Consider the following 67587-nt stretch of genomic DNA (forward strand, 5'->3'; position numbering starts at 1 on the left):
ACCTAGGACCTAGGTGGGTCCCTCCCAAGCTGGCAATGGGTGGGTTGCTATTGCCAGTGCACACAGGGCTTCTTCAGGCCAAATCAGCCTTCTCCGCGAAGGAGAAAACGCTTGGAGTTGATTTCCAGCTGCGGAGACCACCAGCCAAGCAGCAGTGCCCACGGACCTATAGGCAACCCAGACCCTCCTTGGCCCTATGGGGAGCTGAGTGCTAGGTGAGAACTAGGCAAGCGCTGGGAACCTGAGCCAAGCCGCATTGGGCCTGAGGTTTGTTCCCCGAGCCCAGTTTCCCTTTGCAGAATGCAGCTCCTAGGAGCGCGTTTTGTGCCGTTTCGGAGCTAGGGATTAGGTGGGATCCTCCCTAGCTGGCAATGGGGGAGTTGCTAGGGCCAGGGTACACAGGGCTTCTTCAGGCCACATCAGCCTTCTCCGCGAAATAGAAGACGATTGGAGTTGGTTTCAAGCTGCAGAGACCACCAGCCAAGCAGCAGTGCCCACGGAGCCAGAGGCAGCCCTGCCCTCCTTGGCCCTAAGGGGAGCCGAGGGCTAGGTGAGAAATAGGCAAGCGCTGGGATCGAGAGCCAAGCCGCATTGGATCTGAGGTTAGCTCCCGGAGCCCATTTTCCCTTTGCAGAATGCAGCTCCTAGAAGCGCGTTTTGTGCCGTTTCGGAGCTAGGCCCAGGGTGGGTCCCGCCCTAGCTGGCTATGGGGGGGATGCTATGGCCAGTGCACGCAGGGCTTCATCAGGCCAAATCAGCCTTCTGCGTGAAGGAGAAGACGCTTGGAGGTGGTTTCAAGCTGCGGAGACCACCACCCAAGCAGCAGTGCCCACGCAGCCAGAGGCAGCCCCGACCCTCCTTGGCCCTATGGGGAGCCGAGGGCTAGGTGAGAACTAGGCAAGCGCTGGAATCCTGAGCCAAGCCGCATTGGGGCTGAAGATTGTTCCCCGAGCCCAGTTTCCCTTTGCAGAATGCAGCTCCTACGAGCGCGTTTTGTGCCATTTCGGAACTAGGCCCGAGTTGGGTCCCTCCCTAGCTGGCTATGGGGGGGTTGCTAGGGCCAGTGCACACAGGGCTTCTTCAGGCCAAATCAGCCTTCTGAGCGAGGGACAAGACGATTGGAGTTGGTTTCTAGCTGCGGAAACCACCAGCAAAGCAGCAGTGCCCAGGGAGCCAGAGGCAGCCCAAACCATCCTTGGCCCTATGGGGAGCCGAGGGCTAGGTGAGAACTAGGCAAGCGCTGGGATCCTGAGCCAAGCCGCATTGGGGCTGAGGTTTGTTCCCCGAGCCCAGTTTCCTTTTGCAGAATGCAGCTCCTAGAAGCACGTTTTGGGCCGTTTCGGTGCTAGGCACTAGGTGGGTTCCTCCCTAGCTGGCAATGGGGGGATTGCTACTGCCAGTGCACACAGGGCTTCTTCAGGCCAAATCAGCCTTCTGCGTGAAGGAGAAGACGCTTGGAGGTGGATTCAAGCTGCGGAGACCACCAGGCAAGCAGTAGTGCCCACGCAGCCTGAGGCAGCCCAGACCCTCCTTGGCCCTATGGGGAGCCGAGGGCTAGGTGAGAACTAGGCAAGCGCTGGGATCCTGAGCCAAGCCGCATTGGGGCTGAGGTTTGTTCCCCGAGCCCAGCTTCCCTTTGCAGAATGCAGCTCCTAGGAGCGCGGTTTGTGCCGTTTCAGAGCTAGGCCCTAGGTGGGTCCCTCCCTAGCTGGCTATGGGGGGGTTCCTAGGGCCACTGCACCCAGGGCTTCTTCAGGCCAAATCAGCATTCTCCGCGATGGAGAAGACGCTTGGAGTTGGTTTCCAGCTGCGGAGACCACCAGCCAAGCAGCAGTGCTCACGGATCCAGAGGCAGCCCAGACCCTCCTTGGCCCTATGGGGAGCCGAGGGCTAGGTGAGAACTATGCAAGCAGTGGGATCCTGGGCCAAGACGCAGTGGGGCTGAGGTTTGCTCCCCGAGCTCAGTTTCCCTTTGCAGAATGCAGCTCCTAGAAGTGCGTTTTGTGCCGTTTCGAACCTAGGACCTAGGTGGGTCCCTCCCAAGCTGGCAATGGGTGGGTTGCTATTGCCAGTGCACACAGGGCTTCTTCAGGCCAAATCAGCCTTCTCCGCGAAGGAGAAAACGCTTGGAGTTGATTTCCAGCTGCGGAGACCACCAGCCAAGCAGCAGTGCCCACGGACCTATAGGCAACCCAGACCCTCCTTGGCCCTATGGGGAGCTGAGTGCTAGGTGAGAACTAGGCAAGCGCTGGGAACCTGAGCCAAGCCGCATTGGGCCTGAGGTTTGTTCCCCGAGCCCAGTTTCCCTTTGCAGAATGCAGCTCCTAGGAGCGCATTTTGTGCCGTTTCGGAGCTAGGGATTAGGTGGGATCCTCCCTAGCTGGCAATGGGGGAGTTGCTAGGGCCAGGGTACACAGGGCTTCTTCAGGCCACATCAGCCTTCTCCGCGAAATAGAAGACGATTGGAGTTGGTTTCCAGCTGCAGAGACCACCAGCCAAGCAGCAGTGCCCACGGAGCCAGAGGCAGCCCTACCCTCCTTGGCCCTAAGGGGAGCCGAGGGCTAGGTGAGAAGTAGGCAAGCGCTGGGATCGAGAGCCAAGCCGCATTGGATCTGAGGTTAGCTCCCGGAGCCCAGTTTCCCTTTGCAGAATGCAGCTCCTAGAAGCGCGTTTTGTGCCGTTTCGGAGCTAGGCCCAGGGTGGGTCCCGCCCGAGCTGGCTATGGGGGGGATGCTATGGCCAGTGCACGCAGGGCTTCATCAGGCCAAATCAGCCTTCTGCGTGAAGGAGAAGTAGCTTGGAGGTGGTTTCAAGCTGCGGAGACCACCACGCAAGCAGCAGTGCCCACGCAGCCAGAGGCAGCCCCGACCCTCCTTGGCCCTATGGGGAGCCGAGGGCTAGGTGAGAACTAGGCAAGCGCTGGAATCCTGAGCCAAGCCGCATTGGGGCTGAAGATTGTTCCCCGAGCCCAGTTTCCCTTTGCAGAATGCAGCTCCTAGGAGCGCGTTTTGTGCCATTTCGGAACTAGGCCCGAGGTGGGTCCCTCCCTAGCTGGCTAAGGGGGGGGTTGCTAGGGCCAGTGCACACAGGGCTTCTTCAGGCCAAATCAGCCTTCTGCGCGAGGGAGAAGACGATTGGAGTTGGTTTCTAGCTGGGAAAACCACCAGCAAAGCAGCAGTGCCCAGGCAGCCAGAGGCAGCCCAAACCATTCTTGGCCCTATGGGGAGCCGAGGGCTAGGTGAGAACTAGGCAAGTGCTGGGATCCTGAGCCAAGCCGCATTGGGGCTGAGGTTTGTTCCCCGAGCCCAGTTTCCTTTTGCAGAATGCAGCTCCTAGAAGCGCGTTTTGTGCCGTTTCGGAGGAGGCCCGAGGTGGGCCCCTCCCTAGCTAGCTATGGGTGGGTTCCTAGGGCCAGTGCACACAGGGCTTCTTCAGGCCAAATCAGCCTTCTGCGAGAAGGAGAAGACATTTGGAGATGGTTTCCAGCTGCGGAGACCACCAGGCAAGCAGCAGTGCCCACGGAGCCAGAGGCAGGCCAGACCCTCCTTGGCCCTATGGGGAGCCGAGGGCTAGGTGAGAACTAGGCAAGCGCTGGGATCCTGAGCCAAGCTGCATTGGGCCTGAGCTTTGTTCCCCGAGCCCAGTTTCCTTTTGCAGAATGCAGCTCCTAGAAGCGCGTTTTGAGCCGCTTCGGAGCTAGGCCCGAGGTGGACCCCTCCCTAGCTCGCTATGGGTGGGTTCCTAGGGCCAGTGCACACAGGGCTTCTTCAGGCCAAATCAGCCTTCTGCGCAAAGGAGAAGACATTTGGAGATGGTTTCCAGCTGCGGAGACCACCAGCCAAGCAGCAGTGTCCACGGAGCCAGAGGCAGCCCAGATCCTCCTTGGCCCTATGGGGAGCCGAGGGCTAGGTGAGAATTAGGCAAGCGCTGGGATCCTGAGCCAAGCCGCATTGGGGCTGAGGTTTGTTCCCCGAGCCCAGTATCCCTTTGCAGAATGCAGCTCCTAGAAGCGCATTTTGTGCCGTTTCAGAGCTAGGCCCTAGGTGGGTCCCTCCCGAGCTGGCTATGGGGGGTTGCTAGGGCCAGTGCACACTGGGCTTCTTCAGGTAAAATCAGACTTCTGCGCGAAGGAGCAGATGTTTGTCGTTGGTTTCCAGCTGCGGAGACCACCAGCCAAGCAGCAGTGCCCACGGAGCCAGAGGCATGCCAGACCCTCCTTGGCCCTTTGGGGAGCCGAGGGCTAGGTGAGAACTAGGCAAGCGCTGGGATCCTGAGCCAAGACGCATTGGGGCTGAGCTTTGTTCCCCGAGCTCAGTTTCCCTATACAAAATGCAGCTCCTAGAAGCGTGTTTTGTGCCGTTTCGCAGCTAGGCCTAGGTGGGTCCCTCCCTAGCTGGCTAAGTGTGGGTTGCTAGGGCCTGTGCACACAGGGCTTCTTCAGGCCAAATCAGCCTTCTGCGCGAAGGAGAAGACGTTGGGAGTGGGTTTCCAGCTGCGGAAACCACCAGCCAAGCAGCAGTGCCCACCGAGCCAGAGGCAGCCCAGACCCTCCTTGGCCCTATGGGGAGCCGAGGGCTAGGTGAGAACTATGCAAGCAGTGGGATCCTGGGCCAAGACGCAGTGGGGCTGAGGTTTGCTCCCCGAGCTCAGTTTCCCTTTGCAGAATGCAGCTCCTAGAAGTGCGTTTTGTGCCGTTTCGAACCTAGGACCTAGGTGGGTCCCTCCCAAGCTGGCAATGGGTGGGTTGCTATTGCCAGTGCACACAGGGCTTCTTCAGGCCAAATCAGCCTTCTCCGCGAAGGAGAAAACGCTTGGAGTTGATTTCCAGCTGCGGAGACCACCAGCCAAGCAGCAGTGCCCACGGACCTATAGGCAACCCAGACCCTCCTTGGCCCTATGGGGAGCTGAGTGCTAGGTGAGAACTAGGCAAGCGCTGGGAACCTGAGCCAAGCCGCATTGGGCCTGAGGTTTGTTCCCCGAGCCCAGTTTCCCTTTGCAGAATGCAGCTCCTAGGAGCGCATTTTGTGCCGTTTCGGAGCTAGGGATTAGGTGGGATCCTCCCTAGCTGGCAATGGGGGAGTTGCTAGGGCCAGGGTACACAGGGCTTCTTCAGGCCACATCAGCCTTCTCCGCGAAATAGAAGACGATTGGAGTTGGTTTCCAGCTGCAGAGACCACCAGCCAAGCAGCAGTGCCCACGGAGCCAGAGGCAGCCCTACCCTCCTTGGCCCTAAGGGGAGCCGAGGGCTAGGTGAGAAGTAGGCAAGCGCTGGGATCGAGAGCCAAGCCGCATTGGATCTGAGGTTAGCTCCCGGAGCCCAGTTTCCCTTTGCAGAATGCAGCTCCTAGAAGCGCGTTTTGTGCCGTTTCGGAGCTAGGCCCAGGGTGGGTCCCGCCCGAGCTGGCTATGGGGGGGATGCTATGGCCAGTGCACGCAGGGCTTCATCAGGCCAAATCAGCCTTCTGCGTGAAGGAGAAGTAGCTTGGAGGTGGTTTCAAGCTGCGGAGACCACCACGCAAGCAGCAGTGCCCACGCAGCCAGAGGCAGCCCCGACCCTCCTTGGCCCTATGGGGAGCCGAGGGCTAGGTGAGAACTAGGCAAGCGCTGGAATCCTGAGCCAAGCCGCATTGGGGCTGAAGATTGTTCCCCGAGCCCAGTTTCCCTTTGCAGAATGCAGCTCCTAGGAGCGCGTTTTGTGCCATTTCGGAACTAGGCCCGAGGTGGGTCCCTCCCTAGCTGGCTAAGGGGGGGGTTGCTAGGGCCAGTGCACACAGGGCTTCTTCAGGCCAAATCAGCCTTCTGCGCGAGGGAGAAGACGATTGGAGTTGGTTTCTAGCTGGGAAAACCACCAGCAAAGCAGCAGTGCCCAGGCAGCCAGAGGCAGCCCAAACCATCCTTGGCCCTATGGGGAGCCGAGGGCTAGGTGAGAACTAGGCAAGTGCTGGGATCCTGAGCCAAGCCGCATTGGGGCTGAGGTTTGTTCCCCGAGCCCAGTTTCCTTTTGCAGAATGCAGCTCCTAGAAGCGCGTTTTGTGCCGTTTCGGAGGAGGCCCGAGGTGGGCCCCTCCCTAGCTAGCTATGGGTGGGTTCCTAGGGCCAGTGCACACAGGGCTTCTTCAGGCCAAATCAGCCTTCTGCGAGAAGGAGAAGACATTTGGAGATGGTTTCCAGCTGCGGAGACCACCAGGCAAGCAGCAGTGCCCACGGAGCCAGAGGCAGGCCAGACCCTCCTTGGCCCTATGGGGAGCCGAGGGCTAGGTGAGAACTAGGCAAGCGCTGGGATCCTGAGCCAAGCTGCATTGGGCCTGAGCTTTGTTCCCCGAGCCCAGTTTCCTTTTGCAGAATGCAGCTCCTAGAAGCGCGTTTTGAGCCGCTTCGGAGCTAGGCCCGAGGTGGACCCCTCCCTAGCTCGCTATGGGTGGGTTCCTAGGGCCAGTGCACACAGGGCTTCTTCAGGCCAAATCAGCCTTCTGCGCAAAGGAGAAGACATTTGGAGATGGTTTCCAGCTGCGGAGACCACCAGCCAAGCAGCAGTGTCCACGGAGCCAGAGGCAGCCCAGATCCTCCTTGGCCCTATGGGGAGCCGAGGGCTAGGTGAGAATTAGGCAAGCGCTGGGATCCTGAGCCAAGCCGCATTGGGGCTGAGGTTTGTTCCCCGAGCCCAGTATCCCTTTGCAGAATGCAGCTCCTAGAAGCGCATTTTGTGCCGTTTCAGAGCTAGGCCCTAGGTGGGTCCCTCCCGAGCTGGCTATGGGGGGTTGCTAGGGCCAGTGCACACTGGGCTTCTTCAGGTAAAATCAGACTTCTGCGCGAAGGAGCAGATGTTTGTCGTTGGTTTCCAGCTGCGGAGACCACCAGCCAAGCAGCAGTGCCCACGGAGCCAGAGGCATGCCAGACCCTCCTTGGCCCTTTGGGGAGCCGAGGGCTAGGTGAGAACTAGGCAAGCGCTGGGATCCTGAGCCAAGACGCATTGGGGCTGAGCTTTGTTCCCCGAGCTCAGTTTCCCTATACAAAATGCAGCTCCTAGAAGCGTGTTTTGTGCCGTTTCGCAGCTAGGCCTAGGTGGGTCCCTCCCTAGCTGGCTAAGTGTGGGTTGCTAGGGCCTGTGCACACAGGGCTTCTTCAGGCCAAATCAGCCTTCTGCGCGAAGGAGAAGACGTTGGGAGTGGGTTTCCAGCTGCGGAAACCACCAGCCAAGCAGCAGTGCCCACCGAGCCAGAGGCAGCCCAGACCCTCCTTGGCCCTATGGGGAGCCGAGGGCTAGGTGAGAACTAGGCAAGCGCTGCCATCCTGAGCCAAGCCGCATTGGGGCTGAGGTTTGTTCCCCGAGCCCAGTTTCCCTCTGCAGAATGCAGCTCCTAGAAGCGCGTTTTGTGCCGTTTCAGAGCTAGGACCTAGGTGGGTCCCTCCCTAGCTGGCTATGGGGGGTTGCTAGGGCCAGTGCACACTGGGCTTTTTCAGGTAAAATCAGCCTTCTGCCCGAAGGAGAAGATGTTTGGCGTTGGTTTCCAGCTGCGGAGACCACCAGCCATGCAGCAGTGCCCAAGGACCCATAGGCAGGCCAGACCCTCCTTGGCCCTTTGGGGAGCCGAGGGCTAGGTGAGAACTAGGCAAGCGCAGGGATCCTGAGTCAAGACGCATTATGGCAGAGCTTTGTTCCCCAAGCCCAGATTCCCTTTGCAGAATGCAGCTCCTAGAAGCGTGTTTTGTGCCGTTTCGGAGCTAGGCCCGAGGTGGTTCCCTCCCTAGCTGGCTAAGGGGGGTTGCTAGGGCCAGTGCACACAGGGCTTCTTCAGGCCAAATCAGCCTTCTGCGCGAGGGACAAGACGATTGGAGTGTGTTTCCAGCTGCGGAGGCCACCAGGCAAGCAGCAGTGCCCAAGGACCCAGAGGCAGGCCAGACCCTCCTTGGCCCTATGGGGAGCCGAGGGCTAGGTGAGAACTAGGCAAGCGCTGGGATCCTGAGCCACGCCGCATTGGGCCTGAGCTCTGTTCCCCGAGTCCAGTTTCCCTTTGCAGAATGCAGCTCCTAGAAGCGCGTTTTGTGCCGTTACGGACCTAGGCCCTAGGTGGGTCCCTCCCTAGCTGGCTATGGGGGGTTGCTAGGGCCAGTGCACACAGGGCTTCTTCAGGCCAAATCAGCCTTCTGCGCGAACGAGAAGACGTTTGGAGTTGGTTTCCAGCTGCGGAGACCACCAGCCAAGCAGCAGTGTCCACGGAGCCAGAGGCAGCCCAGATCCTCCTTGGCCCTATGGGGAGCCGAGGGCTAGGTGAGAACTAGGCAAGCGCTGGGATCCTGAGCCAAGCCGCATTGGGCCTGAGGTTTGTTCCCCGAGCCCAGTATCCCTTTGCAGAATGCAGCTCCTAGAAGCGCATTTTGTGCCGTTTCAGAGCTAGGACCTAGGTGGGTCCCTCCCTAGCTGGCTATGGGTGGTTGCTAGGGCCAGTGCACACTGGGCTTCTTCAGGTAAAATCAGACTTCTGCGCGAAGGAGCAGATGTTTGTCGTTGGTTTCCAGCTGCGGAGACCACCAGCCAAGCAGCAGTGCCCACGGAGCCAGAGGCAGGCCAGACCCTCCTTGGCCCTTTGGGGAGCCGAGGGCTAGGTGAGAACTAGGCAAGCGCTGGGATCCTGAGCCAAGACGCATTGGGGCTGAGCTTTGTTCCCCGAGCTCAGTTTCCCTATACAAAATGCAGCTCCTAGAAGCGTGTTTTGTGCCGTTTCGCAGCTAGGCCTAGGTGGGTCCCTCCCTAGCTGGCTAAGTGTGGGTTGCTAGGGCCTGTGCACACAGGGCTTCTTCAGGCCAAATCAGCCTTCTGCGCGAAGGAGAAGACGTTGGGAGTGGGTTTCCAGCTGCGGAAACCACCAGCCAAGCAGCAGTGCCCACGGAGCCAGAGGCAGCCCAGACCCTCCTTGGCCCTATGGGGAGCCGAGGGCTAGGTGAGAACAAGGCAAGCGCTGCCATCCTGAGCCAAGCCGCATTGGGGCTGAGGTTTGTTCCCCGAGCCCAGTTTCCCTCTGCAGAATGCAGCTCCTAGAAGCGCGTTTTGTGCCGTTTCAGAGCTAGGACCTAGGTGGGTCCCTCCCTAGCTGGCTATGGGGGGTTGCTAGGGCCAGTGCACACTGGGCTTTTTCAGGTAAAATCAGCCTTCTGCCCGAAGGAGAAGATGTTTGGCGTTGGTTTCCAGCTGCGGAGACCACCAGCCATGCAGCAGTGCCCAAGGACCCATAGGCAGGCCAGACCCTCCTTGGCCCTTTGGGGAGCCGAGGGCTAGGTGAGAACTAGGCAAGCGCAGGGATCCTGAGTCAAGACGCATTATGGCAGAGCTTTGTTCCCCAAGCCCAGTTTCCCTTTGCAGAATGCAGCTCCTAGAAGCGTGTTTTGTGCCGTTTCGGAGCTAGGCCCGAGGTGGTTCCCTCCCTAGCTGGCTAAGGGGGGTTGCTAGGGCCAGTGCACACAGGGCTTCTTCAGGCCAAATCAGCCTTCTGCGCGAGGGACAAGACGATTGGAGTGTGTTTCCAGCTGCGGAGGCCACCAGGCAAGCAGCAGTGCCCAAGGACCCAGAGGCAGGCCAGACCCTCCTTGGCCCTATGGGGAGCCGAGGGCTAGGTGAGAACTAGGCAAGCGCTGGGATCCTGAGCCACGCCGCATTGGGCCTGAGCTCTGTTCCCCGAGTCCAGTTTCCCTTTGCAGAATGCAGCTCCTAGAAGCGCGTTTTGTGCCGTTACGGACCTAGGCCCTAGGTGGGTCCCTCCCTAGCTGGCTATGGGGGGTTGCTAGGGCCAGTGCACACAGGGCTTCTTCAGGCCAAATCAGCCTTCTGCGCGAACGAGAAGACGTTTGGAGTTGGTTTCCAGCTGCGGAGACCACCAGCCAAGCAGCAGTGTCCACGGAGCCAGAGGCAGCCCAGATCCTCCTTGGCCCTATGGGGAGCCGAGGGCTAGGTGAGAACTAGGCAAGCGCTGGGATCCTGAGCCAAGCCGCATTGGGCCTGAGGTTTGTTCCCCGAGCCCAGTATCCCTTTGCAGAATGCAGCTCCTAGAAGCGCATTTTGTGCCGTTTCAGAGCTAGGACCTAGGTGGGTCCCTCCCTAGCTGGCTATGGGTGGTTGCTAGGGCCAGTGCACACTGGGCTTCTTCAGGTAAAATCAGACTTCTGCGCGAAGGAGCAGATGTTTGTCGTTGGTTTCCAGCTGCGGAGACCACCAGCCAAGCAGCAGTGCCCACGGAGCCAGAGGCAGGCCAGACCCTCCTTGGCCCTTTGGGGAGCCGAGGGCTAGGTGAGAACTAGGCAAGCGCTGGGATCCTGAGCCAAGACGCATTGGGGCTGAGCTTTGTTCCCCGAGCTCAGTTTCCCTATACAAAATGCAGCTCCTAGAGGCGTGTTTTGTGCCGTTTCGGAGTTAGGCCCGAGGTGGGTCCCTCCCGAGCTGGCTATGGGGGGGTTGCTAGGGCCAGTGCACCCAGGGCTGCTTCAGGCCAAATCAGCCTTCTGCGCGAACGAGAAGACGTTTGGAGTTGCTTTCCAGCTGCGGAGACCACCAGCCAAGCAGCAGTGCCCACGGAGCCAGAGGCAGCCCAGAACCTCCTTGGCCCTTTGGGGAGCCGAGGGCTAGGTGACAACTAGGCAAGCGCTGCCATCCTGAGCCAAGCTGCATTGGGGCTGAAGTTTGTTCCCCGAGCCCAGTTTCCTTTTGCAGAATGCAGCTCCTAGAAGCGCGTTTTGGGCCGTTTCGGAGCTAGGCCCGAGGGGGTCCCTCCCTAGCTGGCTATGGGTGGGATCCTAGGGCCAGTGCACACAGGGCTTCTTCAGGCGAAATCAGCCTTCTGCGCGAAGGAGAAGACGTTTGGATTTGCTTTCCAGCTGCGGAGAACACCAGGCAAGCAGCAGTGCCCACGGAGCCAGAGGCAGGCCAGACCCTGCTTGGCCCTATGGGGAGCCGAGGGCTAGGTGAGAACTAGGCAAGCGCTGGGATCCTGAGCCAAGCCGCATTGGGGCTGAGCTTTGTTCCCCGAGCCCAGTTTCCCTTTGCAGAATGCAGCTCCTAGAAGCGCGTCTTGTTCCGTTTGGGAGCTAGGCCCGAGGTGGGTCCCTCCCTAGCTGGCTATGGGGGGGTTGCTAGGGCCAGTACACACAGGGCTTCTTCAGGCCAAATCAGCCTTCTGCGCGAAGGAGAAGACGTTTGGAGTTGGTTTCCAGCTGCGGAGACCACCAGCCAAGCAGCAGTGCCCACGGAGCCAGAGGCAGGCCAGACCCTGCTTGGCCCTATGGGGAGCTGATGGCTAGGTGAGAACTAGGCAAGCGCTGGGATCCTGAGCCAAGCCGCATTGGGGCTGAGCTTAGTTCCCCGAGCCCAGTTTCCCTTTGCAGAATGCAGCTCCTAGAAGCGCGTTTTGGGCCGTTTCGGAGCTAGGCCCGAGGTGGGTCCCTCCCTAGCTGGCTATGGGGGGGTTGCTAGGGCCAGTGAACACAGGGCTTCTTCAGGCCAAATTAGCCTTCTGCGCAAAGGAGAAGACGTTTCGAGGTGGTTTCCAGCTGCGGAGATCACCAGCCGAGCAGCAGTGCCCACGGAGCCAGAGGCAGGCCAGACCCTCCTTGGCCCTATGGGGAGCCGAGGGCTAGGTGAGAACTAGGCAAGCGCTGGGATCCTGAGCCAAGCCGCATTGAGGCTGAGCTTTGTTCCCCGACCCCGGTTTCCCTTTGCAGAATGCAATTATTACAAGCGCGTTTTGGTCCGTTTCGGAGCTAGGCCCGAGGTGGTTCCTTCCCTAGCTGGCTATGGGGGGGTTGCTAGGGCCAGTACACCCAGGGCTTCTTCAGGCCAAATCAGCCTTCTGCCCGAAGGAGAAGACGCTTGGAGTTGCTTTCCAACTGCGGAGACCACCAGGCAAGCAGCAGTGCCCAGGGAGCCAGAGGCAGGCCAGACTCTCCTTGGCCCTATGGGGAGCCGAGGGCTAGGTGAGAACTAGGCAAGCGCTGGGATCCTGAGCCAAGCCGCATTGGGGCTGAGCTTTGTTCCCCGAGCCCAGTTTCCTTTTGCAGAATGCAGCTCCTAGAAGCCCTTTTTGTGCCGTTTCGGAGCTAGGCCCTAGGTGGGTCCCTCCCGAGCTGGCTTTGGGTGGGTTGCTAGGGCCAGTGCACACAGGGCTTCTTCAGGCCAAATCAGCCTTCTGCGCGAGGGAGAAGATGTTTGGAGTTGGTTTCCAGCTGCGGAGACCACCAGGCAAGCAGCAGTGCCCACGGAGCCAGAGGCAGCCCAGACCCTCCTTGGCCCTATGGGGAGCCGAGGGCTAGGTGAGAACTAGGCAAGCGCTGGGATCCTGAGCCAAGCCGCATTGGGGCTGAGCTTTGTTCCCCGAGCCCAGTTTCCCTTTGCAGAATGCAGCTCCTAGAAGCCCGTTTTGTGCCGTTTCTGAGCTAGGCCCTAGGTGGGTCCCTCCCTATCTGGCTATGGCGGGGTTGTTAGGGCCAGTGCACACAGGGCTTCTTCAGGCCAAATCAGCCTTCTGCGCGAAGGAGAAGATGCTTGGAGTTGGTTCCCAGCTGCGGAGACCACCAGGCAAGCAGCAGTGCCCAGGGAGCCAGAGGCAGCCCAGACCCTGCTTGGCCCTATGGGGAGCCGAGGGCTAGGTGCGAACTAGGCAAGCGCTGGGATCCTGAGCCAAGCTGCATTGGGGCTGAGGTTTGTTCCCCGAGCCCAGTTTCCCTTTGCAGAATGCAGCTCCTAGAAGCGCGTTTTCGGCCATTTCGGAGCTAGGCCCTAGGTGGGTCCCTCCCTAGCTGGCTAGGGGTGGGATCCTAGCGCCAGTGCACACAGGGCTTCTTCAGGCCAAATCAGCCTTCTGCGCGAAGGAGAAGACGTTGGGAGTGGGTTTCCACCTGCGGAGACCACCAGGCAAGCATAAGTGCCCACGGAGGCAGAGGCAGCCCAGACCCTCCTTGGCCCTATGGGGAGCCGAGGGCTAGGTGAGAACTAGGCAAGCGCTGGGATCCTGAGCCAAGCCACATTGGGGCTGAGGTTTGTTCCCCGAGCCCAGTTTCCCTTTGCAGAATGCAGCTCCTAGAAGCGCGTTTTGTGCCGTTTCGGAGCTAGGCCCGAGGTGGGTCCCTCCCTAGCTGGCTATGTGGGGGTTGCTAGGGCCAGTGCACACAGGGCTTCTTCAGGCCAAATCAGCCTTCTGCACGAAGGAGAAGACGCTTGGAGTGGGTTTCCAGCTGCGGAGACCACCAGCCAAGCAGCAGTGCCCACGGAGCCAGAGGCAGCCCAGACCCTCCTTGGCCCTATGGGGAGCCGAGGGCTAGGTGAGAACTAGGCAAGCGCTGGGATCCTGAGCCAAGCCTCATTGGGGCTGAGCTTTGTTCCCCGAGCCCAGTTTCCCTTTGCAGAATGCAGCTCCTAGAAGCGCGTCTTGTGCCGTTTCGGAGCTAGGCCCTAGGTGGGTCCCTCCCTAGCTGGCTATGGCGGGGTTGCTAGGGCCAGTGCACACAGGGCTTCTTCAGGCCAAATCAGCCTTCTGCGCGAAGGAGAAGACGTTTGGAGTTGGTTTCCAGCTGCGGAGACCACCAGCCAAGCAGCAGTGCCCACGGAGCCAGAGGCAGGCCAGACCCTGCTTGGCCCTATGGGGAGCTGAGGGCTAGGTGAGAACTAGGCAAGCGCTGGGATCCTGAGCCAAGCCGCATTGGTGCTGAGCTTTGTTCCCCGAGCCCAGTTTCCCTTTGCAGAATGCAGCTCCTAGATGCGCGTTTTGGGCCGTTTCGGAGCTAGGCCCGAGGTGGGTCCCTCCCTAGCTGGCTATGGGGGGGTTGCTAGGGCCAGTGAACACAGGGCTTCTTCAGGCCAAATTAGCCTTCTGCGCAAAGGAGAAGACGTTTCGAGGTGGTTTCCAGCTGCGGAGATCACCAGCCGAGCAGCAGTGCCCACGGAGCCAGAGGCAGGCCAGACCCTCCTTGGCCCTATGGGGAGCCGAGGGCTAGGTGAGAACTAGGCAAGCGCTGGGATCCTGAGCCAAGCCGCATTTGGGCTGAGCTTTGTTCCCCGACCCCGGTTTCCCTTTGCAGAATGCAATTATTACAAGCGCGTTTTGGTCCGTTTCGGAGCTAGGCCCGAGGTGGTTCCTTCCCTAGCTGGCTATGGGGGGGTTGCTAGGGCCAGTGCACCCAGGGCTTCTTCAGGCCAAATCAGCCTTCTGCCCGAAGGAGAAGACGCTTGTAGTTGCTTTCCAACTGCGGAGACCACCAGGCAAGCAGCAGTGCCCAGGGAGCCAGAGGCAGGCCAGACCCTCCTTGGCCCTATGGGGAGCCGAGGGCTAGGTGAGAACTAGGCAAGCGCTGGGATCCTGAGCCACGCCGCATTGGGCCTGAGCTCTGTTCCCCGAGTCCAGTTTCCCTTTGCAGAATGCAGCTCCTAGAAGCGCGTTTTGTGCCGTTACGGACCTAGGCCCTAGGTGGGTCCCTCCCTAGCTGGCTATGGGGGGTTGCTAGGGCCAGTGCACACAGGGCTTCTTCAGGCCAAATCAGCCTTCTGCGCGAACGAGAAGACGTTTGGAGTTGGTTTCCAGCTGCGGAGACCACCAGCCAAGCAGCAGTGTCCACGGAGCCAGAGGCAGCCCAGATCCTCCTTGGCCCTATGGGGAGCCGAGGGCTAGGTGAGAACTAGGCAAGCGCTGGGATCCTGAGCCAAGCCGCATTGGGCCTGAGGTTTGTTCCCCGAACCCAGTATCCCTTTGCAGAATGCAGCTCCTAGAAGCGCATTTTGTGCCGTTTCAGAGCTAGGACCTAGGTGGGTCCCTCCCTAGCTGGCTATGGGGGGTTGCTAGGGCCAGTGCACACTGGGCTTCTTCAGGTAAAATCAGACTTCTGCGCGAAGGAGCAGATGTTTGTCGTTGGTTTCCAGCTGCGGAGACCACCAGCCAAGCAGCAGTGCCCACGGAGCCAGAGGCAGGCCAGACCCTCCTTGGCCCTTTGGGGAGCCGAGGGCTAGGTGAGAACTAGGCAAGCGCTGGGATCCTGAGCCAAGACGCATTGGGGCTGAGCTTTGTTCCCCGAGCTCAGTTTCCCTATACAAAATGCAGCTCCTAGAGGCGTGTTTTGTGCCGTTTCGGAGTTAGGCCCGAGGTGGGTCCCTCCCGAGCTGGCTATGGGGGGGTTGCTAGGGCCAGTGCACCCAGGGCTGCTTCAGGCCAAATCAGCCTTCTGCGCGAACGAGAAGACGTTTGGAGTTGCTTTCCAGCTGCGGAGACCAGCAGCCAAGCAGCAGTGCCCACGGAGCCAGAGGCAGCCCAGAACCTCCTTGGCCCTTTGGGGAGCCGAGGGCTAGGTGACAACTAGGCAAGCGCTGCCATCCTGAGCCAAGCTGCATTGGGGCTGAAGTTTGTTCCCCGAGCCCAGTTTCCTTTTGCAGAATGCAGCTCCTAGAAGCGCGTTTTGGGCCGTTTCGGAGCTAGGCCCGAGGGGGTCCCTCCCTAGCTGGCTATGGGTGGGATCCTAGGGCCAGTGCACACAGGGCTTCTTCAGGCGAAATCAGCCTTCTGCGCGAAGGAGAAGACGTTTGGATTTGCTTTCCAGCTGCGGAGAACACCAGGCAAGCAGCAGTGCCAACGGAGCCAGAGGCAGGCCAGACCCTGCTTGGCCCTATGGGGAGCCGAGGGCTAGGTGAGAACTAGGCAAGCGCTGGGATCCTGAGCCAAGCCGCATTGGGGCTGAGCTTTGTTCCCCGAGCCCAGTTTCCCTTTGCAGAATGCAGCTCCTAGAAGCGCGTCTTGTGCCGTTTCGGAGCTAGGCCCGAGGTGGGTCCCTCCCTAGCTGGCTATGGGGGGGTTGCTAGGGCCAGTACACACAGGGCTTCTTCAGGCCAAATCAGCCTTCTGCGCGAAGGAGAAGACGTTTGGAGTTGGTTTCCAGCTGCGGAGACCACCAGCCAAGCAGCAGTGCCCACGGAGCCAGAGGCAGGCCAGACCCTGCTTGGCCCTATGGGGAGCTGATGGCTAGGTGAGAACTAGGCAAGCGCTGGGATCCTGAGCCAAGCCGCATTGGGGCTGAGCTTAGTTCCCCGAGCCCAGTTTCCCTTTGCAGAATGCAGCTCCTAGAAGCGCGTTTTGGGCCGTTTCGGAGCTAGGCCCGAGGTGGGTCCCTCCCTAGCTGGCTATGGGGGGGTTGCTAGGGCCAGTGAACACAGGGCTTCTTCAGGCCAAATTAGCCTTCTGCGCAAAGGAGAAGACGTTTCGAGGTGGTTTCCAGCTGCGGAGATCACCAGCCGAGCAGCAGTGCCCACGGAGCCAGAGGCAGGCCAGACCCTCCTTGGCCCTATGGGGAGCCGAGGGCTAGGTGAGAACTAGGCAAGCGCTGGGATCCTGAGCCAAGCCGCATTGAGGCTGAGCTTTGTTCCCCGACCCCGGTTTCCCTTTGCAGAATGCAATTATTACAAGCGCGTTTTGGTCCGTTTCGGAGCTAGGCCCGAGGTGGTTCCTTCCCTAGCTGGCTATGGGGGGGTTGCTAGGGCCAGTGCACCCAGGGCTTCTTCAGGCCAAATCAGCCTTCTGCCCGAAGGAGAAGACGCTTGGAGTTGCTTTCCAACTGCGGAGACCACCAGGCAAGCAGCAGTGCCCAGGGAGCCAGAGGCAGGCCAGACTCTCCTTGGCCCTATGGGGAGCCGAGGGCTAGGTGAGAACTAGGCAAGCGCTGGGATCCTGAGCCAAGCCGCATTTGGGCTGAGCTTTGTTCCCCGACCCCGGTTTCCCTTTGCAGAATGCAATTATTACAAGCGCGTTTTGGACCGTTTCGGAGCTAGGCCCGAGGTGGTTCCTTCCCTAGCTGGCTATGGGGGGGTTCATAGGGCCACTGCAAACAGGGCTTCTTCAGGCCAAATCAGCCTTCTGCGCGAAGGAGAAGATGTTTGGAGTTGGTTTCCAGTTGCGTAGACCACCAGGCAAGCAGCAGTGCCCACGGAGCCAGAGGCAGCCCAGACCCTCCTTGGTCCTATGGGGAGCCGAGGGCTAGGTGAGAACTAGGCAAGCGCTGGGATCCTGAGCCAAGCCGCATTGGGGCTGAGGTTTGTTCCCCGAGCCCAGTTTCCCTTTGCAGAATGCAGCTCCTAGATGCGCGTTTTGTGCCGTTTCGGAGCTAGGCCCTAGGTGGGTCCCTCCCTAGCTGGCTATGGGGGGTTCCATGGGCAAGAGCACACAGGGCTTCTTCAGGCCAAATCAGCCTTCTGCGGTAAGGAGAAGACGCTTGTAGTTGGTTCCCAGCTGCGGAGACCACCAGCCAAGCAGCAGTGCCCACGAAGCCAGAGGCAGTCCAGACCCTCCTTGGCCCTATGGGGAGCCGAGGGCTAGGTGAGAACTAGGCAAGCTCTGGGATCCTGAGCCAAGCCGCATTGGGGCTGAGGTTTGTTCGTCGAGCCCAGTTTCCCTTTGCAGAATGCAGCTCCTAGAAGCGCGTTGTGTGCCGTTTCGGAGCTAGGCCCTAGGTGGGTCCCTCCCTAGCTGGCTATGGGTGGGATCCTAGGGCCAGTGCACACAGGGCTTCTTCAGGCCAAATCAGCCTTCTGCGAGAAGGAGAAGACGCTTGGAGTGGGTTTCCAGCTGCGGAGAACACCAGCCAAGCAGCAGTGCCCACGGAGCCAGAGGCAGCCCAGACCCTCCTTGGCCCTATGGGGAGCCGAGGGCTAGGTGAGAACTAGGCAAGCGCTGGGATCCTGAGCCAAGCCTCATTGGGGCTGAGCTTTGTTCTCCGAGCCCAGTTTCCCTTTGCAGAATGCAGCTCCTAGAAGCGCGTCTTGTGCCGTTTCGGAGCTAGGCCCTACTTGGGTCCCTCCCTAGCTGGCTATGGCGGGGTTGCTAGGGCCAGTGCACACAGGGCTTCTTCAGGCCAAATCAGCCTTCTGCGCGAAGGAGAAGACGTTTGGAGTTGGTTTCCAGCTGCGGAGACCACCAGCCAAGCAGCAGTTCCCACGGAGCCAGAGGCAGGCCAGACCCTGCTTGGCCCTATGGGGAGCTGAGGGCTAGGTGAGAACTAGGCAAGCGCTGGGATCCTGAGCTAAGCCGCATTGGTGCTGAGCTTTGTTCCCCGAGCCCAGTTTCCCTTTGCAGAATGCAGCTCCTAGAAGCGCGTTTTGGGCCGTTTCGGAGCTAGGCCCGAGGTGGGTCCCTCCCTAGCTGGCTATGGGGGGGTTGCTAGGGCCAGTGCACACAGGGCTTCTTCAGGCCAAATCAGCCTTCTGCCCGAAGGAGAAGACGCTTGTAGTTGCTTTCCAACTGCGGAGACCACCAGGCAAGCAGCAGTGCCCAGGGAGCCAGAGGCAGGCCAGACCCTCCTTGGCCCTATGGGGAGCCGAGGGCTAGGTGAGAACTAGGCAAGCGCTGGGATCCTGAGCCAAGCCGCATTTGGGCTGAGCTTTGTTCCCCGACCCCGGTTTCCCTTTGCAGAATGCAATTATTACAAGCGCGTTTTGGGCCGTTTCGGAGCTAGGCCCGAGGTGGTTCCTTCCCTAGCTGGCTATGGGGGGGTTCATAGGGCCACTGCACACAGGGCTTCTTCAGGCCAAATCAGCCTTCTGCGCGAAGGAGAAGATGTTTGGAGTTGGTTTCCAGTTGCGTAGACCACCAGGCAAGCGCAGTGCCCACGGAGCCAGAGGCAGCCCAGACCCTCCTTGGTCCTATGGGGAGCCGAGGGCTAGGTGAGAACTAGGCAAGCGCTGGGATCCTGAGCCAAGCCGCATTGGGGCTGAGGTTTGTTCCCCGAGCCCAGTTTCCCTTTGCAGAATGCAGCTCCTAGATGCACGTTTTGGGCCGTTTCGGAGCTAGGCCCGAGGTGGGTCCCTCCCTAGCTGGCTATGGGGGGTTCCATGGGCAAGAGCACACAGGGCTTCTTCAGGCCAAATCAGCCTTCTGCGTGAAGGAGAAGACGCTTGTAGTTGGTTCCCAGCTGAGGAGACCACCAGCCAAGCAGCAGTGCCCACGAAGCCAGAGGCAGGCCAGACCCTCCTTGGCCCTATGGGGAGCCGAGGGCTAGGTGAGAACTAGGCAAGCTCTGGGATCCTGAGCCAAGCCTCATTGGGGCTGAGGTTTGTTCGTCGAGCCCAGTTTCCCTTTGCAGAATGCAGCTCCTAGAAGCGCGTTGTGTGCCGTTTCGGAGCTAGGCCCTAGGTGGGTCCCTCCCTAGCTGGCTATGGGTGGGATCCTAGGGCCAGTGCACACAGGGCTTCTTCAGGCCAAATCAGCCTTCTGCGCGAAGGAGAAGACGCTTGGAGTTGGTTTCCAGCTGCGGAGACCACCAGCCAAGCAGCAGTGCCCACGGAGCCAGAGGCAGCCCAGACCATCCCAGGCCTTATGGGGAGCCGAGGGCTAGGTGAGAACTAGGCAAGCGCTGGGATCCTGAGCCAAGCCGCATTGGGGCTGAGCTTTGTTCCCCGAGCCCAGTTTCCTTTTGGAGAATGCAACTCCTAGAAGCGCTTTTTGTGCCGTTTCGGAGCTAGGCCCTAGGTGGGTCCCTCCCTAGCTGGCTATGGCGGGGTTGCTAGGGCAAGTGCACACAGGGCTTCCTCAGGCCAAATCAGCCTTCTGCGCGAAGGAGAAGACGCTTGGAGTTGGTTTCCAGCTGCGGAGACCACCAGGCAAGCAGCAGTGCCCTCGGAGCCAGAGGCAGCCCAGACCCTCCTTGGTCCTATGGGGAGCCGAGGGCTAGGTGAGAACTAGGCAAGCGCTGGGATCCTGAGCCAAGCCTCATTGGGGCTGAGCTTTGTTCCCCGACCCCGGTTTCCCTTTGCAGAATGCAATTATTACAAGCGCGTTTTGGGCCGTTTCGGAGCTAGGCCCTAGGTGGTTCCTTCCCTAGCTGGCTATGGGGGGGTTCATAGGGCCACTACACACAGGGCTTCTTCAGGCCAAATCAGTCTTCTGTGCGAAGGAGAAGACGTTTGGAGTTGGTTTCCAGCTGCGGAGACCACCAGGCAAGCAGCAATGCCCACGGAACCAGAGGCAGGCCAGACCCTCCTTGGCCCTATGGGGAGCCGAGGGCTAGGTGAGAACTAGGCAAGCGCTGGGATCCTGAGCCAAGCCGCATTGGGGCTGAGGTTTGTTCCCCGAGCCCAGTTTCCCTTTGCAGAATGCAGCTCCTAGAAGCGCGTTTTGGGCCATTTCGGAGCTAGGCCCTAGGTGGGTCCCTCCCTAGCTGGCTAGGGGTGGGATCCTAGGGCCAGTGCACACAGGGCTTCTTCAGGCCAAATCAGCCTTCTGCGCGAAGGAGAAGACGTTTGGAATTGGTTTCCACCTGCGGAGACCACCAGGCAAGCATAAGTGCCCACGGAGGCAGAGGCAGCCCAGACCCTCCTTGGCCCTATGGGGAGCCGAGGGCAAGGTGAGAACTAGGCAAGCGCTGGGATCCTGAGCCAAGCCGCATTGGGGCTGAGGTTTGTTCCCCGAGCCCAGTTTCCCTTTGCAGAATGCAGCTCCTAGAAGCGCGTTTTGTGCCGTTTCGGAGCTAAGCCTTAGGTGGGTCCCTCCCTAGCTGTCTATGGGTGGGTTGCTAGGGCCAGTGCACACAGGGCTTCTTCAGGCCAAATCAGCCTTCTGCGCGAAGGAGAAGACGCTTGGAGTTGCTTTCCAACTGCGGAGACCACCAGGCAAGCAGCAGTGCCAACGGAGCCAGAGGCAGGCCAGATTCTCTTTGGCCCTATGGGGAGCCCATGGCTAGGTGAGAACTAGGCAAGCGCTGGGATCCTGAGCCAAGCCGCATTGGGGCTGAGGTTTGTTCCCCGAGCCCAGTTTCCCTTTGCAGAATGCAGCTCCTAGAAGCGTGTTTTGGGCCGTTTCGGAGCTAGGCCCTAGGTGGGTCCCTCCCGAGCTGGCTATGGGTGGGTTGCTAGGGCCAGTGCACACAGGGCTTCTTCAGGCCAAATCAGCCTTCTGCACGAGGGAGAAGATGTTTGGAGTTGGTTTCCAGTTTCGGAGATCACCAGGCAAGCAGCAGTGCCCACGGAGCCAGAGGCAGGCCAGACCATCCTTGGCCCTATGGGGAGCCGAGGGCTAGGTGAGAACTAGGCAAGCGCTGGGATCCTGAGCCAAGCCGCATTGGGGCTGAGCTTTGTTCCCTGACCCCGGTTTCCCTTTGCAGAATGCAATTATTACAAGCGCGTTTTGGGCAGTTTCAGAGCTAGGCCCTAGGTGGGTCCCTCCCTAGCTGGCTATGTAGGGGTTGCTAGGGCCAGTGCACACAGGGCTTCTTCAGGCCAAATCAGCCTTCTGCGCGAGGGAGAAGATGTTTGGAGTTGGTTTCCAGTTGCGGAGACCACCAGGCAAGCAGCAGTGCCCACGGAGGCAGAGGCAGCCCAGACCCTCCTTGGCCCTATGGGGAGCCGAGGGCTAGGTGAGAACTAGGCAAGCGCTGGGATCCTGAGCCAAGCCGCATTGGGGCTGAGCTTTGTTCCCCGAGCCCAGTTTCCCTTTGCAGAATGCAGCTCCTAGAAGCCCGTTTTGTGCCGTTTCTGAGCTAGGCCCTAGGTGGGTCCCTCCCTATCTGGCTATGGCGGGGTTGCTAGGGCCAGTGCACACAGGGCTTCTTCAGGCCAAATCAGCCTTCTGCGCGAAGGAGACGATGCTTGGAGTTGGTTCCCAGCTGCGGAGACCACCAGGCAAGCAGCAGTGCCCACGGAGCCAGAGGCAGGCCAGACCCTGCTTGGCCCTATGGGGAGCCGAGGGCTAGGTGCGAACTAGGCAAGCGCTGGGATCCTGAGCCAAGCTGCATTGGGGCTGAGGTTTGTTCCCCGAGCCCAGTTTCCCTTTGCAGAATGCAGCTCCTAGAAGCGCGTTTTCGGCCATTTCGGAGCTAGGCCCTAGGTGGGTCCCTCCCTAGCTGGCTAGGGGTGGGATCCTAGGGCCAGTGCACACAGGGCTTCTTCAGGCCAAATCAGCCTTCTGCGCGAAGGAGAAGACGTTTGGAGTTGGTTTCCACCTGCGGAGACCACCAGGCAAGCATAAGTGCCCACGGAGGCAGAGGCAGCCCAGACCCTCCTTGGCCCTATGGGGAGCCGAGGGCTAGGTGAGAACTAGGCAAGCGCTGGGATCCTGAGCCAAGCCGCATTGGGGCTGAGGTTTGTTCCCCGAGCCCAGTTTCCCTTTGCAGAATGCAGCTCCTAGAAGCGCGTTTTGTGCCGTTTCGGAGCTAGGCCCGAGGTGGGTCCCTCCCTAGCTGGCTATGTGGGGGTTGCTAGGGCCAGTGCACACAGGGCTTCTTCAGGCCAAATCAGCCTTCTGCGCGAAGGAGAAGACGCTTGGAGTGGGTTTCCAGCTGCGGAGACCACCAGCCAAGCATCAGTGCCCACGGAGCCAGAGGCAGCCCAGACCCTCCTTGGCCCTATGGAGAGCCGAGGGCTAGGTGCGAACTAGGCAAGCGCTGGGATCCTGAGCCAAGCCTCATTGGGGCTGAGCTTTGTTCCCCGAGCCCAGTTTCCCTTTGCAGAATGCAGCTCCTAGAAGCGCGTTTTGTGCCGTTTCGGAGCTAGGCCCTAGGTGGGCCCCTCCCTAGCTGGCTATGGCGGGGTTGCTAGGGCCAGTGCACACAGGGCTTCTTCAGGCCAAATCAGCCTTCTGCGCGAAGGAGAAGACGCTTGGAGTTGGTTCCCAGCTGCGGAGACCACCAGGCAAGCAGCAGTGCCCAGGGAGCCAGAGGCAGCCCAGACCCTGCTTGGCCCTATGGGGAGCCGAGGGCTAGGTGAGAACTAGGCAAGCGCTGGGATCCTGAGCCAAGCTGCATTGGGGCTGAGGTTGTTCCCCGAGCCCAGTTTCCCTTTGCAGAATGCAGCTCCTAGAAGCGCGTTTTGGGCCATTTCGGAGCTAGGCCCTAGGTGGGTCCCTCCCTAGCTGGCTATGGGGGGGTTGCTAGGGCCAGTGCACACAGGGCTTCTTCAGGCCAAATCAGCCTTCTGCGCGAGGGAGAAGAGGTTTGGAGTTGGTTTCCAGTTCTGGAGACCACCAGGCAAGCATAAGTGCTCACGGAGGCAGAGGCAGCCCAGACCCTCCTTGGCCCTGTGGGGAGCCGAGGGCAAGGTGAGAACTAGGCAAGCGCTGGGATCCTGAGCCAAGCCGCATTGAGGCTGAGCTTTGTTCCCCGACCCCAGTTTCCCTTTGCAGAATGCAATTATTACAAGAGCGTTTTGGGCCGTTTCGGAGCTAGGCCCGAGGTGGTTCCTTCCCTAGCTGGCTATGGGTGGGTTTCTAGGGCCAGGGCACACAGGCTTCTTCAGGCCAAATCAGCCTTCTGCGCGACGGAGAAGATGTTTGGAGTTGGTTTCCAGTTGCGGAGACCACCAGGCAAGCAGCAGTGCCCACGGAGGCAGAGGCAGCCCAGAACCTCCTTGGCCCTATGGGGAGCTGAGGGCTAGGTGAGAACTAGGCAAGCGCTGGGATCCTGAGCCAAGCCGCATTGGGGCTGAGCTTTGTTCCCCGAGCCCAGTTTCCCTTTGCAGAATGCAGCTCCTAGAAGCCCGTTTTGTTCCGTTTCGAAGCTAGGCCCTAGGTGGGTCCCTCCCTAGCTGGCTATGCCGGGGTTGCTAGGGCCAGTGCACACAGGGCTTCTTCATGCGAAATCAGCCTTCTGCGCGAAGGAGAAGACGCTTGGAGTTGGTTCCCAGCTGCGGAGATCACCAGCCGAGCAGCAGTGCCCACGGAGCCAGAGGCAGGCCAGACCCTCCTTGGCCCTATGGGGAGCCGAGGGCTAGGTGAGAACTAGGCAAGCGCTGCCATCCTGAGCCAAGCCGCATTGGGGCTGAGCTTTGTTCCTCGAGCCCAGTTTCCCTTTGCAGAATGCAGCTCCTAGAAGCGCCTTTTGGGCCGTTTCAGAGCTAGGCCCTAGGTGGGTCCCTCCCTAGCTGGCTATGGGGGGGTTCCTAGGGCCAGTGCACACAGGGCTTCTTCAGGTCAAATCAGCCTTCTGCGCGAGGGAGAAGGCGTTTGAAGTTGGTTTCCAGCTGCGGAGATCACCAGGCAAGCAGCAGTGCCCACGAAGCCAGAGGCAGGCCAGACCCTCCTTGGCCCTATGGGGAGCCGAGGGCTAGGTGAGAACTAGGCAAGCGCTGGGATACTGAGCCAAGCCGCATTGGGGCTGAGCTTTGTTCCCCGACCCCGGTTTCCCTTTGCAGAATGCAATTATTACAAGCGCTTTTTGGGCCGTTTCGGAGCTAGGCCCTAGGTGGTTCCCTCCCTAGCTGGCTATGGGGGGGTTCCTAGGGCCAGTGCACACAGGGCTTCTTCAGGCCAAATCAGCCTTCTGCGCGAAGGAGAAGACGTTTGGAGTTGGTTTCCACCTGCGGAGACCACCAGGCAAGCATAAGTGCCCACGGAGGCAGAGGCAGCCCAGACCCTCCTTGGCCCTATGGGGAGCCGAGGGCTAGGTGAGAACTAGGCAAGCGCTGGGATCCTGAGCCAAGCCGCATTGGGGCTGAGCTTTGTTCCCCGACCCCGGTTTCCCTTTGCAGAATGCAATTATTACAAGCGCGTTTTGGTCCGTTTCGGAGCTAGACCCGAGGTGGTTCCTTCCCTAGCTGGCTATGGGGGGGTTGCTAGGGCCAGTGCACACAGGGCTTCTTCAGGCCAAATCAGCCTTCTGCCCGAAGGAGAAGACGCTTGGAGTTGCTTTCCAACTGCGGAGACCACCAGGCAAGCAGCAGTGCCCAAGGAGCCAGAGGAAGGCCAGACCCTCCTTGGCCCTATGGGGAGCCGAGGGCTAGGTGAGAACTAGGCAAGCGCTGGGATCCTGAGCCAAGCCGCATTTGGGCTGAGCTTTGTTCCCCGACCCCGGTTTCCCTTTGCAGAATGCAATTATTACAAGCGCGTTTTGGGCCGTTTCGGAGCTAGGCCCGAGGTGGTTCCTTCCCTAGCTGGCTATGGGGGGGTTCATAGGGCCACTGCACACAGGGCTTCTTCAGGCCAAATCAGCCTTCTGCGCGAAGGAGAAGATGTTTGGAGTTGGTTTCCAGTTGCGTAGACCACCAGGCAAGCAGCAGTGCCCACGGAGCCAGAGGCAGCCCAGACCCTCCTTGGTCCTATGGGGAGCCGAGGGCTAGGTGAGAAGTAGGCAAGCGCTGGGATCCTGAGCCAAGCCGCATTGGGGCTGAGGTTTGTTCCCCGAGCCCAGTTTCCCTTTGCAGAATGCAGCTCCTAGATGCACGTTTTGGGCCGTTTCGGAGCTAGGCCCTAGGTGGGTCCCTCCCTAGCTGGCTATGGGGGGTTCCATGGGCAAGAGCACACAGGGCTTCTTCAGGCCAAATCAGCCTTCTGCGGTAAGGAGAAGACGCTTGTAGTTGGTTCCCAGCTGCGGAGACCACCAGCCAAGCAGCAGTGCCCACGAAGCCAGAGGCAGGCCAGACCCTCCTTGGCCCTATGGGGAGCCGAGGGCTAGGTGAGAACTAGGCAAGCGCTGGGATCCTGAGCCAAGCCGCATTGGGGCTGAGGTTTGTTCCCCGAGCCCAGTTTCCCTTTGCAGAATGCAGCTCCTAGAAGCGCGTTTTGTGCAGTTTCGGAGCTAAGCCTTAGGTGGGTCCCTCCCTAGCTGTCTATGGGTGGGTTGCTAGGGCCAGTGCACACAGGGCTTCTTCAGGCCAAATCAGCCTTCTGCGCGAAGGAGAAGACGCTTGGAGTTGCTTTCCAACTGCGGAGACCACCAGGCAAGCAGCAGTGCCCACGGAGCCAGAGGCAGTCCAGATTCTCTTTGGCCCTATGGGGAGCCCAGGGCTAGGTGAGAACTACGCAAGCGCTGGGATCCTAAGCCAAGCCGCATTGGGGCTGAGCTTTGTTCCCCAAGCCCAGTTTCCCTTTGCAGAATGCAGCTCCTAGAAGCGTGTTTTGGGCCGTTTCGGAGCTAGGCCCTAGGTGGGTCCCTCCCGAGCTGGCTATGGGTGGGTTGCTAGGGCCAGTGCACACAGGGCTTCTTCAGGCCAAATCAGCCTTCTGCACGAGGGAGAAGATGTTTGGAGTTGGTTTCCAGTTTCGGAGATCACCAGGCAAGCAGCAGTGCCCACGGAGCCAGAGGCAGCCCAGACCCTCCTTGGCCCTATGGAGAGCCGAGGGCTAGGTGCGAACTAGGCAAGCGCTGGGATCCTGAGCCAAGCCTCATTGGGGCTGAGCTTTGTTCCCCGAGCCCAGTTTCCCTTTGCAGAATGCAGCTCCTAGAAGCGCGTTTTGTGCCGTTTCGGAGCTAGGCCCTAGGTGGGCCCCTCCCTAGCTGGCTATGGCGGGGTTGCTAGGGCCAGTGCACACAGGGCTTCTTCAGGCCAAATCAGCCTTCTGCGCGAAGGAGAAGACGCTTGGAGTTGGTTCCCAGCTGCGGAGACCACCAGGCAAGCAGCAGTGCCCAGGGAGCCCGAGGCAGCCCAGACCCTGCTTGGCCCTATGGGGAGCCGAGGGCTAGGTGAGAACTAGGCAAGCGCTGGGAGCCTGAGCCAAGCCGCATTGGGGCTGAGGTTGTTCCCCGAGCCCAGTTTCCCTTTGCAGAATGCAGCTCCTAGAACCGCGTTTTGGGCCATTTCGGAGCTAGGCCCTAGGTGGGTCCCTCCCTAGCTGGCTATGGGGGGGTTCCTAGGGCCAGTGCACACAGGGCTTCTTCAGGCCAAATCAGCCTTATGCGCGAGGGAGAAGAGGTTTGGAGTTGGTTTCCAGTTCTGGAGACCACCAGGCAAGCATAAGTGCTCACGGAGGCAGAGGCAGCCCAGACCCTCCTAGGCCCTGTGGGGAGCCGAGGGCAAGGTGAGAACTAGGCAAGCGCTGGGATCCTGAGCCAAGCCGCATTGGGGCTGAGCTTTGTTCCCTGACCCCGGTTTCCCTTTGCAGAATGCAATTATTACAAGCGCGTTTTGGGCAGTTTCAGAGCTAGGCCCTAGGTGGGTCCCTCCCTAGCTGGCTATGGCGGGGTTGCTAGGGCCAGTGCACACAGGGCTTCTTCAGGCCAAATCAGCCTTTTGCGCGAGGGAGAAGATGTTTGGAGTTGGTTTCCAGTTGCGGAGACCACCAGGCAAGCAGCAGTGCCCACGGAGGCAGAGGCAGCCCAGACCCTCCTTGGCCCTATGGGGAGCCGAGGGCTAGGTGAGAACTAGGCAAGCGCTGGGATCCTGAGCCAAGCCGCATTGGGGCTGAGCTTTGTTCCCCGAGCCCAGTTTCCCTTTGCAGAATGCAGCTCCTAGAAGCCCGTTTTGTGCCGTTTCTGAGCTAGGCCCTAGGTGGGTCCCTCCCTATCTGGCTATGGCGGGGTTGCTAGGGCCAGTGCACACAGGGCTTCTTCAGGCCAAATCAGCCTTCTGCGCAAAGGAGAAGATGCTTGGAGTTGGTTCCCAGCTGCGGAGACCACCAGGCAAGCAGCAGTGCCCACGGAGCCAGAGGCAGGCCAGACCCTGCTTGGCCCTATGGGGAGCCGAGGGCTAGGTGCGAACTAGGCAAGCGCTGGGATCCTGAGCCAAGCTGCATTGGGGCTGAGGTTTGTTCCCCGAGCCCAGTTTCCCTTTGCAGAATGCAGCTCCTAGAAGCGCGTTTTCGGCCATTTCGGAGCTAGGCCCTAGGTGGGTCCCTCCCTAGCTGGCTAGGGGTGGGATCCTAGGGCCAGTGCACACAGGGCTTCTTCAGGCCAAATCAGCCTTCTGCGCGAAGGAGAAGACGTTTGGAGTTGGTTTCCACCTGCGGAGACCACCAGGCAAGCATAAGTGCCCACGGAGGCAGAGGCAGCCCAGACCCTCCTTGGCCCTATGGGGAGCCGAGGGCTAGGTGAGAACTAGGCAAGCGCTGGGATCCTGAGCCAAGCCGCATTGGGGCTGAGGTTTGTTCCCCGAGCCCAGTTTCCCTTTGCAGAATGCAGCTCCTAGAAGCGCGTTTTGTGCCGTTTCGGAGCTAGGCCCGAGGTGGGTCCCTCCCTAGCTGGCTATGTGGGGGTTGCTAGGGCCAGTGCACACAGGGCTTCTTCAGGCCAAATCAGCCTTCTGCGCGAAGGAGAAGACGCTTGGAGTGGGTTTCCAGCTGCGGAGACCACCAGCCAAGCAGCAGTGCCCACGGAGCCAGAGGCAGCCCAGACCCTCCTTGGCCCTATGGAGAGCCGAGGGCTAGGTGCGAACTAGGCAAGCGCTGGGATCCTGAGCCAAGCCTCATTGGGGCTGAGCTTTGTTCCCCGAGCCCAGTTTCCCTTTGCAGAATGCAGCTCCTAGAAGCGCGTTTTGTGCCGTTTCGGAGCTAAGCCTTAGGTGGGTCCCTCCCTAGCTGTCTATGGGTGGGTTGCTAGGGCCAGTGCACACAGGGCTTCTTCAGGCCAAATCAGCCTTCTGCGCGAAGGAGAAGACGCTTGGAGTTGCTTTCCAACTGCGGAGACCACCAGGCAAGCAGCAGTGCCCACGGAGCCAGAGGCAGTCCAGATTCTCTTTGGCCCTATGGGGAGCCCAGGGCTAGGTGAGAACTACGCAAGCGCTGGGATCCTAAGCCAAGCCGCATTGGGGCTGAGCTTTGTTCCCCAAGCCCAGTTTCCCTTTGCAGAATGCAGCTCCTAGAAGCGTGTTTTGGGCCGTTTCGGAGCTAGGCCCTAGGTGGGTCCCTCCCGAGCTGGCTATGGGTGGGTTGCTAGGGCCAGTGCACACAGGGCTTCTTCAGGCCAAATCAGCCTTCTGCACGAGGGAGAAGATGTTTGGAGTTGGTTTCCAGTTTCGGAGATCACCAGGCAAGCAGCAGTGCCCACGGAGCCAGAGGCAGCCCAGACCCTCCTTGGCCCTATGGAGAGCCGAGGGCTAGGTGCGAACTAGGCAAGCGCTGGGATCCTGAGCCAAGCCTCATTGGGGCTGAGCTTTGTTCCCCGAGCCCAGTTTCCCTTTGCAGAATGCAGCTCCTCGAAGCGCGTTTTGTGCCGTTTCGGAGCTAGGCCCTAGGTGGGCCCCTCCCTAGCTGGCTATGGCGGGGTTGCTAGGGCCAGTGCACACAGGGCTTCTTCAGGCCAAATCAGCCTTCTGCGCGAAGGAGAAGACGCTTGGAGTTGGTTCCCAGCTGCGGAGACCACCAGGCAAGCAGCAGTGCCCAGGGAGCCAGAGGCAGCCCAGACCCTGCTTGGCCCTATGGGGAGCCGAGGGCTAGGTGAGAACTAGGCAAGCGCTGGGATCCTGAGCCAAGCCGCATTGGGGCTGAGGTTGTTCCCCGAGCCCAGTTTCCCTTTGCAGAATGCAGCTCCTAGAACCGCGTTTTGGGCCATTTCGGAGCTAGGCCCTAGGTGGGTCCCTCCCTAGCTGGCTATGGGGGGGTTGCTAGGGCCAGTGCACACAGGGCTTCTTCAGGCCAAATCAGCCTTCTGCGCGAGGGAGAAGAGGTTTGGAGTTGGTTTCCAGTTCTGGAGACCACCAGGCAAGCATAAGTGCTCACGGAGGCAGAGGCAGCCCAGACCCTCCTAGGCCCTGTGGGGAGCCGAGGGCAAGGTGAGAACTAGGCAAGCGCTGGGATCCTGAGCCAAGCCGCATTGAGGCTGAGCTTTGTTCCCCGACCCCAGTTTCCCTTTGCAGAATGCAATTATTACAAGAGCGTTTTGGGCCGTTTCGGAGCTAGGCCCGAGGTGGTTCCTTCCCTAGCTGGCTATGGGTGGGTTTCTAGGGCCAGGGCACACAGGCTTCTTCAGGCCAAATCAGCCTTCTGCGCGAAGGAGAAGATGTTTGGAGTTGGTTTCCAGTTGCGGAGACCACCAGGCAAGCAGCAGTGCCCACGGAGGCAGAGGCAGCCCAGAACCTCCTTGGCCCTATGGGGAGCCGAGGGCTAGGTGAGAACTAGGCAAGCGCTGGGATCCTGAGCCAAGCCGCATTGGGGCTGAGCTTTGTTCCCCGAGCCCAGTTTCCCTTTGCAGAATGCAGCTCCTAGAATCCCGTTTTGTGCCGTTTCGAAGCTAGGCCCTAGGTGGGTCCCTCCCTAGCTGGCTATGCCGGGGTTGCTAGGGCCAGTGCACACAGGGCTTCTTCATGCGAAATCAGCCTTCTGCGCGAAGGAGAAGACGCTTGGAGTTGGTTCCCAGCTGCGGAGCCCACCAGCCAAGCAGCAGTGCCCACGGAGCCAGAGGCAGGCCAGACCCTCCTTGGCCCTATGGGGAGCCGAGGGCTAGGTGAGAACTAGGCAAGCGCAGGGATCCTGAGCCAAGCCGCATTGGGGCTGAGCTTTGTTCCTCGAGCCCAGTTTCCCTTTGCAGAATGCAGCTCCTAGAAGCGCCTTTTGGGCCGTTTCAGAGCTAGGCCCTAGGTGGGTCCCTCCCTAGCTGGCTATGGGGGGGTTCCTAGGGCCAGTGCACACAGGGCTTCTTCAGGCCAAATCAGCCTTCTGCGCGAGGGAGAAGGCGTTTGGAGTTGGTTTCCAGCTGCGGAGATCACCAGGCAAGCAGCAGTGCCCACGGAGCCAGAGGCAGGACAGACCCTCCTTGGCCCTATGGGGAGCCGAGGGCTAGGTGAGAACTAGGCAAGCGCTGGGATACTGAGCCAAGCCGCATTGGGGCTGAGCTTTGTTCCCCGACCCCGGTTTCCCTTTGCAGAATGCAATTATTACAAGCGCTTTTTGGGCCGTTTCGGAGCTAGGCCCTAGGTGGGTCCCTCCCTAGCTGGCTATGGGGGGGTTCCTAGGGCCAGTGCACACAGGGCTTCTTCAGGCCAAATCAGCCTTCTGCGCGAAGGAGAAGACGCCTGGAGTTGGTTTCCAGCTGCGGAGACCACCAGTCAAGCAGCAGTGCCCACGGAGCCAGAGGCAGCCCAGAACCTCCTTGGCCCTATGGGGAGCCGAGGGCTAGGTGAGAACTAGGCCAAGCGCTGGGATCCTTAGCCAAGCTGCATTGGGGCTGAGCTTTGTTCCCCGAGCTCAGTTTCCCTTTGCAGAATGCAGCTCCTAGAACCGCGTTTTGTGCCGTTTCGGAGCTAGGCCCTAGGTGGGTCCCTCCCTAGCAGGCTTTGGTGGGGTTGCTAGGGCCAGTGCACACAGGGCTTCTTCAGGGGAAATCCGCCTTCTGCGCGAAGGAGAAAACGTTTTGAGTTGCTTTCCAGCTGCGGAGACCAACAGCCAAGCAGCAGTGCCCACGGAGCCAGAGGCAGCCCAGACCCTCCTTGGCCCTATGGGGAGCCGAGGGCAAGGTGAGAACTAGGCAAGCTCTGGGATCCTGAGCCAAGCCTCATTGGGGCTGAGGTTTGTTCGTCGAGCCCAGTTTCCCTTTGCAGAATGCAGCTCCTAGAAGCGCGTTGTGTGCCGTTTCGGAGCTAGGCCCTAGGTGGGTCCCTCCCTAGCTGGCTATGGGTGGGATCCTAGGGCCAGTGCACACAGGGCTTCTTCAGGCCAAATCAGCCTTCTGCGCGAAGGAGAAGACGCTTGGAGTTGGTTTCCAGCTGCGGAGACCACGAGGCAAGCAGCAGTGCCCACGGAGCCAGAGGCAGCCCAGACCCTCCCTGGCCTTATGGGGAGCCGAGGGCTAGGTGAGAACTAGGCAAGCGCTGGGATCCTGAGCCAAGCCGCATTGGGGCTGAGCTTTTTTCCACGAGCCCAGTTTCCTTTTGCAGAATGCAGCTCCTAGAAGCGCTTTTTGTGCCGTTTCGGAGCTAGGCCCTAGGTGGGTCCCTCCCTAGCTGGCTATGGCGGGGTTGCTAGGACAAGTGCACACAGGGCTTCTTCAGGCCAAATCAGCCTTCTGCGCGAAGTAGAAGACGCTTGGAGTTGGTTTCCAGCTGCGGAGACCACCAGGCAAGCAGCTGTGCCCTCGGAGCCAGAGGCAGCCCAGACCCTCCATGGTCCTATGGGGAGCCGAGGGCTAGGTGAGAACTAGGCAAGCGCTGGGATCCTGAGCCAAGCCGCATTGGGGCTGAGCTTTGTTCCCCGACCCCGGTTTCCCTTTGCAGAATGCAATTATTACAAGCGCGTTTTGGGCCGTTTCGGAGCTTGGCCCGAGGTGGGTCCTTCCCTAGCTGGCTATGGGGGGGTTCATAGGGCCACTGCACACAGGGCTTCTTCAGGCCAAATCAGCCTTCTGTGCGAAGGAGAAGACGTTTGGAGTTGGTTTCCAGCTGCGGAGACCACCAGCAAGCAGCAATGCCCACGGAGCCAGAGGCAGGCCAGACCCTCCTTGGCCGTATGGGGAGCCGAGGGCTAGGTGAGAACTAGGCAAGCGCTGGGATCCTGAGCCAAGCTGCATTGGGGCTGAGGTTTGTTCCCCGAGCCCAGTTTCCCTTTGCAGAATGCAGCTCCTAGAAGCGCGTTTTGTGCCGTTTCGGAGCTAGGCCTAGGTGGGTCCCTCCCTAGCTGGCTATCGGGGGGTTGCTAGGGCCAGTGCACACAGGGCTTCTTCAAGCCAAATCAGCGTTCTGCGCGAAGGAGAAGACGTTTTGATTTGGTTTCCAGCTGCGGAGAGTACCAGCCAAGCAGCAGTGCCCAAGGAGCCAGAGGCAGGCCAGACCCTGCTTGGCCCTATGGGGAGCCGAGGGCTAGGTGAGAACTAGGCAAGCGCTGGGATCCTGAGCCAAGCCGCATTGGGGCTGAGGTTTGTTCCCCGAGCCCAGTTTCCCTTTGCAGAATGCAGCTCCTAGAAGCGCCTTTTGTGCCGTTTCGGAGCTAAGCCTTAGGTGGGTCCCTCCCTAGCTGGCTATGGGGGGGTTCCTAGGGCCAGTGCACACAGGGCTTCTTCAGGCCAAATCAGCCTTCTGCGTGAAGGAGAAGACGCTTGGAGTTGCTTTCCAACTGCGGAGACCACCAGGCAAGCAGCAGTGCCCACGGAGCCAGAGGCAATCCAGATTCTCTTTGGCCCTATGGGGAGCCGAGGGCTAGGTGAGAACTAGGCAAGCGCTGGGATCCTGAGCCAAGCCGCATTGGGGCTGAGCTTTCTTCCCTGACCCCGGTTTCCCTTTGCAGAATGCAATTATTACAAGCGCGTTTTGGGCAGTTTCAGAGCTAGGCCCTAGGTGGGTCCCTCCCGAGCTGGCTTTGGGTGGGTTGCTAGGGCCAGTGCACACAGGGCTTCTTCAGGCCAAATCAGCCTTCTGCGCGAGGGAGAAGACGCTTGGAGTGGGTTTCCAGCTGCGGAGACCACCAGCCAAGCAGCAGTGCCCACGGAGCCAGAGGCAGCCCAGACCCTCCTTGGCCCTATGGAGAGCCGAGGGCTAGGTGCGAACTAGGCAAGCGCTGGGATCCTGAGCCAAGCCTCATTGGGGCTGAGCTTTGTTCCCCGAGCCCAGTTTCCCTTTGCAGAATGCAGCTCCTAGAAGCGCGTTTTGGGCCATTTCGGAGCTAGGCCCTAGTTGGGTCCCTCCCTAGCTGGCTATGGGGGGGTTGCTAGGGCCAGTGCACACAGGGCTTCTTCAGGCCAAATCAGCCTTCTGCGCGAGGGAGAAGAGGTTTGGAGTTGCTTTCCAGTTCTGGAGACCACCAGGCAAGCATAAGTGCTCACGGAGGCAGAGGCAGCCCAGACCCTCCTTGGCCCTATGGGGAGCCGAGGGCTAGGTGAGAACTAGGCAAGCGCAGGGATCCTGAGCCAAGCCGCATTGGGGCTGAGCTTTGTTCCTCGAGCCCAGTTTCCCTTTGCAGAATGCAGCTCCTAGAAGCGCCTTTTGGGCCGTTTCAGAGCTAGGCCCTAGGTGGGTCCCTCCCTAGCTGGCTATGGGGGGGTTCCTAGGGCCAGTGCACACAGGGCTTCTTCAGGCCAAATCAGCCTTCTGCGCGAGGGAGAAGGCGTTTGGAGTTGGTTTCCAGCTGCGGAGATCACCAGGCAAGCAGCAGTGCCCACGGAGCCAGAGGCAGGACAGACCCTCCTTGGCCCTATGGGGAGCCGAGGGCTAGGTGAGAACTAGGCAAGCGCTGGGATACTGAGCCAAGCCGCATTGGGGCTGAGCTTTGTTCCCCGACCCCGGTTTCCCTTTGCAGAATGCAATTATTACAAGCGCTTTTTGGGCCGTTTCGGAGCTAGGCCCTAGGTGGGTCCCTCCCTAGCTGGCTATGGGGGGGTTCCTAGGGCCAGTGCACACAGGGCTTCTTCAGGCCAAATCAGCCTTCTGCGCGAAGGAGAAGACGCCTGGAGTTGGTTTCCAGCTGCGGAGACCACCAGTCAAGCAGCAGTGCCCACGGAGCCAGAGGCAGCCCAGAACCTCCTTGGCCCTATGGGGAGCCGAGGGCTAGGTGAGAACTAGGCCAAGCGCTGGGATCCTTAGCCAAGCTGCATTGGGGCTGAGCTTTGTTCCCCGAGCTCAGTTTCCCTTTGCAGAATGCAGCTCCTAGAACCGCGTTTTGTGCCGTTTCGGAGCTAGGCCCTAGGTGGGTCCCTCCCTAGCAGGCTTTGGTGGGGTTGCTAGGGCCAGTGCACACAGGGCTTCTTCAGGGGAAATCCGCCTTCTGCGCGAAGGAGAAAACGTTTTGAGTTGCTTTCCAGCTGCGGAGACCAACAGCCAAGCAGCAGTGCCCACGGAGCCAGAGGCAGCCCAGACCCTCCTTGGCCCTATGGGGAGCCGAGGGCAAGGTGAGAACTAGGCAAGCTCTGGGATCCTGAGCCAAGCCTCATTGGGGCTGAGGTTTGTTCGTCGAGCCCAGTTTCCCTTTGCAGAATGCAGCTCCTAGAAGCGCGTTGTGTGCCGTTTCGGAGCTAGGCCCTAGGTGGGTCCCTCCCTAGCTGGCTATGGGTGGGATCCTAGGGCCAGTGCACACAGGGCTTCTTCAGGCCAAATCAGCCTTCTGCGCGAAGGAGAAGACGCTTGGAGTTGGTTTCCAGCTGCGGAGACCACGAGGCAAGCAGCAGTGCCCACGGAGCCAGAGGCAGCCCAGACCCTCCCTGGCCTTATGGGGAGCCGAGGGCTAGGTGAGAACTAGGCAAGCGCTGGGATCCTGAGCCAAGCCGCATTGGGGCTGAGCTTTTTTCCACGAGCCCAGTTTCCTTTTGCAGAATGCAGCTCCTAGAAGCGCTTTTTGTGCCGTTTCGGAGCTAGGCCCTAGGTGGGTCCCTCCCTAGCTGGCTATGGCGGGGTTGCTAGGACAAGTGCACACAGGGCTTCTTCAGGCCAAATCAGCCTTCTGCGCGAAGTAGAAGACGCTTGGAGTTGGTTTCCAGCTGCGGAGACCACCAGGCAAGCAGCTGTGCCCTCGGAGCCAGAGGCAGCCCAGACCCTCCATGGTCCTATGGGGAGCCGAGGGCTAGGTGAGAACTAGGCAAGCGCTGGGATCCTGAGCCAAGCCGCATTGGGGCTGAGCTTTGTTCCCCGACCCCGGTTTCCCTTTGCAGAATGCAATTATTACAAGCGCGTTTTGGGCCGTTTCGGAGCTTGGCCCGAGGTGGGTCCTTCCCTAGCTGGCTATGGGGGGGTTCATAGGGCCACTGCACACAGGGCTTCTTCAGGCCAAATCAGCCTTCTGTGCGAAGGAGAAGACGTTTGGAGTTGGTTTCCAGCTGCGGAGACCACCAGCAAGCAGCAATGCCCACGGAGCCAGAGGCAGGCCAGACCCTCCTTGGCCGTATGGGGAGCCGAGGGCTAGGTGAGAACTAGGCAAGCGCTGGGATCCTGAGCCAAGCTGCATTGGGGCTGAGGTTTGTTCCCCGAGCCCAGTTTCCCTTTGCAGAATGCAGCTCCTAGAAGCGCGTTTTGTGCCGTTTCGGAGCTAGGCCTAGGTGGGTCCCTCCCTAGCTGGCTATCGGGGGGTTGCTAGGGCCAGTGCACACAGGGCTTCTTCAAGCCAAATCAGCGTTCTGCGCGAAGGAGAAGACGTTTTGATTTGGTTTCCAGCTGCGGAGAGTACCAGCCAAGCAGCAGTGCCCAAGGAGCCAGAGGCAGGCCAGACCCTGCTTGGCCCTATGGGGAGCCGAGGGCTAGGTGAGAACTAGGCAAGCGCTGGGATCCTGAGCCAAGCCGCATTGGGGCTGAGGTTTGTTCCCCGAGCCCAGTTTCCCTTTGCAGAATGCAGCTCCTAGAAGCGCCTTTTGTGCCGTTTCGGAGCTAAGCCTTAGGTGGGTCCCTCCCTAGCTGGCTATGGGGGGGTTCCTAGGGCCAGTGCACACAGGGCTTCTTCAGGCCAAATCAGCCTTCTGCGTGAAGGAGAAGACGCTTGGAGTTGCTTTCCAACTGCGGAGACCACCAGGCAAGCAGCAGTGCCCACGGAGCCAGAGGCAATCCAGATTCTCTTTGGCCCTATGGGGAGCCGAGGGCTAGGTGAGAACTAGGCAAGCGCTGGGATCCTGAGCCAAGCCGCATTGGGGCTGAGCTTTCTTCCCTGACCCCGGTTTCCCTTTGCAGAATGCAATTATTACAAGCGCGTTTTGGGCAGTTTCAGAGCTAGGCCCTAGGTGGGTCCCTCCCGAGCTGGCTTTGGGTGGGTTGCTAGGGCCAGTGCACACAGGGCTTCTTCAGGCCAAATCAGCCTTCTGCGCGAGGGAGAAGACGCTTGGAGTGGGTTTCCAGCTGCGGAGACCACCAGCCAAGCAGCAGTGCCCACGGAGCCAGAGGCAGCCCAGACCCTCCTTGGCCCTATGGAGAGCCGAGGGCTAGGTGCGAACTAGGCAAGCGCTGGGATCCTGAGCCAAGCCTCATTGGGGCTGAGCTTTGTTCCCCGAGCCCAGTTTCCCTTTGCAGAATGCAGCTCCTAGAAGCGCGTTTTGGGCCATTTCGGAGCTAGGCCCTAGTTGGGTCCCTCCCTAGCTGGCTATGGGGGGGTTGCTAGGGCCAGTGCACACAGGGCTTCTTCAGGCCAAATCAGCCTTCTGCGCGAGGGAGAAGAGGTTTGGAGTTGCTTTCCAGTTCTGGAGACCACCAGGCAAGCATAAGTGCTCACGGAGGCAGAGGCAGCCCAGACCCTCCTAGGCCCTGTGGGGAGCCGAGGGCTAGGTGAGAACTAGGCAAGCGCTGGGATCCTGAGCCAAGCCGCATTGAGGCTGAGCTTTGTTCCCCGACCCCAGTTTCCCTTTGCAGAATGCAATTATTACAAGAGCGTTTTGGGCCGTTTCGGAGCTAGGCCCGAGGTGGTTCCTTCCCTAGCTGGCTATGGGTGGGTTTCTAGGGCCAGGGCACACAGGCTTCTTCAGGCCAAATCAGCCTTCTGCGCGAAGGAGAAGATGTTTGGAGTTGGTTTCCAGTTGCGGAGACCACCAGGCAAGCAGCAGTGCCCACGGAGGCAGAGGCAGCCCAGAACCTCCTTGGCCCTATGGGGAGCCGAGGGCTAGGTGAGAACTAGGCAAGCGCTGGGATCCTGAGCCAAGCCGCATTGGGGCTGAGCTTTGTTCCCCGAGCCCAGTTTCCCTTTGCAGAATGCAGCTCCTAGAAGCCCGTTTTGTGCCGTTTCGAAGCTAGGCCCTAGGTGGGTCCCTCCCTAGCTGACTATGCCGGGGTTGCTAGGGCCAGTGCACACAGGGCTTCTTCATGCGAAATCAGCCTTCTGCGCGAAGGAGAAGACGCTTGGAGTTGGTTCCCAGCTGCGGAGCCCACCAGCCAAGCAGCAGTGCCCACGGAGCCAGAGGCAGGCCAGACCCTCCTTGGCCCTATGGGGAGCCGAGGGCTAGTTGAGAACTAGGCAAGCGCAGGGATCCTGAGCCAAGCCGCATTGGGGCTGAGCTTTGTTCCTCGAGCCCAGTTTCCCTTTGCAGAATGCAGCTCCTAGAAGCGCCTTTTGGGCCGTTTCAGAGCTAGGCCCTAGGTGGGTCCCTCCCTAGCTGGCTATCGGGGGGTTCCTAGGGCCAGTGCACACAGGGCCTCTTCATGCGAAATCAGCCTTCTGCGCGAAGGAGAAGACGCTTGGAGTTGGTTCCCAGCTGCGGAGCCCACCAGCCAAGCAGCAGTGCCCACGGAGCCAGAGGCAGGCCAGACCCTCCTTGGCCCTATGGGGAGCCGAGGGCTAGGTGAGAACTAGGCAAGCGCTGGGATCCTGAGCCAAGCCGCATTGGGGCTGAGGTTTGTTCCCCGAGCCCAGTTTCCCTTTGCAGAATGCAGCTCCTAGAAGCGCGTTTTGGGCCATTTCGGAGCTAGGCCCTAGGTGGGTCCCTCCCTAGCTGGCTAGGGGTGGGATTCTAGGGCCAGTGCACACAGGGCTTCTTCAGGCCAAATCAGCCTTCTGCGCGAAGGAGAAGACGTTTGGAATTGGTTTCCACCTGCGGAGACCACCAGGCAAGCATAAGTGCCCACGGAGGCAGAGGCAGCCCAGACCCTCCTTGGCCCTATGGGGAGCCGAGGGCAAGGTGAGAACTAGGCAAGCGCTGGGATCCTGAGCCAAGCCGCATTGGGGCTGAGGTTTGTTCCCCGAGCCCAGTTTCCCTTTGCAGAATGCAGCTCCTAGAAGCGCGTTTTGTGCCGTTTCGGAGCTAAGCCTTAGGTGGGTCCCTCCCTAGCTGTCTATGGGTGGGTTGCTAGGGCCAGTGCACACAGGGCTTCTTCAGGCCAAATCAGCCTTCTGCGCGAAGGAGAAGACGCTTGGAGTTGCTTTCCAACTGCGGAGACCACCAGGCAAGCAGCAGTGCCAACGGAGCCAGAGGCAGGCCAGATTCTCTTTGGCCCTATGGGGAGCCCATGGCTAGGTGCGAACTAGGCAAGCGCTGGGATCCTGAGCCAAGCCGCATTGGGGCTGAGGTTTGTTCCCCGAGCCCAGTTTCCCTTTGCAGAATGCAGCTCCTAGAAGCGTGTTTTGGGCCGTTTCGGAGCTAGGCCCTAGGTGGGTCCCTCCCGAGCTGGCTATGGGTGGGTTGCTAGGGCCAGTGCACACAGGGCTTCTTCAGGCCAAATCAGCCTTCTGCACGAGGGAGAAGATGTTTGGAGTTGGTTTCCAGTTTCGGAGATCACCAGGCAAGCAGCAGTGCCCACGGAGCCAGAGGCAGGCCAGACCCTCCTTGGCCCTATGGGGAGCCGAGGGCTAGGTGAGAACTAGGCAAGCGCTGGGATCCTGAGCCAAGCCGCATTGGGGCTGAGCTTTGTTCCCTGACCCCGGTTTCCCTTTGCAGAATGCAATTATTACAAGCGCGTTTTGGGCAGTTTCAGAGCTAGGCCCTAGGTGGGTCCCTCCCTAGCTGGCTATGGCTGAGTTGCTAGGGCCAGTGCACACAGGGCTTCTTCAGGCCAAATCAGCCTTCTGCGCGAGGGAGAAGATGTTTGGAGTTGGTTTCCAGTTGCGGAGACCACCAGGCAAGCAGCAGTGCCCACGGAGGCAGAGGCAGCCCAGACCCTCCTTGGCCCTATGGGGAGCCGAGGGCTAGGTGAGAACTAGGCAAGCGCTGGGATCCTGAGCCAAGCCGCATTGGGGCTCAGCTTTGTTCCCCGAGCCCAGTTTCCCTTTGCAGAATGCAGCTCCTAGAAGCCCGTTTTGTGCCGTTTCTGAGCTAGGCCCTAGGTGGGTCCCTCCCTATCTGGCTATGGCGGGGTTGCTAGGGCCAGTGCACACAGGGCTTCTTCAGGCCAAATCAGCCTTCTGCGCGAAGGAGACGATGCTTGGAGTTGGTTCCCAGCTGCGGAGACCACCAGGCAAGCAGCAGTGCCCACGGAGCCAGAGGCAGGCCAGACCCTGCTTGGCCCTATGGGGAGCCGAGGGCTAGGTGCGAACTAGGCAAGCGCTGGGATCCTGAGCCAAGCTGCATTGGGGCTGAGGTTTGTTCCCCGAGCCCAGTTTCCCTTTGCAGAATGCAGCTCCTAGAAGCGCGTTTTCGGCCATTTCGGAGCTAGGCCCTAGGTGGGTCCCTCCCTAGCTGGCTAGGGGTGGGATCCTAGGGCCAGTGCACACAGGGCTTCTTCAGGCCAAATCAGCCTTCTGCGCGAAGGAGAAGACGTTTGGAGTTGGTTTCCACCTGCGGAGACCACCAGGCAAGCATAAGTGCCCACGGAGGCAGAGGCAGCCCAGACCCTCCTTGGCCCTATGGGGAGCCGAGGGCTAGGTGAGAACTAGGCAAGCGCTGGGATCCTGAGCCAAGCCGCATTGGGGCTGAGGTTTGTTCCCCGAGCCCAGTTTCCCTTTGCAGAATGCAGCTCCTAGAAGCGCGTTTTGTGCCGTTTCGGAGCTAGGCCCAAGGTGGGTCCCTCCCTAGCTGGCTATGTGGGGGTTGCTAGGGCCAGTGCACACAGGGCTTCTTCAGGCCAAATCAGCCTTCTGCGCGAAGGAGAAGACGCTTGGAGTGGGTTTCCAGCTGCGGAGACCACCAGCCAAGCAGCAGTGCCCACGGAGCCAGAGGCAGCCCAGACCCTCCTTGGCCCTATGGAGAGCCGAGGGCTAGGTGCGAACTAGGCAAGCGCTGGGATCCTGAGCCAAGCCTCATTGGGGCTGAGCTTTGTTCCCCGAGCCCAGTTTCCCTTTGCAGAATGCAGCTCCTAGAAGCGCGTTTTGTGCCGTTTCGGAGCTAGGCCCTAGGTGGGCCCCTCCCTAGCTGGCTATGGCGGGGTTGCTAGGGCCAGTGCACACAGGGCTTCTTCAGGCCAAATCAGCCTTCTGCGCGAAGGAGAAGACGCTTGGAGTTGGTTCCCAGCTGCGGAGACCACCAGGCAAGCAGCAGTGCCCAGGGAGCCAGAGGCAGCCCAGACCCTGCTTGGCCCTATGGGGAGCCGAGGGCTAGGTGAGAACTAGGCAAGCGCTGGGATCCTGAGCCAAGCTGCATTGGGGCTGAGGTTGTTCCCCGAGCCCAGTTTCCCTTTGCAGAATGCAGCTCCTAGAAGCGCGTTTTGGGCCATTTCGGAGCTAGGCCCTAGGTGGGTCCCTCCCTAGCTGGCTATGGGGGGGTTGCTAGGGCCAGTGCACACAGGGCTTCTTCAGGCCAAATCAGCCTTCTGCGCGAGGGAGAAGAGGTTTGGAGTTGGTTTCCAGTTCTGGAGACCACCAGGCAAGCATAAGTGCTCACGGAGGCAGAGGCAGCCCAGACCCTCCTTGGCCCTGTGGGGAGCCGAGGGCAAGGTGAGAACTAGGCAAGCGCTGGGATCCTGAGCCAAGCCGCATTGAGGCTGAGCTTTGTTCCCCGACCCCAGTTTCCCTTTGCAGAATGCAATTATTACAAGAGCGTTTTGGGCCGTTTCGGAGCTAGGCCCGAGGTGGTTCCTTCCCTAGCTGGCTATGGGTGGGTTTCTAGGGCCAGGGCACACAGGCTTCTTCAGGCCAAATCAGCCTTCTGCGCGACGGAGAAGATGTTTGGAGTTGGTTTCCAGTTGCGGAGACCACCAGGCAAGCAGCAGTGCCCACGGAGGCAGAGGCAGCCCAGAACCTCCTTGGCCCTATGGGGAGCCGAGGGCTAGGTGAGAACTAGGCAAGCGCTGGGATCCTGAGCCAAGCCGCATTGGGGCTGAGCTTTGTTCCCCGAGCCCAGTTTCCCTTTGCAGAATGCAGCTCCTAGAAGCCCGTTTTGTTCCGTTTCGAAGCTAGGCCCTAGGTGGGTCCCTCCCTAGCTGGCTATGCCGGGGTTGCTAGGGCCAGTGCACACAGGGCTTCTTCATGCGAAATCAGCCTTCTGCGCGAAGGAGAAGACGCTTGGAGTTGGTTCCCAGCTGCGGAGATCACCAGCCGAGCAGCAGTGCCCACGGAGCCAGAGGCAGGCCAGACCCTCCTTGGCCCTATGGGGAGCCGAGGGCTAGGTGAGAACTAGGCAAGCGCTGCCATCCTGAGCCAAGCCGCATTGGGGCTGAGCTTTGTTCCTCGAGCCCAGTTTCCCTTTGCAGAATGCAGCTCCTAGAAGCGCCTTTTGGGCCGTTTCAGAGCTAGGCCCTAGGTGGGTCCCTCCCTAGCTGGCTATGGGGGGGTTCCTAGGGCCAGTGCACACAGGGCTTCTTCAGGCCAAATCAGCCTTCTGCGCGAGGGAGAAGGCGTTTGAAGTTGGTTTCCAGCTGCGGAGATCACCAGGCAAGCAGCAGTGCCCACGGAGCCAGAGGCAGGCCAGACCCTCCTTGGCCCTATGGGGAGCCGAGGGCTAGGTGAGAACTAGGCAAGCGCTGGGATACTGAGCCAAGCCGCATTGGGGCTGAGCTTTGTTCCCCGACCCCGGTTTCCCTTTGCAGAATGCAATTATTACAAGCGCTTTTTGGGCCGTTTCGGAGCTAGGCCCTAGGTGGGTCCCTCCCTAGCTGGCTATGGGGGGGTTCCTAGGGCCAGTGCACACAGGGCTTCTTCAGGCCAAATCAGCCTTCTGCCCGAAGGAGAAGACGTTTGGAGTTGGTTTCCACCTGCGGAGACCACCAGGCAAGCATAAGTGCCCACGGAGGCAGAGGCAGCCCAGACCCTCCTTGGCCCTATGGGGAGCCGAGGGCTAGGTGAGAACTAGGCAAGCGCTGGGATCCTGAGCCAAGCCGCATTGGGGCTGAGCTTTGTTCCCCGACCCCGGTTTCCCTTTGCAGAATGCAATTATTACAAGCGCGTTTTGGTCCGTTTCGGAGCTAGACCCGAGGTGGTTCCTTCCCTAGCTGGCTATGGGGGGGTTGCTAGGGCCAGTGCACACAGGGCTTCTTCAGGCCAAATCAGCCTTCTGCCCGAAGGAGAAGACGCTTGGAGTTGCTTTCCAACTGCGGAGACCACCAGGCAAGCAGCAGTGCCCAAGGAGCCAGAGGAAGGCCAGACCCTCCTTGGCCCTATGGGGAGCCGAGGGCTAGGTGAGAACTAGGCAAGCGCTGGGATCCTGAGCCAAGCCGCATTTGGGCTGAGCTTTGTTCCCCGACCCCGGTTTCCCTTTGCAGAATGCAATTATTACAAGCGCGTTTTGGGCCGTTTCGGAGCTAGGCCCGAGGTGGTTCCTTCCCTAGCTGGCTATGGGGGGGTTCATAGGGCCACTGCACACAGGGCTTCTTCAGGCCAAATCAGCCTTCTGCGCGAAGGAGAAGATGTTTGGAGTTGGTTTCCAGTTGCGTAGACCACCAGGCAAGCAGCAGTGCCCACGGAGCCAGAGGCAGCCCAGACCCTCCTTGGTCCTATGGGGAGCCGAGGGCTAGGTGAGAAGTAGGCAAGCGCTGGGATCCTGAGCCAAGCCGCATTGGGGCTGAGGTTTGTTCCCCGAGCCCAGTTTCCCTTTGCAGAATGCAGCTCCTAGATGCACGTTTTGGGCCGTTTCGGAGCTAGGCCCTAGGTGGGTCCCTCCCTAGCTGGCTATGGGGGGTTCCATGGGCAAGAGCACACAGGGCTTCTTCAGGCCAAATCAGCCTTCTGCGGTAAGGAGAAGACGCTTGTAGTTGGTTCCCAGCTGCGGAGACCACCAGCCAAGCAGCAGTGCCCACGAAGCCAGAGGCAGGCCAGACCCTCCTTGGCCCTATGGGGAGCCGAGGGCTAGGTGAGAACTAGGCAAGCGCTGGGATCCTGAGCCAAGCCGCATTGGGGCTGAGGTTTGTTCCCCGAGCCCAGTTTCCCTTTGCAGAATGCAGCTCCTAGAAGCGCGTTTTGTGCAGTTTCGGAGCTAAGCCTTAGGTGGGTCCCTCCCTAGCTGTCTATGGGTGGGTTGCTAGGGCCAGTGCACACAGGGCTTCTTCAGGCCAAATCAGCCTTCTGCGCGAAGGAGAAGACGCTTGGAGTTGCTTTCCAACTGCGGAGACCACCAGGCAAGCAGCAGTGCCCACGGAGCCAGAGGCAGTCCAGATTCTCTTTGGCCCTATGGGGAGCCCAGGGCTAGGTGAGAACTACGCAAGCGCTGGGATCCTAAGCCAAGCCGCATTGGGGCTGAGCTTTGTTCCCCAAGCCCAGTTTCCCTTTGCAGAATGCAGCTCCTAGAAGCGTGTTTTGGGCCGTTTCGGAGCTAGGCCCTAGGTGGGTCCCTCCCGAGCTGGCTATGGGTGGGTTGCTAGGGCCAGTGCACACAGGGCTTCTTCAGGCCAAATCAGCCTTCTGCACGAGGGAGAAGATGTTTGGAGTTGGTTTCCAGTTTCGGAGATCACCAGGCAAGCAGCAGTGCCCACGGAGCCAGAGGCAGCCCAGACCCTCCTTGGCCCTATGGAGAGCCGAGGGCTAGGTGCGAACTAGGCAAGCGCTGGGATCCTGAGCCAAGCCTCATTGGGGCTGAGCTTTGTTCCCCGAGCCCAGTTTCCCTTTGCAGAATGCAGCTCCTAGAAGCGCGTTTTGTGCCGTTTCGGAGCTAGGCCCTAGGTGGGCCCCTCCCTAGCTGGCTATGGCGGGGTTGCTAGGGCCAGTGCACACAGGGCTTCTTCAGGCCAAATCAGCCTTCTGCGTGAAGGAGAAGACGCTTGGAGTTGGTTCCCAGCTGCGGAGACCACCAGGCAAGCAGCAGTGCCCAGGGAGCCCGAGGCAGCCCAGACCCTGCTTGGCCCTATGGGGAGCCGAGGGCTAGGTGAGAACTAGGCAAGCGCTGGGAGCCTGAGCCAAGCCGCATTGGGGCTGAGGTTGTTCCCCGAGCCCAGTTTCCCTTTGCAGAATGCAGCTCCTAGAACCGCGTTTTGGGCCATTTCGGAGCTAGGCCCTAGGTGGGTCCCTCCCTAGCTGGCTATGGGGGGGTTCCTAGGGCCAGTGCACACAGGGCTTCTTCAGGCCAAATCAGCCTTATGCGCGAGGGAGAAGAGGTTTGGAGTTGGTTTCCAGTTCTGGAGACCACCAGGCAAGCATAAGTGCTCACGGAGGCAGAGGCAGCCCAGACCCTCCTAGGCCCTGTGGGGAGCCGAGGGCAAGGTGAGAACTAGGCAAGCGCTGGGATCCTGAGCCAAGCCGCATTGGGGCTGAGCTTTGTTCCCTGACCCCGGTTTCCCTTTGCAGAATGCAATTATTACAAGCGCGTTTTGGGCAGTTTCAGAGCTAGGCCCTAGGTGGGTCCCTCCCTAGCTGGCTATGGCGGGGTTGCTAGGGCCAGTGCACACAGGGCTTCTTCAGGCCAAATCAGCCTTTTGCGCGAGGGAGAAGATGTTTGGAGTTGGTTTCCAGTTGCGGAGACCACCAGGCAAGCAGCAGTGCCCACGGAGCCAGAGGCAGCCCAGACCCTCCTTGGCCCTATGGGGAGCCGAGGGCTAGGTGAGAACTAGGCAAGCGCTGGGATCCTGAGCCAAGCCGCATTGGGGCTGAGCTTTGTTCCCCGAGCCCAGTTTCCCTTTGCAGAATGCAGCTCCTAGAAGCCCGTTTTGTGCCGTTTCTGAGCTAGGCCCTAGGTGGGTCCCTCCCTATCTGGCTATGGCGGGGTTGCTAGGGCCAGTGCACACAGGGCTTCTTCAGGCCAAATCAGCCTTCTGCGCAAAGGAGAAGATGCTTGGAGTTGGTTCCCAGCTGCGGAGACCACCAGGCAAGCAGCAGTGCCCACGGAGCCAGAGGCAGGCCAGACCCTGCTTGGCCCTATGGGGAGCCGAGGGCTAGGTGCGAACTAGGCAAGCGCTGGGATCCTGAGCCAAGCTGCATTGGGGCTGAGGTTTGTTCCCCGAGCCCAGTTTCCCTTTGCAGAATGCAGCTCCTAGAAGCGCGTTTTCGGCCATTTCGGAGCTAGGCCCTAGGTGGGTCCCTCCCTAGCTGGCTAGGGGTGGGATCCTAGGGCCAGTGCACACAGGGCTTCTTCAGGCCAAATCAGCCTTCTGCGCGAAGGAGAAGACGTTTGGAGTTGGTTTCCACCTGCGGAGACCACCAGGCAAGCATAAGTGCCCACGGAGGCAGAGGCAGCCCAGACCCTCCTTGGCCCTATGGGGAGCCGAGGGCTAGGTGAGAACTAGGCAAGCGCTGGGATCCTGAGCCAAGCCGCATTGGGGCTGAGGTTTGTTCCCCGAGCCCAGTTTCCCTTTGCAGAATGCAGCTCCTAGAAGCGCGTTTTGTGCCGTTTCGGAGCTAGGCCCGAGGTGGGTCCCTCCCTAGCTGGCTATGTGGGGGTTGCTAGGGCCAGTGCACACAGGGCTTCTTCAGGCCAAATCAGCCTTCTGCGCGAAGGAGAAGACGCTTGGAGTGGGTTTCCAGCTGCGGAGACCACCAGCCAAGCAGCAGTGCCCACGGAGCCAGAGGCAGCCCAGACCCTCCTTGGCCCTATGGAGAGCCGAGGGCTAGGTGCGAACTAGGCAAGCGCTGGGATCCTGAGCCAAGCCTCATTGGGGCTGAGCTTTGTTCCCCGAGCCCAGTTTCCCTTTGCAGAATGCAGCTCCTAGAAGCGCGTTTTGTGCCGTTTCGGAGCTAAGCCTTAGGTGGGTCCCTCCCTAGCTGTCTATGGGTGGGTTGCTAGGGCCAGTGCACACAGGGCTTCTTCAGGCCAAATCAGCCTTCTGCGCGAAGGAGAAGACGCTTGGAGTTGCTTTCCAACTGCGGAGACCACCAGGCAAGCAGCAGTGCCCACGGAGCCAGAGGCAGTCCAGATTCTCTTTGGCCCTATGGGGAGCCCAGGGCTAGGTGAGAACTACGCAAGCGCTGGGATCCTAAGCCAAGCCGCATTGGGGCTGAGCTTTGTTCCCCAAGCCCAGTTTCCCTTTGCAGAATGCAGCTCCTAGAAGCGTGTTTTGGGCCGTTTCGGAGCTAGGCCCTAGGTGGGTCCCTCCCGAGCTGGCTATGGGTGGGTTGCTAGGGCCAGTGCACACAGGGCTTCTTCAGGCCAAATCAGCCTTCTGCACGAGGGAGAAGATGTTTGGAGTTGGTTTCCAGTTTCGGAGATCACCAGGCAAGCAGCAGTGCCCACGGAGCCAGAGGCAGCCCAGACCCTCCTTGGCCCTATGGAGAGCCGAGGGCTAGGTGCGAACTAGGCAAGCGCTGGGATCCTGAGCCAAGCCTCATTGGGGCTGAGCTTTGTTCCCCGAGCCCAGTTTCCCTTTGCAGAATGCAGCTCCTCGAAGCGCGTTTTGTGCCGTTTCGGAGCTAGGCCCTAGGTGGGCCCCTCCCTAGCTGGCTATGGCGGGGTTGCTAGGGCCAGTGCACACAGGGCTTCTTCAGGCCAAATCAGCCTTCTGCGCGAAGGAGAAGACGCTTGGAGTTGGTTCCCAGCTGCGGAGACCACCAGGCAAGCAGCAGTGCCCAGGGAGCCAGAGGCAGCCCAGACCCTGCTTGGCCCTATGGGGAGCCGAGGGCTAGGTGAGAACTAGGCAAGCGCTGGGATCCTGAGCCAAGCCGCATTGGGGCTGAGGTTGTTCCCCGAGCCCAGTTTCCCTTTGCAGAATGCAGCTCCTAGAACCGCGTTTTGGGCCATTTCGGAGCTAGGCCCTAGGTGGGTCCCTCCCTAGCTGGCTATGGGGGGGTTGCTAGGGCCAGTGCACACAGGGCTTCTTCAGGCCAAATCAGCCTTCTGCGCGAGGGAGAAGAGGTTTGGAGTTGGTTTCCAGTTCTGGAGACCACCAGGCAAGCATAAGTGCTCACGGAGGCAGAGGCAGCCCAGACCCTCCTAGGCCCTGTGGGGAGCCGAGGGCAAGGTGAGAACTAGGCAAGCGCTGGGATCCTGAGCCAAGCCGCATTGAGGCTGAGCTTTGTTCCCCGACCCCAGTTTCCCTTTGCAGAATGCAATTATTACAAGAGCGTTTTGGGCCGTTTCGGAGCTAGGCCCGAGGTGGTTCCTTCCCTAGCTGGCTATGGGTGGGTTTCTAGGGCCAGGGCACACAGGCTTCTTCAGGCCAAATCAGCCTTCTGCGCGAAGGAGAAGATGTTTGGAGTTGGTTTCCAGTTGCGGAGACCACCAGGCAAGCAGCAGTGCCCACGGAGGCAGAGGCAGCCCAGAACCTCCTTGGCCCTATGGGGAGCCGAGGGCTAGGTGAGAACTAGGCAAGCGCTGGGATCCTGAGCCAAGCCGCATTGGGGCTGAGCTTTGTTCCCCGAGCCCAGTTTCCCTTTGCAGAATGCAGCTCCTAGAATCCCGTTTTGTGCCGTTTCGAAGCTAGGCCCTAGGTGGGTCCCTCCCTAGCTGGCTATGCCGGGGTTGCTAGGGCCAGTGCACACAGGGCTTCTTCATGCGAAATCAGCCTTCTGCGCGAAGGAGAAGACGCTTGGAGTTGGTTCCCAGCTGCGGAGCCCACCAGCCAAGCAGCAGTGCCCACGGAGCCAGAGGCAGGCCAGACCCTCCTTGGCCCTATGGGGAGCCGAGGGCTAGGTGAGAACTAGGCAAGCGCAGGGATCCTGAGCCAAGCCGCATTGGGGCTGAGCTTTGTTCCTCGAGCCCAGTTTCCCTTTGCAGAATGCAGCTCCTAGAAGCGCCTTTTGGGCCGTTTCAGAGCTAGGCCCTAGGTGGGTCCCTCCCTAGCTGGCTATGGGGGGGTTCCTAGGGCCAGTGCACACAGGGCTTCTTCAGGCCAAATCAGCCTTCTGCGCGAGGGAGAAGGCGTTTGGAGTTGGTTTCCAGCTGCGGAGATCACCAGGCAAGCAGCAGTGCCCACGGAGCCAGAGGCAGGACAGACCCTCCTTGGCCCTATGGGGAGCCGAGGGCTAGGTGAGAACTAGGCAAGCGCTGGGATACTGAGCCAAGCCGCATTGGGGCTGAGCTTTGTTCCCCGACCCCGGTTTCCCTTTGCAGAATGCAATTATTACAAGCGCTTTTTGGGCCGTTTCGGAGCTAGGCCCTAGGTGGGTCCCTCCCTAGCTGGCTATGGGGGGGTTCCTAGGGCCAGTGCACACAGGGCTTCTTCAGGCCAAATCAGCCTTCTGCGCGAAGGAGAAGACGCCTGGAGTTGGTTTCCAGCTGCGGAGACCACCAGTCAAGCAGCAGTGCCCACGGAGCCAGAGGCAGCCCAGAACCTCCTTGGCCCTATGGGGAGCCGAGGGCTAGGTGAGAACTAGGCCAAGCGCTGGGATCCTTAGCCAAGCTGCATTGGGGCTGAGCTTTGTTCCCCGAGCTCAGTTTCCCTTTGCAGAATGCAGCTCCTAGAACCGCGTTTTGTGCCGTTTCGGAGCTAGGCCCTAGGTGGGTCCCTCCCTAGCAGGCTTTGGTGGGGTTGCTAGGGCCAGTGCACACAGGGCTTCTTCAGGGGAAATCCGCCTTCTGCGCGAAGGAGAAAACGTTTTGAGTTGCTTTCCAGCTGCGGAGACCAACAGCCAAGCAGCAGTGCCCACGGAGCCAGAGGCAGCCCAGACCCTCCTTGGCCCTATGGGGAGCCGAGGGCAAGGTGAGAACTAGGCAAGCTCTGGGATCCTGAGCCAAGCCTCATTGGGGCTGAGGTTTGTTCGTCGAGCCCAGTTTCCCTTTGCAGAATGCAGCTCCTAGAAGCGCGTTGTGTGCCGTTTCGGAGCTAGGCCCTAGGTGGGTCCCTCCCTAGCTGGCTATGGGTGGGATCCTAGGGCCAGTGCACACAGGGCTTCTTCAGGCCAAATCAGCCTTCTGCGCGAAGGAGAAGACGCTTGGAGTTGGTTTCCAGCTGCGGAGACCACGAGGCAAGCAGCAGTGCCCACGGAGCCAGAGGCAGCCCAGACCCTCCCTGGCCTTATGGGGAGCCGAGGGCTAGGTGAGAACTAGGCAAGCGCTGGGATCCTGAGCCAAGCCGCATTGGGGCTGAGCTTTTTTCCACGAGCCCAGTTTCCTTTTGCAGAATGCAGCTCCTAGAAGCGCTTTTTGTGCCGTTTCGGAGCTAGGCCCTAGGTGGGTCCCTCCCTAGCTGGCTATGGCGGGGTTGCTAGGACAAGTGCACACAGGGCTTCTTCAGGCCAAATCAGCCTTCTGCGCGAAGTAGAAGACGCTTGGAGTTGGTTTCCAGCTGCGGAGACCACCAGGCAAGCAGCTGTGCCCTCGGAGCCAGAGGCAGCCCAGACCCTCCATGGTCCTATGGGGAGCCGAGGGCTAGGTGAGAACTAGGCAAGCGCTGGGATCCTGAGCCAAGCCGCATTGGGGCTGAGCTTTGTTCCCCGACCCCGGTTTCCCTTTGCAGAATGCAATTATTACAAGCGCGTTTTGGGCCGTTTCGGAGCTTGGCCCGAGGTGGGTCCTTCCCTAGCTGGCTATGGGGGGGTTCATAGGGCCACTGCACACAGGGCTTCTTCAGGCCAAATCAGCCTTCTGTGCGAAGGAGAAGACGTTTGGAGTTGGTTTCCAGCTGCGGAGACCACCAGCAAGCAGCAATGCCCACGGAGCCAGAGGCAGGCCAGACCCTCCTTGGCCGTATGGGGAGCCGAGGGCTAGGTGAGAACTAGGCAAGCGCTGGGATCCTGAGCCAAGCTGCATTGGGGCTGAGGTTTGTTCCCCGAGCCCAGTTTCCCTTTGCAGAATGCAGCTCCTAGAAGCGCGTTTTGTGCCGTTTCGGAGCTAGGCCTAGGTGGGTCCCTCCCTAGCTGGCTATCGGGGGGTTGCTAGGGCCAGTGCACACAGGGCTTCTTCAAGCCAAATCAGCGTTCTGCGCGAAGGAGAAGACGTTTTGATTTGGTTTCCAGCTGCGGAGAGTACCAGCCAAGCAGCAGTGCCCAAGGAGCCAGAGGCAGGCCAGACCCTGCTTGGCCCTATGGGGAGCCGAGGGCTAGGTGAGAACTAGGCAAGCGCTGGGATCCTGAGCCAAGCCGCATTGGGGCTGAGGTTTGTTCCCCGAGCCCAGTTTCCCTTTGCAGAATGCAGCTCCTAGAAGCGCCTTTTGTGCCGTTTCGGAGCTAAGCCTTAGGTGGGTCCCTCCCTAGCTGGCTATGGGGGGGTTCCTAGGGCCAGTGCACACAGGGCTTCTTCAGGCCAAATCAGCCTTCTGCGTGAAGGAGAAGACGCTTGGAGTTGCTTTCCAACTGCGGAGACCACCAGGCAAGCAGCAGTGCCCACGGAGCCAGAGGCAATCCAGATTCTCTTTGGCCCTATGGGGAGCCGAGGGCTAGGTGAGAACTAGGCAAGCGCTGGGATCCTGAGCCAAGCCGCATTGGGGCTGAGCTTTCTTCCCTGACCCCGGTTTCCCTTTGCAGAATGCAATTATTACAAGCGCGTTTTGGGCAGTTTCAGAGCTAGGCCCTAGGTGGGTCCCTCCCGAGCTGGCTTTGGGTGGGTTGCTAGGGCCAGTGCACACAGGGCTTCTTCAGGCCAAATCAGCCTTCTGCGCGAGGGAGAAGACGCTTGGAGTGGGTTTCCAGCTGCGGAGACCACCAGCCAAGCAGCAGTGCCCACGGAGCCAGAGGCAGCCCAGACCCTCCTTGGCCCTATGGAGAGCCGAGGGCTAGGTGCGAACTAGGCAAGCGCTGGGATCCTGAGCCAAGCCTCATTGGGGCTGAGCTTTGTTCCCCGAGCCCAGTTTCCCTTTGCAGAATGCAGCTCCTAGAAGCGCGTTTTGGGCCATTTCGGAGCTAGGCCCTAGTTGGGTCCCTCCCTAGCTGGCTATGGGGGGGTTGCTAGGGCCAGTGCACACAGGGCTTCTTCAGGCCAAATCAGCCTTCTGCGCGAGGGAGAAGAGGTTTGGAGTTGCTTTCCAGTTCTGGAGACCACCAGGCAAGCATAAGTGCTCACGGAGGCAGAGGCAGCCCAGACCCTCCTTGGCCCTATGGGGAGCCGAGGGCTAGGTGAGAACTAGGCAAGCGCAGGGATCCTGAGCCAAGCCGCATTGGGGCTGAGCTTTGTTCCTCGAGCCCAGTTTCCCTTTGCAGAATGCAGCTCCTAGAAGCGCCTTTTGGGCCGTTTCAGAGCTAGGCCCTAGGTGGGTCCCTCCCTAGCTGGCTATGGGGGGGTTCCTAGGGCCAGTGCACACAGGGCTTCTTCAGGCCAAATCAGCCTTCTGCGCGAGGGAGAAGGCGTTTGGAGTTGGTTTCCAGCTGCGGAGATCACCAGGCAAGCAGCAGTGCCCACGGAGCCAGAGGCAGGACAGACCCTCCTTGGCCCTATGGGGAGCCGAGGGCTAGGTGAGAACTAGGCAAGCGCTGGGATACTGAGCCAAGCCGCATTGGGGCTGAGCTTTGTTCCCCGACCCCGGTTTCCCTTTGCAGAATGCAATTATTACAAGCGCTTTTTGGGCCGTTTCGGAGCTAGGCCCTAGGTGGGTCCCTCCCTAGCTGGCTATGGGGGGGTTCCTAGGGCCAGTGCACACAGGGCTTCTTCAGGCCAAATCAGCCTTCTGCGCGAAGGAGAAGACGCCTGGAGTTGGTTTCCAGCTGCGGAGACCACCAGTCAAGCAGCAGTGCCCACGGAGCCAGAGGCAGCCCAGAACCTCCTTGGCCCTATGGGGAGCCGAGGGCTAGGTGAGAACTAGGCCAAGCGCTGGGATCCTTAGCCAAGCTGCATTGGGGCTGAGCTTTGTTCCCCGAGCTCAGTTTCCCTTTGCAGAATGCAGCTCCTAGAACCGCGTTTTGTGCCGTTTCGGAGCTAGGCCCTAGGTGGGTCCCTCCCTAGCAGGCTTTGGTGGGGTTGCTAGGGCCAGTGCACACAGGGCTTCTTCAGGGGAAATCCGCCTTCTGCGCGAAGGAGAAAACGTTTTGAGTTGCTTTCCAGCTGCGGAGACCAACAGCCAAGCAGCAGTGCCCACGGAGCCAGAGGCAGCCCAGACCCTCCTTGGCCCTATGGGGAGCCGAGGGCAAGGTGAGAACTAGGCAAGCTCTGGGATCCTGAGCCAAGCCTCATTGGGGCTGAGGTTTGTTCGTCGAGCCCAGTTTCCCTTTGCAGAATGCAGCTCCTAGAAGCGCGTTGTGTGCCGTTTCGGAGCTAGGCCCTAGGTGGGTCCCTCCCTAGCTGGCTATGGGTGGGATCCTAGGGCCAGTGCACACAGGGCTTCTTCAGGCCAAATCAGCCTTCTGCGCGAAGGAGAAGACGCTTGGAGTTGGTTTCCAGCTGCGGAGACCACGAGGCAAGCAGCAGTGCCCACGGAGCCAGAGGCAGCCCAGACCCTCCCTGGCCTTATGGGGAGCCGAGGGCTAGGTGAGAACTAGGCAAGCGCTGGGATCCTGAGCCAAGCCGCATTGGGGCTGAGCTTTTTTCCACGAGCCCAGTTTCCTTTTGCAGAATGCAGCTCCTAGAAGCGCTTTTTGTGCCGTTTCGGAGCTAGGCCCTAGGTGGGTCCCTCCCTAGCTGGCTATGGCGGGGTTGCTAGGACAAGTGCACACAGGGCTTCTTCAGGCCAAATCAGCCTTCTGCGCGAAGTAGAAGACGCTTGGAGTTGGTTTCCAGCTGCGGAGACCACCAGGCAAGCAGCTGTGCCCTCGGAGCCAGAGGCAGCCCAGACCCTCCATGGTCCTATGGGGAGCCGAGGGCTAGGTGAGAACTAGGCAAGCGCTGGGATCCTGAGCCAAGCCGCATTGGGGCTGAGCTTTGTTCCCCGACCCCGGTTTCCCTTTGCAGAATGCAATTATTACAAGCGCGTTTTGGGCCGTTTCGGAGCTTGGCCCGAGGTGGGTCCTTCCCTAGCTGGCTATGGGGGGGTTCATAGGGCCACTGCACACAGGGCTTCTTCAGGCCAAATCAGCCTTCTGTGCGAAGGAGAAGACGTTTGGAGTTGGTTTCCAGCTGCGGAGACCACCAGCAAGCAGCAATGCCCACGGAGCCAGAGGCAGGCCAGACCCTCCTTGGCCGTATGGGGAGCCGAGGGCTAGGTGAGAACTAGGCAAGCGCTGGGATCCTGAGCCAAGCTGCATTGGGGCTGAGGTTTGTTCCCCGAGCCCAGTTTCCCTTTGCAGAATGCAGCTCCTAGAAGCGCGTTTTGTGCCGTTTCGGAGCTAGGCCTAGGTGGGTCCCTCCCTAGCTGGCTATCGGGGGGTTGCTAGGGCCAGTGCACACAGGGCTTCTTCAAGCCAAATCAGCGTTCTGCGCGAAGGAGAAGACGTTTTGATTTGGTTTCCAGCTGCGGAGAGTACCAGCCAAGCAGCAGTGCCCAAGGAGCCAGAGGCAGGCCAGACCCTGCTTGGCCCTATGGGGAGCCGAGGGCTAGGTGAGAACTAGGCAAGCGCTGGGATCCTGAGCCAAGCCGCATTGGGGCTGAGGTTTGTTCCCCGAGCCCAGTTTCCCTTTGCAGAATGCAGCTCCTAGAAGCGCCTTTTGTGCCGTTTCGGAGCTAAGCCTTAGGTGGGTCCCTCCCTAGCTGGCTATGGGGGGGTTCCTAGGGCCAGTGCACACAGGGCTTCTTCAGGCCAAATCAGCCTTCTGCGTGAAGGAGAAGACGCTTGGAGTTGCTTTCCAACTGCGGAGACCACCAGGCAAGCAGCAGTGCCCACGGAGCCAGAGGCAATCCAGATTCTCTTTGGCCCTATGGGGAGCCGAGGGCTAGGTGAGAACTAGGCAAGCGCTGGGATCCTGAGCCAAGCCGCATTGGGGCTGAGCTTTCTTCCCTGACCCCGGTTTCCCTTTGCAGAATGCAATTATTACAAGCGCGTTTTGGGCAGTTTCAGAGCTAGGCCCTAGGTGGGTCCCTCCCGAGCTGGCTTTGGGTGGGTTGCTAGGGCCAGTGCACACAGGGCTTCTTCAGGCCAAATCAGCCTTCTGCGCGAGGGAGAAGACGCTTGGAGTGGGTTTCCAGCTGCGGAGACCACCAGCCAAGCAGCAGTGCCCACGGAGCCAGAGGCAGCCCAGACCCTCCTTGGCCCTATGGAGAGCCGAGGGCTAGGTGCGAACTAGGCAAGCGCTGGGATCCTGAGCCAAGCCTCATTGGGGCTGAGCTTTGTTCCCCGAGCCCAGTTTCCCTTTGCAGAATGCAGCTCCTAGAAGCGCGTTTTGGGCCATTTCGGAGCTAGGCCCTAGTTGGGTCCCTCCCTAGCTGGCTATGGGGGGGTTGCTAGGGCCAGTGCACACAGGGCTTCTTCAGGCCAAATCAGCCTTCTGCGCGAGGGAGAAGAGGTTTGGAGTTGCTTTCCAGTTCTGGAGACCACCAGGCAAGCATAAGTGCTCACGGAGGCAGAGGCAGCCCAGACCCTCCTAGGCCCTGTGGGGAGCCGAGGGCTAGGTGAGAACTAGGCAAGCGCTGGGATCCTGAGCCAAGCCGCATTGAGGCTGAGCTTTGTTCCCCGACCCCAGTTTCCCTTTGCAGAATGCAATTATTACAAGAGCGTTTTGGGCCGTTTCGGAGCTAGGCCCGAGGTGGTTCCTTCCCTAGCTGGCTATGGGTGGGTTTCTAGGGCCAGGGCACACAGGCTTCTTCAGGCCAAATCAGCCTTCTGCGCGAAGGAGAAGATGTTTGGAGTTGGTTTCCAGTTGCGGAGACCACCAGGCAAGCAGCAGTGCCCACGGAGGCAGAGGCAGCCCAGAACCTCCTTGGCCCTATGGGGAGCCGAGGGCTAGGTGAGAACTAGGCAAGCGCTGGGATCCTGAGCCAAGCCGCATTGGGGCTGAGCTTTGTTCCCCGAGCCCAGTTTCCCTTTGCAGAATGCAGCTCCTAGAAGCCCGTTTTGTGCCGTTTCGAAGCTAGGCCCTAGGTGGGTCCCTCCCTAGCTGACTATGCCGGGGTTGCTAGGGCCAGTGCACACAGGGCTTCTTCATGCGAAATCAGCCTTCTGCGCGAAGGAGAAGACGCTTGGAGTTGGTTCCCAGCTGCGGAGCCCACCAGCCAAGCAGCAGTGCCCACGGAGCCAGAGGCAGGCCAGACCCTCCTTGGCCCTATGGGGAGCCGAGGGCTAGTTGAGAACTAGGCAAGCGCAGGGATCCTGAGCCAAGCCGCATTGGGGCTGAGCTTTGTTCCTCGAGCCCAGTTTCCCTTTGCAGAATGCAGCTCCTAGAAGCGCCTTTTGGGCCGTTTCAGAGCTAGGCCCTAGGTGGGTCCCTCCCTAGCTGGCTATCGGGGGGTTCCTAGGGCCAGTGCACACAGGGCCTCTTCATGCGAAATCAGCCTTCTGCGCGAAGGAGAAGACGCTTGGAGTTGGTTCCCAGCTGCGGAGCCCACCAGCCAAGCAGCAGTGCCCACGGAGCCAGAGGCAGGCCAGACCCTCCTTGGCCCTATGGGGAGCCGAGGGCTAGGTGAGAACTAGGCAAGCGCTGGGATCCTGAGCCAAGCCGCATTGGGGCTGAGGTTTGTTCCCCGAGCCCAGTTTCCCTTTGCAGAATGCAGCTCCTAGAAGCGCGTTTTGGGCCATTTCGGAGCTAGGCCCTAGGTGGGTCCCTCCCTAGCTGGCTAGGGGTGGGATTCTAGGGCCAGTGCACACAGGGCTTCTTCAGGCCAAATCAGCCTTCTGCGCGAAGGAGAAGACGTTTGGAATTGGTTTCCACCTGCGGAGACCACCAGGCAAGCATAAGTGCCCACGGAGGCAGAGGCAGCCCAGACCCTCCTTGGCCCTATGGGGAGCCGAGGGCAAGGTGAGAACTAGGCAAGCGCTGGGATCCTGAGCCAAGCCGCATTGGGGCTGAGGTTTGTTCCCCGAGCCCAGTTTCCCTTTGCAGAATGCAGCTCCTAGAAGCGCGTTTTGTGCCGTTTCGGAGCTAAGCCTTAGGTGGGTCCCTCCCTAGCTGTCTATGGGTGGGTTGCTAGGGCCAGTGCACACAGGGCTTCTTCAGGCCAAATCAGCCTTCTGCGCGAAGGAGAAGACGCTTGGAGTTGCTTTCCAACTGCGGAGACCACCAGGCAAGCAGCAGTGCCAACGGAGCCAGAGGCAGGCCAGATTCTCTTTGGCCCTATGGGGAGCCCATGGCTAGGTGCGAACTAGGCAAGCGCTGGGATCCTGAGCCAAGCCGCATTGGGGCTGAGGTTTGTTCCCCGAGCCCAGTTTCCCTTTGCAGAATGCAGCTCCTAGAAGCGTGTTTTGGGCCGTTTCGGAGCTAGGCCCTAGGTGGGTCCCTCCCGAGCTGGCTATGGGTGGGTTGCTAGGGCCAGTGCACACAGGGCTTCTTCAGGCCAAATCAGCCTTCTGCACGAGGGAGAAGATGTTTGGAGTTGGTTTCCAGTTTCGGAGATCACCAGGCAAGCAGCAGTGCCCACGGAGCCAGAGGCAGGCCAGACCCTCCTTGGCCCTATGGGGAGCCGAGGGCTAGGTGAGAACTAGGCAAGCGCTGGGATCCTGAGCCAAGCCGCATTGGGGCTGAGCTTTGTTCCCTGACCCCGGTTTCCCTTTGCAGAATGCAATTATTACAAGCGCGTTTTGGGCAGTTTCAGAGCTAGGCCCTAGGTGGGTCCCTCCCTAGCTGGCTATGGCTGAGTTGCTAGGGCCAGTGCACACAGGGCTTCTTCAGGCCAAATCAGCCTTCTGCGCGAGGGAGAAGATGTTTGGAGTTGGTTTCCAGTTGCGGAGACCACCAGGCAAGCAGCAGTGCCCACGGAGGCAGAGGCAGCCCAGACCCTCCTTGGCCCTATGGGGAGCCGAGGGCTAGGTGAGAACTAGGCAAGCGCTGGGATCCTGAGCCAAGCCGCATTGGGGCTCAGCTTTGTTCCCCGAGCCCAGTTTCCCTTTGCAGAATGCAGCTCCTAGAAGCCCGTTTTGTGCCGTTTCTGAGCTAGGCCCTAGGTGGGTCCCTCCCTATCTGGCTATGGCGGGGTTGCTAGGGCCAGTGCACACAGGGCTTCTTCAGGCCAAATCAGCCTTCTGCGCGAAGGAGACGATGCTTGGAGTTGGTTCCCAGCTGCGGAGACCACCAGGCAAGCAGCAGTGCCCACGGAGCCAGAGGCAGGCCAGACCCTGCTTGGCCCTATGGGGAGCCGAGGGCTAGGTGCGAACTAGGCAAGCGCTGGGATCCTGAGCCAAGCTGCATTGGGGCTGAGGTTTGTTCCCCGAGCCCAGTTTCCCTTTGCAGAATGCAGCTCCTAGAAGCGCGTTTTCGGCCATTTCGGAGCTAGGCCCTAGGTGGGTCCCTCCCTAGCTGGCTAGGGGTGGGATCCTAGGGCCAGTGCACACAGGGCTTCTTCAGGCCAAATCAGCCTTCTGCGCGAAGGAGAAGACGTTTGGAGTTGGTTTCCACCTGCGGAGACCACCAGGCAAGCATAAGTGCCCACGGAGGCAGAGGCAGCCCAGACCCTCCTTGGCCCTATGGGGAGCCGAGGGCTAGGTGAGAACTAGGCAAGCGCTGGGATCCTGAGCCAAGCCGCATTGGGGCTGAGGTTTGTTCCCCGAGCCCAGTTTCCCTTTGCAGAATGCAGCTCCTAGAAGCGCGTTTTGTGCCGTTTCGGAGCTAGGCCCAAGGTGGGTCCCTCCCTAGCTGGCTATGTGGGGGTTGCTAGGGCCAGTGCACACAGGGCTTCTTCAGGCCAAATCAGCCTTCTGCGCGAAGGAGAAGACGCTTGGAGTGGGTTTCCAGCTGCGGAGACCACCAGCCAAGCAGCAGTGCCCACGGAGCCAGAGGCAGCCCAGACCCTCCTTGGCCCTATGGAGAGCCGAGGGCTAGGTGCGAACTAGGCAAGCGCTGGGATCCTGAGCCAAGCCTCATTGGGGCTGAGCTTTGTTCCCCGAGCCCAGTTTCCCTTTGCAGAATGCAGCTCCTAGAAGCGCGTTTTGTGCCGTTTCGGAGCTAGGCCCTAGGTGGGCCCCTCCCTAGCTGGCTATGGCGGGGTTGCTAGGGCCAGTGCACACAGGGCTTCTTCAGGCCAAATCAGCCTTCTGCGCGAAGGAGAAGACGCTTGGAGTTGGTTCCCAGCTGCGGAGACCACCAGGCAAGCAGCAGTGCCCAGGGAGCCAGAGGCAGCCCAGACCCTGCTTGGCCCTATGGGGAGCCGAGGGCTAGGTGAGAACTAGGCAAGCGCTGGGATCCTGAGCCAAGCTGCATTGGGGCTGAGGTTGTTCCCCGAGCCCAGTTTCCCTTTGCAGAATGCAGCTCCTAGAAGCGCGTTTTGGGCCATTTCGGAGCTAGGCCCTAGGTGGGTCCCTCCCTAGCTGGCTATGGGGGGGTTGCTAGGGCCAGTGCACACAGGGCTTCTTCAGGCCAAATCAGCCTTCTGCGCGAGGGAGAAGAGGTTTGGAGTTGGTTTCCAGTTCTGGAGACCACCAGGCAAGCATAAGTGCTCACGGAGGCAGAGGCAGCCCAGACCCTCCTTGGCCCTGTGGGGAGCCGAGGGCAAGGTGAGAACTAGGCAAGCGCTGGGATCCTGAGCCAAGCCGCATTGAGGCTGAGCTTTGTTCCCCGACCCCAGTTTCCCTTTGCAGAATGCAATTATTACAAGAGCGTTTTGGGCCGTTTCGGAGCTAGGCCCGAGGTGGTTCCTTCCCTAGCTGGCTATGGGTGGGTTTCTAGGGCCAGGGCACACAGGCTTCTTCAGGCCAAATCAGCCTTCTGCGCGACGGAGAAGATGTTTGGAGTTGGTTTCCAGTTGCGGAGACCACCAGGCAAGCAGCAGTGCCCACGGAGGCAGAGGCAGCCCAGAACCTCCTTGGCCCTATGGGGAGCCGAGGGCTAGGTGAGAACTAGGCAAGCGCTGGGATCCTGAGCCAAGCCGCATTGGGGCTGAGCTTTGTTCCCCGAGCCCAGTTTCCCTTTGCAGAATGCAGCTCCTAGAAGCCCGTTTTGTTCCGTTTCGAAGCTAGGCCCTAGGTGGGTCCCTCCCTAGCTGGCTATGCCGGGGTTGCTAGGGCCAGTGCACACAGGGCTTCTTCATGCGAAATCAGCCTTCTGCGCGAAGGAGAAGACGCTTGGAGTTGGTTCCCAGCTGCGGAGATCACCAGCCGAGCAGCAGTGCCCACGGAGCCAGAGGCAGGCCAGACCCTCCTTGGCCCTATGGGGAGCCGAGGGCTAGGTGAGAACTAGGCAAGCGCTGCCATCCTGAGCCAAGCCGCATTGGGGCTGAGCTTTGTTCCTCGAGCCCAGTTTCCCTTTGCAGAATGCAGCTCCTAGAAGCGCCTTTTGGGCCGTTTCAGAGCTAGGCCCTAGGTGGGTCCCTCCCTAGCTGGCTATGGGGGGGTTCCTAGGGCCAGTGCACACAGGGCTTCTTCAGGCCAAATCAGCCTTCTGCGCGAGGGAGAAGGCGTTTGAAGTTGGTTTCCAGCTGCGGAGATCACCAGGCAAGCAGCAGTGCCCACGGAGCCAGAGGCAGGCCAGACCCTCCTTGGCCCTATGGGGAGCCGAGGGCTAGGTGAGAACTAGGCAAGCGCTGGGATACTGAGCCAAGCCGCATTGGGGCTGAGCTTTGTTCCCCGACCCCGGTTTCCCTTTGCAGAATGCAATTATTACAAGCGCTTTTTGGGCCGTTTCGGAGCTAGGCCCTAGGTGGGTCCCTCCCTAGCTGGCTATGGGGGGGTTCCTAGGGCCAGTGCACACAGGGCTTCTTCAGGCCAAATCAGCCTTCTGCCCGAAGGAGAAGACGTTTGGAGTTGGTTTCCACCTGCGGAGACCACCAGGCAAGCATAAGTGCCCACGGAGGCAGAGGCAGCCCAGACCCTCCTTGGCCCTATGGGGAGCCGAGGGCTAGGTGAGAACTAGGCAAGCGCTGGGATCCTGAGCCAAGCCGCATTGAGGCTGAGCTTTGTTCCCCGACCCCGGTTTCCCTTTGCAGAATGCAATTATTACAAGCGCGTTTTGGTCCGTTTCGGAGCTAGACCCGAGGTGGTTCCTTCCCTAGCTGGCTATGGGGGGGTTGCTAGGGCCAGTGCACACAGGGCTTCTTCAGGCCAAATCAGCCTTCTGCCCGAAGGAGAAGACGCTTGGAGTTGCTTTCCAACTGCGGAAACCACCAGGCAAGCAGCAGTGCCCAAGGAGCCAGAGGCAGGCCAGACCCTCCTTGGCCCTATGGGGAGCCGAGGGCTAGGTGAGAACTAGGCAAGCGCTGGGATCCTGAGCCAAGCCGCATTTGGGCTGAGGTTTGTTCCCCGACCCCGGTTTCCCTTTGCAGAATGCAATTATTACAAGCGCGTTTTGGGCCGTTTCGGAGCTAGGCCCGAGGTGGTTCCTTCCCTAGCTGGCTATGGGGGGGTTCATAGGGCCACTGCACACAGGGCTTCTTCAGGCCAAATCAGCCTTCTGCGCGAAGGAGAAGATGTTTGGAGTTGGTTTCCAGTTGCGTAGACCACCAGGCAAGCAGCAGTGCCCACGGAGCCAGAGGCAGCCCAGACCCTCCTTGGTCCTATGGGGAGCCGAGGGCTAGGTGAGAAGTAGGCAAGCGCTGGGATCCTGAGCCAAGCCGCATTGGGGCTGAGGTTTGTTCCCCGAGCCCAGTTTCCCTTTGCAGAATGCAGCTCCTAGATGCACGTTTTGGGCCGTTTCGGAGCTAGGCCCTAGGTGGGTCCCTCCCTAGCTGGCTATGGGGGGTTCCATGGGCAAGAGCACACAGGGCTTCTTCAGGCCAAATCAGCCTTCTGCGGTAAGGAGAAGACGCTTGTAGTTGGTTCCCAGCTGCGGAGACCACCAGCCAAGCAGCAGTGCCCACGAAGCCAGAGGCAGGCCAGACCCTCCTTGGCCCTATGGGGAGCCGAGGGCTAGGTGAGAACTAGGCAAGCGCTGGGATCCTGAGCCAAGCCGCATTGGGGCTGAGGTTTGTTCCCCGAGCCCAGTTTCCCTTTGCAGAATGCAGCTCCTAGAAGCGCGTTTTGTGCAGTTTCGGAGCTAAGCCTTAGGTGGGTCCCTCCCTAGCTGTCTATGGGTGGGTTGCTAGGGCCAGTGCACACAGGGCTTCTTCAGGCCAAATCAGCCTTCTGCGCGAAGGAGAAGACGCTTGGAGTTGCTTTCCAACTGCGGAGACCACCAGGCAAGCAGCAGTGCCCACGGAGCCAGAGGCAGTCCAGATTCTCTTTGGCCCTATGGGGAGCCCAGGGCTAGGTGAGAACTACGCAAGCGCTGGGATCCTAAGCCAAGCCGCATTGGGGCTGAGCTTTGTTCCCCAAGCCCAGTTTCCCTTTGCAGAATGCAGCTCCTAGAAGCGTGTTTTGGGCCGTTTCGGAGCTAGGCCCTAGGTGGGTCCCTCCCGAGCTGGCTATGGGTGGGTTGCTAGGGCCAGTGCACACAGGGCTTCTTCAGGCCAAATCAGCCTTCTGCACGAGGGAGAAGATGTTTGGAGTTGGTTTCCAGTTTCGGAGATCACCAGGCAAGCAGCATTGCCCACGGAGCCAGAGGCAGCCCAGACCCTCCTTGGCCCTATGGAGAGCCGAGGGCTAGGTGCGAACTAGGCAAGCGCTGGGATCCTGAGCCAAGCCTCATTGGGGCTGAGCTTTGTTCCCCGAGCCCAGTTTCCCTTTGCAGAATGCAGCTCCTAGAAGCGCGTTTTGTGCCGTTTCGGAGCTAGGCCCTAGGTGGGCCCCTCCCTAGCTGGCTATGGCGGGGTTGCTAGGGCCAGTGCACACAGGGCTTCTTCAGGCCAAATCAGCCTTCTGCGCGAAGGAGAAGACGCTTGGAGTTGGTTCCCAGCTGCGGAGACCACCAGGCAAGCAGCAGTGCCCAGGGAGCCAGAGGCAGCCCAGACCCTGCTTGGCCCTATGGGGAGCCGAGGGCTAGGTGAGAACTAGGCAAGCGCTGGGAGCCTGAGCCAAGCCGCATTGGGGCTGAGGTTGTTCCCCGAGCCCAGTTTCCCTTTGCAGAATGCAGCTCCTAGAAGCGCGTTTTGGGCCATTTCGGAGCTAGGCCCTAGGTGGGTCCCTCCCTAGCTGGCTATGGGGGGGTTGCTAGGGCCAGTGCACACAGGGCTTCTTCAGGCCAAATCAGCCTTCTGCGCGAGGGAGAAGAGGTTTGGAGTTGGTTTCCAGTTCTGGAGACCACCAGGCAAGCATAAGTGCTCACGGAGGCAGAGGCAGCCCAGACCCTCCTAGGCCCTGTGGGGAGCCGAGGGCAAGGTGAGAACTAGGCAAGCGCTGGGATCCTGAGCCAAGCCGCATTGGGGCTGAGCTTTGTTCCCTGACCCCGGTTTCCCTTTGCAGAATGCAATTATTACAAGCGCGTTTTGGGCAGTTTCAGAGCTAGGCCCTAGGTGGGTCCCTCCCTAGCTGGCTATGGCGGGGTTGCTAGGGCCAGTGCACACAGGGCTTCTTCAGGCCAAATCAGCCTTCTGCGCGAGGGAGAAGATGTTTGGAGTTGGTTTCCAGTTGCGGAGACCACCAGGCAAGCAGCAGTGCCCACGGAGGCAGAGGCAGCCCAGACCCTGCTTGGCCCTATGGGGAGCCGAGGGCTAGGTGAGAACTAGGCAAGCGCTGGGATCCTGAGCCAAGCCGCATTGGGGCTGAGCTTTGTTCCCCGAGCCCAGTTTCCCTTTGCAGAATGCAGCTCCTAGAAGCCCGTTTTGTGCCGTTTCTGAGCTAGGCCCTAGGTGGGTCCCTCCCTATCTGGCTATGGCGGGGTTGCTAGGGCCAGTGCACACAGGGCTTCTTCAGGCCAAATCAGCCTTCTGCGCGAAGGAGAAGATGCTTGGAGTTGGTTCCCAGCTGCGGAGACCACCAGGCAAGCAGCAGTGCCCACGGAGCCAGAGGCAGGCCAGACCCTGCTTGGCCCTATGGGGAGCCGAGGGCTAGGTGCGAACTAGGCAAGCGCTGGGATCCTGAGCCAAGCTGCATTGGGGCTGAGGTTTGTTCCCCGAGCCCAGTTTCCCTTTGCAGAATGCAGCTCCTAGAAGCGCGTTTTCGGCCATTTCGGAGCTAGGCCCTAGGTGGGTCCCTCCCTAGCTGGCTAGGGGTGGGATCCTAGGGCCAGTGCACACAGGGCTTCTTCAGGCCAAATCAGCCTTCTGCGCGAAGGAGAAGACTTTTGGAGTTGGTTTCCACCTGCGGAGACCACCAGGCAAGCATAAGTGCCCACGGAGGCAGAGGCAGCCCAGACCCTCCTTGGCCCTATGGGGAGCCGAGGGCTAGGTGAGAACTAGGCAAGCGCTGGGATCCTGAGCCAAGCCGCATTGGGGCTGAGGTTTGTTCCCCGAGCCCAGTTTCCCTTTGCAGAATGCAGCTCCTAGAAGCGCGTTTTGTGCCGTTTCGGAGCTAGGCCCGAGGTGGGTCCCTCCCTAGCTGGCTATGGGGGGGTTGCTAGGGCCAGTGCACACAGGGCTTCTTCAGGCCAAATCAGCCTTCTGCGCGAAGGAGAAGACGCTTGGAGTGGGTTTCCAGCTGCGGAGACCACCAGGCAAGCAGCAGTGCCCACGGAGCCAGAGGCAGCCCAGACCCTCCTTGGCCCTATGGAGAGCCGAGGGCTAGGTGCGAACTAGGCAAGCGCTGGGATCCTGAGCCAAGCCTCATTGGGGCTGAGCTTTGTTCCCCGAGCCCAGTTTCCCTTTGCAGAATGCAGCTCCTAGAAGCGCGTTTTGTGCCGTTTCGGAGCTAGGCCCTAGGTGGGCCCCTCCCTAGCTGGCTATGGCGGGGTTGCTAGGGCCAGTGCACACAGGGCTTCTTCAGGCCAAATCAGCCTTCTGCGTGAAGGAGAAGACGCTTGGAGTTGGTTCCCAGCTGCGGAGACCACCAGGCAAGCAGCAGTGCCCAGGGAGCCAGAGGCAGCCCAGACCCTGCTTGGCCCTATGGGGAGCCGAAGGCTAGGTGAGAACTAGGCAAGCGCTGGGATCCTGAGCCAAGCCGCATTGGGGCTGAGGTTGTTCCCCGAGCCCAGTTTCCCTTTGCAGAATGCAGCTCCTAGAAGCGCGTTTTGGGCCATTTCGGAGCTAGGCCCTAGGTGGGTCCCTCCCTAGCTGGCTATGGGGGGGTTGCTAGGGCCAGTGCACACAGGGCTTCTTCAGGCCAAATCAGCCTTCTGCGCGAGGGAGAAGAGGTTTGGAGTTGGTTTCCAGTTCTGGAGACCACCAGGCAAGCATAAGTGCTCACGGAGGCAGAGGCAGCCCAGACCCTCCTTGGCCCTGTGGGGAGCCGAGGGCAAGGTGAGAACTAGGCAAGCGCTGGGATCCTGAGCCAAGCCGCATTGAGGCTGAGCTTTGTTCCCCGACCCCAGTTTCCCTTTGCAGAATGCAATTATTACAAGAGCGTTTTGGGCCGTTTCGGAGCTAGGCCCGAGGTGGTTCCTTCCCTAGCTGGCTATGGGTGGGTTTCTAGGGCCAGGGCACACAGGCTTCTTCAGGCCAAATCAGCCTTCTGCGCGACGGAGAAGATGTTTGGAGTTGGTTTCCAGTTGCGGAGACCACCAGGCAAGCAGCAGTGCCCACGGAGGCAGAGGCAGCCCAGAACCTCCTTGGCCCTATGGGGAGCCGAGGGCTAGGTGAGAACTAGGCAAGCGCTGGGATCCTGAGCCAAGCCGCATTGGGGCTGAGCTTTGTTCCCCGAGCCCAGTTTCCCTTTGCAGAATGCAGCTCCTAGAAGCCCGTTTTGTGCCGTTTCGAAGCTAGGCCCTAGGTGGGTCCCTCCCTAGCTGACTATGCCGGGGTTGCTAGGGCCAGTGCACACAGGGCTTCTTCATGCGAAATCAGCCTTCTGCGCGAAGGAGAAGACGCTTGGAGTTGGTTCCCAGCTGCGGAGATCACCAGCCGAGCAGCAGTGCCCACGGAGCCAGAGGCAGGCCAGACCCTCCTTGGCCCTATGGGGAGCCGAGGGCTAGGTGAGAACTAGGCAAGCGCTGCCATCCTGAGCCAAGCCGCATTGGGGCTGAGCTTTGTTCCTCGAGCCCAGTTTCCCTTTGCAGAATGCAGCTCCTAGAAGCGCCTTTTGGGCCGTTTCAGAGCTAGGCCCTAGGTGGGTCCCTCCCTAGCTGGCTATGGGGGGGTTCCTAGGGCCAGTGCACACAGGGCTTCTTCAGGCCAAATCAGCCTTCTGCGCGAGGGAGAAGGCGTTTGAAGTTGGTTTCCAGCTGCGGAGATCACCAGGCAAGCAGCAGTGCCCACGGAGCCAGAGGCAGGCCACACCCTCCTTGGCCCTATGGGGAGCCGAGGGCTAGGTGAGAACTAGGCAAGCGCTGGGATACTGAGCCAAGCCGCATTGGGGCTGAGCTTTGTTCCCCGACCCCGGTTTCCCTTTGCAGAATGCAATTATTACAAGCGCTTTTTGGGCCGTTTCGGAGCTAGGCCCTAGGTGGGTCCCTCCCTAGCTGGCTATGGGGGGGTTCCTAGGGCCAGTGCACACAGGGCTTCTTCAGGCCAAATCAGCCTTCTGCGCGAAGGAGAAGACGTTTGGAGTTGGTTTCCACCTGCGGAGACCACCAGGCAAGCATAAGTGCCCACGGAGGCAGAGGCAGCCCAGACCCTCCTTGGCCCTATGGGGAGCCGAGGGCTAGGTGAGAACTAGGCAAGCGCTGGGATCCTGAGCCAAGCCGCATTGAGGCTGAGCTTTGTTCCCCGACCCCGGTTTCCCTTTGCAGAATGCAATTATTACAAGCGCGTTTTGGTCCGTTTCGGAGCTAGACCCGAGGTGGTTCCTTCCCTAGCTGGCTATGGGGGGGTTGCTAGGGCCAGTGCACACAGGGCTTCTTCAGGCCAAATCAGCCTTCTGCCCGAAGGAGAAGACGCTTGGAGTTGCTTTCCAACTGCGGAGACCACCAGGCAAGCAGCAGTGCCCAAGGAGCCAGAGGCAGGCCAGACCCTCCTTGGCCCTATGGGGAGCCGAGGGCTAGGTGAGAACTAGGCAAGCGCTGGGATCCTGAGCCAAGCCGCATTGGGGCTGAGCTTTGTTCCCCGACCCCGGTTTCCCTTTGCAGAATGCAATTATTACAAGCGCGTTTTGGGCCGTTTCGGAGCTAGGCCCGAGGTGGTTCCTTCCCTAGCTGGCTATGGGGGGGTTCATAGGGCCAGTGCACACAGGGCTTCTTCAGGCCAAATCAGCCTTCTGCACGAGGGAGAAGATGTTTGGAGTTGGTTTCCAGTTTCGGAGATCACCAGGCAAGCAGCAGTGCCCACGGAGCCAGAGGCAGCCCAGACCCTCCTTGGCCCTATGGAGAGCCGAGGGCTAGGTGCGAACTAGGCAAGCGCTGGGATCCTGAGCCAAGCCTCATTGGGGCTGAGCTTTGTTCCCCGAGCCCAGTTTCCCTTTGCAGAATGCAGCTCCTAGAAGCGCGTTTTGTGCCGTTTCGGAGCTAGGCCCTAGGTGGGCCCCTCCCTAGCTGGCTATGGCGGGGTTGCTAGGGCCAGTGCACACAGGGCTTCTTCAGGCCAAATCAGCCTTCTGCGCGAAGGAGAAGACGCTTGGAGTTGGTTCCCAGCTGCGGAGACCACCAGGCAAGCAGCAGTGCCCAGGGAGCCAGAGGCAGCCCAGACCCTGCTTGGCCCTATGGGGAGCCGAGGGCTAGGTGAGAACTAGGCAAGCGCTGGGATCCTGAGCCAAGCCGCATTGGGGCTGAGGTTGTTCCCCGAGCCCAGTTTCCCTTTGCAGAATGCAGCTCCTAGAACCGCGTTTTGGGCCATTTCGGAGCTAGGCCCTAGGTGGGTCCCTCCCTAGCTGGCTATGGGGGGGTTGCTAGGGCCAGTGCACACAGGGCTTCTTCAGGCCAAATCAGCCTTCTGCGCGAGGGAGAAGAGGTTTGGAGTTGGTTTCCAGTTCTGGAGACCACCAGGCAAGCATAAGTGCTCACGGAGGCAGAGGCAGCCCAGACCCTCCTAGGCCCTGTGGGGAGCCGAGGGCAAGGTGAGAACTAGGCAAGCGCTGGGATCCTGAGCCAAGCCGCATTGAGGCTGAGCTTTGTTCCCCGACCCCAGTTTCCCTTTGCAGAATGCAATTATTACAAGAGCGTTTTGGGCCGTTTCGGAGCTAGGCCCGAGGTGGTTCCTTCCCTAGCTGGCTATGGGTGGGTTTCTAGGGCCAGGGCACACAGGCTTCTTCAGGCCAAATCAGCCTTCTGCGCGAAGGAGAAGATGTTTGGAGTTGGTTTCCAGTTGCGGAGACCACCAGGCAAGCAGCAGTGCCCACGGAGGCAGAGGCAGCCCAGAACCTCCTTGGCCCTATGGGGAGCCGAGGGCTAGGTGAGAACTAGGCAAGCGCTGGGATCCTGAGCCAAGCCGCATTGGGGCTGAGCTTTGTTCCCCGAGCCCAGTTTCCCTTTGCAGAATGCAGCTCCTAGAAGCCCGTTTTGTGCCGTTTCGAAGCTAGGCCCTAGGTGGGTCCCTCCCTAGCTGGCTATGCCGGGGTTGCTAGGGCCAGTGCACACAGGGCTTCTTCATGCGAAATCAGCCTTCTGCGCGAA

Source organism: Sus scrofa, chromosome X (genome assembly GCF_054392235.1).
Source record: "Sus scrofa isolate SSC_HxYL_T2T_F1_AM1 chromosome X, Sscrofa_HxYL_maternal_Yorkshire_Landrace_v2.0, whole genome shotgun sequence".
Classification (NCBI taxonomy): Eukaryota; Metazoa; Chordata; class Mammalia; order Artiodactyla; family Suidae; genus Sus; species Sus scrofa.